General features: G+C 48.1%; 1 protein-coding gene across 1 annotated transcript; it reads right to left on the bottom strand.

Moving 5' to 3' along the window:
• Positions 1-11,416: 11,416 nt before the first annotated feature.
• On the bottom strand, positions 11,417-54,949 carry PKP1 (plakophilin 1). The gene is made up of 14 exons (XM_050911476.1): positions 54,748-54,949; positions 47,412-47,512; positions 37,325-37,749; positions 28,431-28,575; positions 26,481-26,688; positions 25,553-25,730; positions 23,433-23,547; positions 22,070-22,225; positions 21,790-21,966; positions 19,562-19,715; positions 18,865-19,051; positions 13,919-14,003; positions 12,519-12,619; positions 11,417-11,451 (listed from the first exon to the last, which is right to left on the bottom strand). The coding sequence occupies exons 1-13, from the start codon at positions 54,947-54,949 to the stop codon at positions 12,548-12,550; spliced, it is 2,205 nt and encodes a 734-aa protein (XP_050767433.1). The 3' UTR covers positions 11,417-11,451; positions 12,519-12,547.
• Between the last annotated feature and the right edge of the window lie 16,321 nt (positions 54,950-71,270).

Here is a 71,270-nt window from a genome sequence, read left to right as displayed (position 1 = left end):
CATCCTGGGTGCTGAGCCCTTCTAGCAGCCAGCAGGTATCTGGGGGTATCTCAGAGCACCTGAGGTTCTGTGAGTTTTGTGCCAGGATTTCTGGGAAGGAAGAGGCACAGCAAGCTCCCCAGGACTCTTGATCTGCCGTGCCTGCAGGATGTTGTGAAGCCAGCTCAGCACCAAAGCAGGGACCACATGTTAATGGCCTGGGACCCCCTCAAAAACCAGCAGAACAGACACCCAAGGGCCAAAATATGCATGTGTAAATGAGACAAACTTACTCCTCGCTGGGCCCAAGATGCTGAAGGAAAAAGTGAGGAGGTACACATCCCACCCAGGATGGAGCCTTAGAGAGAGACTGCTGTGGTACCAGCATTGGTGTCTCTGCTTGTACAGAGCTCCTCTGCTTTCTGTGGTCCCAAAGGAGGATGACAGGGTGATGACAACAGCCTGGGCAGGGGATCCTCATGTTCCTGGTCATTCTGGGAAGGAGGAGCAGCCCAGTGGCACATCCGTAAGCATGGATAAAAAGAGCCACAGTGCTCTCACACAGGGATTGCCCCTGCAGCATCTTGCCAAATGAAACCTGAAGACACCAACTATTTTGGCCTGGCTCCTCTTCAGGGTTTGGCCTCAGGTTGTGCCACACTGGTGCTCCTGTGGTGAGCAGTCCAGCTTTGCACTGGAGGGCATGGAGCTGCTGCCCTTGAACCACTCCCAGGAAGGCTGCATTCCCCTTTGGATAGTTTATGGAAGGCACCTGCAGCTCTGCTGCTGCCGCCGGATCGTGCTCACAACCCTGTCCTTAGCACAGCCATGGGGCTGCATGACATTGCACGTCCCCCCGCCATGACTTACTCCTGTCCCCCCAGCTCAGGATGGAGGTGAAAATGGTCCATCCCTCTGCCAAACACCAGGAGATGTGCAGACCAAAGCCCCAGCCTTGGTTTCTGGGGATTGCACAGCCTGTTCATGCTGGCACTTTCCCCTGCAGGGATGTGGTCCATGGCAGGAGAGCGGTGGCAAGGACACAGGTTAGAGGAGAGTCATCGAGAAGATATTCCCACATGCGGTGGTCTCGGCTTTTTCAGCACTGGGTTCTGTTTGACCCTTCCCAGGGCAAAGCTGAGCAGTTAGCTACCTGCCCGTGAGTAATGGTGACTGCTCATCCCATTCCCTTCTTGCCTGCTGGAGACCTGCCAGTCACTGTCAGACTTTCCCCGGTATGCTTCGATCGCTGGAGGAAAAACTCCTCCATCCATTCTTGTTATCCCACCGGCTGCCACGCTGGCCAATTCGGCACACAGCTTCATCCCTGTTTTAACTGCAGCTTTGCAGGTTGCAGCACCTGGGAGTGGGGATGAGTTCCTGGGGGCCCCCGTGGGTACGAACCACCCTCTCGTGCTCTGCCTTTTTTTGGGTGCCTCTCTGCGGGCTCTGCTTCCTCCTGTTCAAAGCAAGGTGGGGCTCTGACTCACCTGCATCTGGGTCTTGCCGCGCGGCAGGAATTGCCGTGGCTCTGCTGACTTTCCCACGGTGGCTGAGCCCTGCAGTGATGTTGCTGCTTCACCCAGGAGCTTGTGGCGGGCAGGCTCCAGGGGCAGAAAGGCAATGGGTGTGGATTTTGCTCTGTGTACCAAGGAGTCATCGCTTCGAATAGCATAAACGCTCACCTGAGCCATCTCCTCCTTCTCCCCTTTCTCCTGGCTCTGTAACCCTCTGCTTCTCCACATCCTGCAGGAAATAATTTCTACATTGCTTCTGGGTTACCCTTGGAAAAAAAATAAAATATTTGGGATAGGCACAGCCAGTTTCTCATTGCACAGACAAAAATGACAGAAACCATTTAGGAGATGTGCTGCTGCCTGGGAAATCCAGAGTCTCACTGTGATCCTGCCAACGGCCCCACTCTGATACTAAACCAGCGCCTTTCCCCCTCCTGGCTGTTTCTTCTCCCCTGAAAGGAAACAGGAATCAGTTTTCACCATGGGTAAAATGTGCTAAAGAAAAGCTCAGAGTTGAACTCAAAGGCACTCAGATAATGTCCAATTTTTTCCTTTACGTTTTTTCAGCGGTTCTTTCAGCCCTGCTGACGTGAGATTGATTTTCCTGTTCTGCCAGGAGAGATCCTTGTTGATTGAAGCAGGAGTTACCTGTACTGTGAGATAAAGAGGCTTCCTGGGGAAAGAACAGAAAACATAAGGAAGAAAGCAATAAGATGCACAAAGCAAATCTCTGCTACACTTCATTGTACAGCTCCCAGTCTGGGTCATCTCTCAGACTGAAACTTGGCCTCGGGACCCAAAAGCAGTTACAGTTATTGCCTGAGCTCAAATCTCTTAGGTAAGATCCTGCAGTGCACTTGTAAGGCTTTTTGCAGAGAGAAGTGCCAGGGAAAGGAGGGAGGAACTCCGGTTCTCTGGGAAAGTATTTGGGTTTTGCAGTGCCAGGAACTTCCAATAGCTTTATCACTTTTGAAAATTTCTACCTGCTTTTTTTCCCATTGCGTTGCCTTGGGAAGCCAGGCACGCCTGTGCAATGAGGGGGTTATTCACTGCTGCGCAGGCTGGGGGTATTTCAGCTGTGCAACATAGGAGCAATTTGCTCTGCACTGGCTGGGGGTATTGTAACTGCTTTGCTCCTCATTTGCAGAAATGCAGACAGCTCCACTGGCAGAAGGTCAAGGGAGAAACCAGGCTTGGGAAGGTCTCCTGCAAGCTCTGTGCTCAGATCTGGTCATCTCTCAGCTTTGGGACATCTGAGATCTCATCCAAGAACTCGAATATTGACCAAAGTGTTAATCAGGACCAGATCTGCTACCTAAAATTTACTGCCAGCAATTCCACCTTCCCCATGCAATCCACTTGTACCCTGCGAAGATTCCTGCAATGCTCTTCCTTGTGCCGAAACGCTCTCTTGCTCATCATCAGCTGCTGGGCTGAGGAGGCTGGGAGCACCAAGGATCTCATTTCTGCCACCAAGTGCAGTGCATTCAGCATGGAACAAGTGCGCAGGAGGGTGGTAGCAGGGAGGTAATTACCCTCTCGTCCAAGCCTTTCCTGCATGAGATTATCAAGTTGCAGAGGGCTGTAATGGGAGCCGGAGCTAGAAAAGCATTGTTGGGGCTCAGTTGGATGGAGGATGCTCGGTGTAAGCATCCAGGAGTGGATGCCACATCCTGACAAACCGCACACAGAGTTTCCTTGATCTGGGAAATGTTGCTCTGGATGTCACTACTCCATGCACCCTGATGGAGAAGAAGATGCTGTAAAGGCTCAGGTAGAGCTGCAACCTTTCCCTGAGTCCCAGCAGTGCAAAGGAGAGACCTCCTGGTGTCAGATGAGAGAAAGGGACGTGGTCCTGTGTTTGGGATGCCTCATGGGAGTCCCTTGAAAGGCTTTCCCAAGACAAAGGCAAGCTTAGAAAACACCAAGAAAGGGGCCAAGTACAATCTTGGATAGGTAACAACTTCCGTGCTTGGCAAGATTAAATCTGCAAGGACAAATGACTGTGGGAAAGATACAAATGAGGGTTATACGATAGAGGAGCATAAAGTCATGCACGTTACGGGGAAGGTAACCAGGGAATGAGTCACTGTGCCTCACACGGGACTCGTGCTTTCTCCTGACCCAGGCCCCCGGCTCCTGCAGTGGAGATGCCCTGGGGTGTGGGTGCACGAGCGCTGTGGGGGCTATGGCTGTGGGTGCCATGCATATGCTGAAGCTCTTCTGCATATGCCTTGCTTTTATGGGGTAGGGCTTTCTGATATGGGCTGCCACGTGTCCTCCAGCAGTGTGCCGTGTGGGACCGTGGAACTCTCAAGGCGTCTGGCCGTGGGGCCAGGATGCCACAGCAGTGCCTCTGCTTGGGGTGATCTCACCCAGCGTGTGGGAAACCGAGACAGAGGAACTTTGTTGAGCGAGTATGTCCCAGCAGGAGATGTTGGTACTGTGGGGTCATTGGTGCTGTTGCGGTGTGTGGCTTGGGCTTGGTGTTTCCTAGGGATGCCCTGCGCAGTGCAATGTGGTCTCTGTGCCATGAAATTGGGAACTGCTCTTGGCTGGGAAGTGATGATCCTCTGGGGTGTGGCCTGGGGAAGTCGGGTATTTCTGGGCATGCTTGGGATCTGTGGAGAAGGTATTCCATGGAGCTGAAAATGGAGAGTGGGGTCTGCTCTGAAAGCATCATGGGCAGTGATAAAGGACTCAAAAGTCGCACTGTGGGATGGGAGGGGGGGCTATGCTGGGGGCCGCTTTGCTGGTGGGATAAGGCTATGCTGGGGGCCGCTTTGCTGGTGGGATAAGGCTTTTCTGGTGGAGTCCCATGCATTATTTGAGATCCCATGACCTGTAGGACCTGTAAGGTTTCCAAGGAGTTAGTGCTTGCTCTATTTTGGAGAAGGAGTGCTCTGTGGGTACTCTGCACCCTGTAGCACCCATTTTCTTCCCTTGAATCCTGCTGCAATACCAATGGATTTGAGCTAAATCCGTGCATCCATGACTGTCTGCCCCCCCAGAAGTCTCTGGTCTCTGACCCAGTCTCTAGAGGGGATGCATTTTTCATCACATCTGAATCACACGAGGAGCACCTCGGTTGTCTTTTTCTTGCAAACTGCCCTGTGGTCTTTGTGTGTGTCTACAGACTGCCCTGTCCAAAAATGGACTTTTCTTATGTGATCATACATAGGATACAGATCCCAAAATAAAAAGACATACTAGTTTCTTGGTATTCATTTTACATGCTGCAAATGGATAGAGAGAGATCCAAGCACGTCATCATGTATTGGCTCCATTGCTGAGCAACTCTTAATTTCCAAATTGGAGGCATGTGCTGAGAGCTACGATGACATGTCCTGCCCTTCTTCAGTGTCCAGAGAGCCTGCTCAAGGATATAGAGGTAGGACTCATCTGCATTAGTTTTAGACACTCTGCATCTATGCTAGACTCGGTAAAAGACAACTTGCTCTTCTAGCCTATAATTTATATGACCTTTCTTAGATGTGTCTTCAGCTGTGATTTGTGCCTGAAGAAGCTGCAGAATGGACATCACCAGTATGTATGCGATATCAGTATTTAATCCTCCCAAGGAGTTCTGGATAATCCTCCCAAGGAGTTCACTGCTCCTTAATGGACTTTTATAAGCGAATTACTTAGGTACTACATTCAAAACCAATTGCAAATATGCCTGCTGCACTGTGGCCTAGAAGTAGCTTAAGTAAGGAATGATCACGGTTGCCAGTGCAATTTAGGTTTTGAAGTGCTGCTGTATAAGGTCCACCCAAAACTGGTTAAGACATTTGCGTTTGGGTGCTTTGCCTTTGTGCTTAATCCTTTGGTGCTTGCCCACCTTTCAAAAATCTCAGCAGAGCAGCAGAGGCTGCTCCTGGGAACGAGCTCTGAGCAACGTGGCATGGATGGACAGCAACGCCTGTCCCTTTTCCCATGCGTGGATTCACAGGCTGTGCCAAGCCTGTCTGATAGGCTGTGAATCCTCTTTTCATAAGATACTTGTCAGTGGCAAGGTTTATTCCTCAGCCTTGCCTTGAGTAAACAAACTAAACACACCTCGTAGCTGAGATCACTTTCCCCTTTGCCAGGTTTCTTCTTTGAAGATCCTTCTTCTGAAGGAGATCAAGAGGATGCTGCTCCCTTATTTCTTTTGTAAGGCTGCTGCCAGTGTTCACACACTACAGTGTTCCCCAGTGCTGGAAGTACAGTCTTTTGTGCATCCTGCACTTCGGCTATCCCTGTGTAGACTGGGCTTAAGTTACTGCAGGATGTGATGCAGAGACCAAATTCTTAGATGCTGTCGACAGCAATTTCATGGAGCAGGCTGGGAAGTCCCCAAAGCAGATGCAGCCTTAAATTTGGTCCTGATTAGCATGAAAGGCCAGAAAGTCTGGCCTCAAATCTTACATTTACAGAGCTGCCGCGTAACATCAACATCTGGATCAACAAAAGCCTAAATATCCACCACTGTGTACTCATCTTCCAAAAGGGGAACTTCTAGGATGATGCTCGTTAAGGGAAAACGAAAGTGTGCCGGTTTTAGATGGGATAGAGTTAATTTTCTTCATAGTAGCTAGTATGGGCTATGGTTTAGATTTGTGCTGAAAACAGTGTTGATTGGTAATTCAGGGATGTTTTCGTTATTGCTGAGCAGTGCTTGCACAGAGTCAAGGCCTTTTCTGCTCCTCACCCCACCCCACCAGTGAGGAGGCTGGGGGTGCACGAGAAGCTGGGAGGGGACACAGCCGGGACAGCTGACCCCAGCTGACCAAAGGGATATTCCAGACCATAGGACGTCATGCTCAGCCTATAAAGCTGGGGGAAGAAGAAGGAAAGGGAGGACATTTGGAGTGACGGCGTTTGTCTTCCCAAGTCACCATTAGGCGTGATGGAGCCCTGCCTTCCTGGAGATGGCTGAACACCTGCCTGCCGATGGGGAGTGGGGAATGAATTCCTTGTTTTGTTTTGCTTGTGGGCATGGCTTTTGCTTTACCTATTGAACTGTCTTTATCTCAACCCACCAGTTTTCTCACTTTTACTCTTCTGATTCTCTCCCCCATCCCGACATGGGAGGAGTGAGCGAGCGGCTGTGTGGGTTAAACCATGACAGAAAGGGAGAATTAAACTTTACAGGCAATATGTGGACTGTGCTTATCATATTGAAGCACAATCCTGGTACATCCCACCAGTTAAGAAATCCTTGAGGAAGGGCAGAAGGGAGCTGGCCTGGTTAAGCAGCAGGAGAAGGAGGTTATCAGAAGGTGTCTTTCAAATAGCTGAAGACAAAAATAGGAAAGACTTCATAACCTCTGCCAGGTTAAACATAAACCATACTAAATATGCCAAAAAGGAGTTGAAGGAACAACTAGCTGAAATCAGAAGAATAAGCCATAAATAGTAAGAACATCTTCAAATATATGAGGGTCTGCCACAAAGACTGGAGGGCCAATAAGTATCAGGAGTGAAGGGAGTACTCAGAAAGGAGAAGAGCAGGAAAGATCATGTATTTACTTTTTCTAATTTGTGATGCCTGTGAGAAATGGGGAAGATTTCTGCAACATCCTATACCTGATACAGGGAAACCCACATCATTGCATACTTGAGGACTGAAGGTCATGTCTGTATATAAAATTTTGGGGAACTATAGACCAGTAAGGAAAGGGTGATAAATGACAGACAAACATCAGCATAGAAAATGTTAAGTGATACACATGGGGTGAAATAATCTTATCTTCACATGTAAATAATGGGCTTGGAGATGACCATGACCACTTGGAGGGAACTCTGTGATGGACAGCCCATCCCAGCGACAGCTCAACGCACAACAGAGCTGCAGAAACCAAGGTGAATGTCAGGAATTGTTAGGGAAGGAGAAGAGAACAGAAAGGTGGCTGTCATGTCCCTACGTAAACCCATGCCTTACTCACCCTTTGCATACTGTATGCCCTTCTGGTCTCCTCGTCTCAGAAAGGAAATAGTTTAATTGGGAAAGGTTCAGAGAAGGTCATTGCATGTGATGAGCTGATGGGTCTGTCTGAGGAACTGGTCTGTGAACTGGGACTTTCCAGCCTGGACCAAAGAGAAGCTGGGGAGGATCAACTCATCACAATTTTTAAATATAAGACCTAGGGAGCTTCAAACACAGCTCATATGAGCCAGGTTCAGAAGAAACTAAGGTGTGGGTTTTTTCCCCACAACAAAGTTTGGATCCGTACAGCAGTGACACCAATGATGCTATGGATGATTAAATTTTTCATGGATTGAAGTGGTGACTGTAAAAGCTTATGGGAGAGAAACCCACTGAGGCTTGCCAAGGATGTAATGGTGGAGGAAATGGGATTTACAGCTTCATTACTCGTACTGGCATAAGGCAGAGCAGTCCAGACTGATGACTGCTGCAGGGTAACAGGCTTTTACAAACCTTCCAAACAGATGCTTTATTCTTTCCTAACACTGGCAAGACAACCAAAATAAAACCATCCAAAATGAGAAGCTTGAAGAAATTCCAGCAATTTTTATTGATTTCAGCTTTTCCAATGAAGCAAATACATACAGTACAGCCAAAACAAAACTCTGATACATTATTCTCACATACCTATATCTTACAGAATACACTGTATAGCTATGGACTGGTAGGCTAAGTTGATCTCAAACTGGTGTGTGGTCAGAGAGGAATAAAACTGCCTACTGCCTTCTACTCGTCCATGAGGCTTCTGAAATGCTGGGGTGGGTTGGATTGTACATACACAAAACAAACAAAGCATTTATGAGAAAATAGACCAAAAAGCTCTGCTAAGCCCAGGACAAACAAGTATGGTATTTATTTACATGGTTGTGTGTCCTGTGCACAAATCAGGCCCCAACTGCTCTTATTTCTGCTGCCGACAGAGCTAACAGTGCTACTAGCTACGGTCCTTCCCTCCTCGGTAACTCTCCATCACTACGACCCAGGGCATGTGCTACGTGCTGTAGACCTGCCCTTGTCCCTATCATTGGGCGTATGCCCTACCTTGGCTTTTAAAGAACCAAGAAACAGGAAAGCAGCTCATCAAAGAGGATGTCACAGTTAAAAACATGCCTTTAAGAAATAATACCTCCCTAGAATGAAAAAAAATTGTATTGGAGGTGAAAACAGCATCCATTTATGATGGAGGAAACCTCACCGAGCTCCCGAAACTGCTGGTTATGAGCAACACCAGTTACTCCGATAAGTCTGATTTTCCTTTCTCTTCTCATAATTGGGCATCAGTGTCACTTTACTGACTTGGGTGGAGTCTGTAGTCCAGATTTTAAAAAGAGAGACTGAGAGGAAAATAGAGTTGAGTATCAGAGAATTTCCTGGGGAAGAAATAGCTGCAAAATAGCCCTGGGATGGCAGCGTGGTTACAATTCACACAGCCCACTGCTCTCTCGAGTTAGCTATGTTTTGAGGTATGAAAGCAGTAACATACAGCATCATAAAAAAAATTAGATTGGAAGGAACCTCTCTGGTCTGCCCAGCTCAAAACAGGGATTACGTCAAAGCCAGATGAGATTGCTTAGGGCTGTACCCAGTCATGTTTTGAAGATCTCTGAGGATGGAGACAGATTTTATTTTTATCATTTTATTAGCTTTGGAAGAACAACTTTGCTGTACTTAATAAAATTTATGTGAATGATGTATCTGTCTCTTTGAGTCTAATACTTACTAATGAAATCTCCAGTACTTGTAAATTTAATTGTGAAATGATGATCATGTAGCTACAGCTCTTTGTGCCTGTACAGTGATTCAGTAAACTGCATTGCCGGTGAAAGCAGCAGCAGTGTTTTAAAATAAAGTCTAAATAACAGCCAATTAGAATGAATTTCCTCAATATTCCATCATTACATTTTGTAGTTAGGTTTCCCCAATTAATTTTACAGAGAAAAACATTAGCTCCCAGGACTTCTGTTGAACATGTAATTACAGGAACAAATCTGAATGCAAAATTGCACGCAACATACTTTTACACCAAAACTGTAACAATCCTGCCTGTGGATGCTGCAACCCTTTTGGACATCCATAGTCTTGGGTCCTGCCGAAAACATTTTGAACTGTGCATCTGAGAATATACATCCAGCTAGGGAACAGCTGGCAGGTATGGCAAGGGCATGCCCATGGGCTGGGGCTCCTTTGCTGCTGTTTAAATGCTCCTGAAACTGTCCTACCGGATTCTCCTGGTTCTAGCTCTCCACTTCAAAGGTGCTTTTTTTCTCTCTCATTTGGCTGGGAGCTCGGTGCAGAAAGCTCTCGACTGAACGTGGGTGAAGGCAAGCAAATAGTTGCTGCTCATTAAAGTGCACAAGATTAAGCCACCCTTTGTAGTCCAAGAGAAAAACCAGCTGGAAAATGATCTCCCTCTGTGGACACGTGCTGCCTATGGTCTAAACGGGGGACAAACAAGTGCCACCACGTTTCTTAGCTCTAGAGCTGTGTCAGAGCAAATCTGAACTTCATGGACGGTTCTTTAGCGGGCACGAATCACCCCATTTCTGTGAAGTGAATGGAGACATTCTGATTTCCACCAATTTAGGAGTCTGACACTTGCAAAAAATGAGACTGTTTTTCCCTTTCCAGGCTCATCATTCATCCTTCCTAAGCACCTCCTGCACCCCTGATATTTGCAAAACAGGGTCCTGTGCCCCTGCACTGTTTAAAGAAGCAATAACCGTGTGTGTGGGACAGCCAGCAAATGCATCCTCAGTTGGTCCTTTCCCTGTGGATCTGAGCTGCGTACCCTCCGGGGACAGGTAGAGGATATTTTTCTTCTGGAGAGAGGAAGATCAGCCTCTTTCATCACACGGTTACTGTCATAAGAAGTGGGTTGCCCTAAAATGAGCTCAGCAGTCCCCTATCACAGCCTTAGCATCACAGGATGATTCATGTAATTAAAGATCCCGAGAAATAAAATATTTCCAAACCTGACTTCACACAAGTGCTTACATTCCTTTGCGTATTAATACTATTTCTTTACATTGATCAATAAAAACAAAATGTGATTAAAAAGGCCACATCCCTCACTTTTTTCAGTCCTGTGTGGCAGTCGGTGATCCCAGGGGAAAAACACTTTGCCTGTCTCCAGCTCAGCTTCTCAAATGCCACATTTGTCCAGGTACAGTCACGAGATTGAGTTGTTCTGGTGCTCAAAATGGTTCGGGACCTGGTAATATTCATGTTCTGCAGATGTGTTGCAGTTGTCCCCTCACATATAGCTTCAGAGAAGGGTTACTGAGACCCGGGAGAGAGTTTGCAGACGTCAATTTGCTTCTTGAGATAAAGAGTTCACGTGACAGGAAAGAAAATACTAATAACTATAAGAGCTCATTGGAGAAAAATTCATAAGCAGAAAAGAAGCCCGTGTTTATAAATGTTAGGAATAACGAGCCTTTGTAAAGAAGAGTATCGTTGTGTGTATCTGTTTATAACCGCCATATGCAATGGGGGGACTCAACCTAAAATTGGCAATTTTTATACTCATGGGTAAAAATAGGTTGTGACCAGTTTTTAGTGTGGCAGTATTTGGTGCGTGGATCAGGTAGAATTGGACAAAACTCTGCAAGGGGGTTAAACTGCACAACTCACACCGACTTTCGGTGGAAGACAGGGGACTAAGCCTGTAGGAAGATCCTACTCACCACGTGTGCGCATGTATGTTGCCTGCATGCACACATACACAGCGACACGTACGTAGTTACACAGACACACTCTTTGCAAAAAAAAAATAATTATTGACATCAAGAAAGTATAACCTCAATAAAAGTCCCTTCTCCCCCTAAAAAGAAGAAAATGCTTAAAAATACCAGTATCATCCACATGAAATCCATATGTTTAGTTTGCTTTACAGTTGAGTTAAACTCAGAAACACTCTACATCTTTAACATCCTAAGTAATTGTGAAAGGGTTGTCTTCCTGGACATGAACCAATTCCAAATTCTGAAATGGAGAAAAACAAAGAAAAACCAAAACCCCAGGCAATTAAAGCATTCAAGAAATCTTTTCATTACATTCAAAACCAACTTTTAATCTTTTTTCTTGGCCTGTACCCAGTTTCTGTACCGCCCATAGCTTTTCACCCTAGACTTCCATGCTCCTCTGAGTCTCAGTGGAAACATCCCAACAGAGCAAGAAGTGAAATCCATACCTGGGCAGAGGAAAGAAATGGGCTTTTGCACCATTTTCTCTTACATCAGGACTGTGCTTAGTTTGATCGCAAATAGCATGTTGGGGAAGGGAGCAAATAATTCATTCTGTATAATCTCAATCCCCATCATAGAGACATGTGATATTTGAAAAGTGTTTAAAGCTTTTCCCTTCAGTGGGAATTAAGAATCAAAAGTACCTTACAGATTCAATCCTCATTTCACACTGAATAAAAAACCATAACGATGCCCTGAAAATTCTGCCCATGATATCTCTAACCTGGTTTCTCTGTTGGGATTTTTCAGATGACAGCATGTAGTTCCAAATTTTGACATGAGGCTTACAAGTGGATTATTAAGTGCTCAAAAAATCCCTAAGGGCGATGGTTAATGCCATAGCGTGTGCTGGAATTAATTGCATGTTACTGACACTATCTGGATAACATTATTCAAAATTCAGGAATGAAAGTACTGTCAGAGAGATTCCTGTGAAAAACCCCACCTGAGAGGATCTGGCAAAATGCAATTAATCAGTTATTGCTTGGCAAAGTAAGTAAGAAAGACACATGAGGTGTAGTCAAGTCCAGCAGCTTTGTCTGTCCTCTGGCATCTGCGCTGAGCATGTCTAAAATGCACAGCTGCCTAGCGTGGGCAACATCTGCTCCAAACCCGGGAACCGCACGACTTCTGACCTTTCATCAGAACAAATGCTTTGCAGTTTGGGCTGATAAGGTTTGTGATGAAAATCTCACAAACCCACTTTAGGGGAGATTAAAAATAGCAAAAAGCTCATGGGGTTCACGTGCCGCTCCTTTGCCCCCAAAACCACCCCTGCCCCATGCACGAGGGCCCCGTTCTCACCTGCAGCCTGAACGTGCATGGAGAGGCTCCTAAAATCTGGAGGACAGGGTCCTGAAGGTCGTTCCAGCTAAAGATCCCATCATGTTCTTATCAAATCCTTGCTGAAAAAGCAGACGTATATGAAGTGCAGTGAGTGCATATCAATTTCAAAACTGATAGCTATCTATTGCCGTGAGAGAGAGCCTCCTGCCCCACTTCAACAGCTGTCCTCCACTTAAAAAGTGTGCTTCATTCTCAAACAACCTCCTCTGTCCTCCCTCTGTGTGCCTTCAACACATCACCCTTATTGATGGCCTTCATCTTCTTTGCATTGCTTTCCATCCGCCACGAGCTGGACTTCTCCAGCTTCACCGGAGGAAACCTTTACTTAATCATTCACTGAATATTATTTCATCTTATTCCTCATCCTGGAAAAAACAGCAAAGATATATGCATGATGCATCTATCCTTGCAGACTCCCATCCTTCTCGTCTGATGTATACCTATGCAATGAACATCTGTGTGAACACAGGAGTGACTCAGTCACATCAAAATGAGTTGGCACAGGCTCCTGAGCAGAGCCTGGCGCAAAGCTACACAAGCTCCTATGGAGAAAGTCCCTAACCGTTAATATGAGAATGATATTTAGGTACTCCCTACCTTCCTGCCCCCAGGGTACTCCCCTTTGTGGATGTTACTCCTTCTCTTTAATTTGGCCCTTTACTCTCTGCAGGTGCTGCTGCTGTTGAGTTGGAAAAACCCAGCTGGTTCAAAGAAAGCCACTGGGAGCTGGAAGCTGGCTCAGCGCCCCGTCGGGCTCTGCACTTTCACAGTTTCTGTTGCAGGGAGCAAAACAAATCCTAAATACTCCTCTTCTTGGTTTAAAAGATTACCCTGACTGTAAGGGTGATGTAACCACAGGGTAGGGTTATGGACACAAAAGAAAATGGGGGGAAAGAGAGGAGGAACCTTGCCAGGGATCTGTTGGGACACGCTGATCCTACACGATGGACTGTAGTGAAGGGAATCTCCCAAGCTAGTGCGAAACGTCCAGGTCTGTTCCCAGCACAGAGCAATGCTGTGCACACAGGACAGCATCGACTCCAGGAGCATCATGGAAAAGCCCACCTAAGCTAGCATCATCCCCAGGGTGCAAGCTGCCCGACACAGACACCCCGCCGTCCACTTAGTCCCTAAAGTCATTCCTGGCAGCTGCGGTTGCGACTCGCTGCCTCTTGCTCAGATCTTAGGCGGGTGCCCATGTGCTGAGAGCATCGTGGTCCTCCCAGCGCCCCGGGCTCCTCCCAGCCACTGCCCGTACTCGCTGCTGAATCATGGCCTTCGCAAACTCACCGACTTCAGCGAGTGAGTCAAGACCAGGGTTGTTCTTGTCAGCCGAAAAGCAGAAGCGTTTTCCTTACCTGCTTGAGGACACTCTGGAGCTCCCTGTTCGACCAAAGATCTGTCAGGAGGAGGCGAGCAGCTTCGGCCGCTTTTGGACAGGAGCTGGGAAGATGAAAGCAACCCCGGTGAATTATGGCAGGTCGCAGAGCAGCAACCCACATGCGTTACCGACAGCCTTTAAATAAGCCCATCTCCAGCTGGGAGGCTGGCTAGACTTGACAGAAGACTGTCAATAAAACCTTCCTTGCTCTCTCAGCAATGTTACGTGACAACAACCTCGGGGACCAGAACAGGACAAATGAAAAAGAGGGGAGGAGTTGAGTGGAAAAATGAGCATTAAACTGAGCTGAAGGAGTGTTTCTGGAGTGTGAAATTTGGGAGCGTGAAAGAGAAGGGAAATAGTGCCAATCCTTCCCTGGAGTCTGTAGGGACAGCGTGGGTGAATCTCTTGGGAGGGCAGCAGAGGAACGGGCTCCGTGCTGCCTGGTGAGGACGAAGGAGAGGGGAGCATTTGTAATAACAACATCTGCAACCATAAGTCCTTACTCAGCACAAGTTAATAGATACTTGCTCACGTAACAGCTCCGAAACCATGAGTCATAGCAGTACCTTTTATAATTTTGGAACATTTCATAGGACAACCTAGATATAAACCTCCTTGCTGGTTCTTATCACTGCTCCTGATCTTCTGGACCTCCTCCTGTCTGTGGGAGACTCCTGATCTGGGTTCAGTGCAACAGCCCCAGCCTGTCTCAGCCAGGGTGATGGAGAGGTACGAGACCAGACTCGGGACCCTCCCTGGATGATACAGCTTCACAAAACATTGTGTCCTCAAAACAGTCCTCATCAGACTATGAGAAATGGGACTGACAGTGGTCATCAGGAACCTGGGACCTGCAAGCACCGTACTCTGAGTGTGAAGGGGCAGGAATGTAACCGCATTCAGTAAATTTGGGGGTATTTCTCTAACATACACAGCAGTTGTTATCAAAGAAATTAGCAAGTTTAACTTGGTCATAAACTCCAAAGGGATTGTGCAGCTCATACATGTTGGTATTGTGTGGAGGACTGGGGGAGCTGCAGACAATCAGCAATTCTTGAGCAATATTTTGGGACAGAAGAACTAGGTTTTATTGCAAAATCACTTTGCTGGTTATAACCATCCTATGCCCTGTCACCAGAATGACTATGTTTAAAAAAAATTTTGTGGCTGAAATATTGTTTGTGGCTGAAAAGCCATTAGAAAACAGTAAACCCAAAGGTATCTATGATTAGATGGTCAGTGCATGTCCTGGACACTTTTTCAAGGCTATGTTGTTTCATGTCGTTTCTCTCTTTCTAAGCTAGAGTAATTTTCTTTTTTTTTATTATTTGCTTCTAATGATGCCCAATAGATACTTTTTGCCATTATGTCTTTCAGAGAACACCTCAAAAGATTTTCTCTTTTCAAACCAAAATTACCAGCATCTGGTATCTCAGCTATTTACAAATTCAGACAAAAGAATTTCTCCACTCTTAATTTGAAGGATTGATACTGACTCTGTTTCATACAGCATCTACTGCTACTATTTAGGTATAAAAAAATTAAGCATGAACTGATGGAGCTGTGATGACAACTTCAATATGTAAAGTAGCATACCCTAAACAAAAGTGCTGGGAATAGTGTGTGCCTATAGCAGTGTATAACATGGAGCAGAATGTCAAGGACAGCTGATTTGGGGAAAAATTTTCTTAAAAACAAGTTGCCTGAAAATCAAAGTTGATTTTAAGCACAGTCTATTTTTTACAAACAGAATTATTCGTAAAAATTTGTGGAAAGACAACAAGGAAGGTGTCCACTGGTGGCAGTGGCAGCAGTCATCCAGAAAACTATTGACTCAACAAAACACAAACAAGAACCTAATCAGAAGGAGGTGGTGGGGCAGGGGGGGAAGCATGAGGGCAGCAAAAAACCCAGGATTTTGTACATGCATATCAAATAATGGGGGAAAATAATGTTTCCTCAAAGGACAAAAATATCTAGAACCTTATGTATGTCATAGGACATGCCACGGAATTCCTGGAAAAAGGATTTCTTCAGGATGTCATAAGTTGGTATCAAGGTGCAATCTTTGGAAGAAATGGGAAATTGGAAATGTGTGGATGAGAAGAACTCTCTTCCACAGAAAAGAATCAAGGAAAGACCTGAGTTTCTTGAAAGACGAATTTTGGTAAAATGTTATGGTAGAATTAAACTGCAAAATTAAATTGTACAATAGAAAAGGTGTGAAAAGTGAATGAACAAAGAGAAACTGAAACAGATCAGTGATAAAGGGATTGTGAGATGAACTGCAAACCTGATGCTCTAAAGTACAGAAAGAGATTTTGGAGAAAAGCTTTTAGTGCAGCCAGTAGAATTATTGAGAAAAATGATAATTTTATTAGTGAAATAATGTCACTTGAAAATGAGCAGGAGAATATTTTTCAGACAGTTGGAGAAGAAAGATGAAAAGGACATCAGACATCACAATAAATCAGTAACAGTAGCTTGATTTTCAGAAATACCAACAAATAAAGAAGGTAATAGTCAATATTTGGGCAACTTGGATCAAAAATAACAAAGAGTGAACGAACACCATCATCACTATGAAGCCCATGTCATAGATGAGGATCTATGCAGGAGACAGAGACAATTATTTAATTGGGATGCTCCAGGAAGGAGAAGAAACCGCAGCTATCAGATAAACGGCTGAACCGTTTATGCCTTTCACTCAGAATACAGCTACAAAAACATCAAGAAAAAGAAACCTCAGCTTTGAGGAGCACTGGTTGGCATTTGAGAAGAACATGGGAAAGGAAAAGATCCATGACTTGTCTGTAACCTGGAAGCTCTGTCTAAAATATGAATACAAGATTGTTTGAGCATGTTAGACTAATGACTTACAGCTTCAAATGCAATGAGACCAGTTCAGGAATTTGTTGGGTGGCAGAAGAAACGTGTGCCAGGGAGGCACTATGCAGATACACCAACCAAATCTACACCAATGCTGGAGGTAAGGGAAGTGTGTCCACAGGGAAACTGAGGCAGATTAACAAAGAAAACTCTGCAAAATACTAACAAGGTGCAACATGGCATGGTGTTCTCCATGGTGATTTGGTCACCACTGAGACCTCCTCTGTTCTCTATTTCTGCTGGCTGTGGTGCTGGGAAGGAGGAGGTTGATAGCATGGGACTCATCACATTCAGCATCAGTGTGGGGAGCATAGGGTCTGCATCCAGCCCAGGCAACAGCCCCCAGTAGAGGTGTTGGATCTGGTTATTACCATCAGGGAGTGGGTGAGGCTTTTTCTAATGTTGGACTGGACAAATCCCACCCTAAAATTTCTTGTTGATCTTCACAGGCTACACACGAAAGTGGGAAAAGTTAGCTAACTTGTGAACTTGCAAGTGTCCAGTTCACTAGAGGGGAGATCTCTTTCACATCTGCTCTATGGGAACAGTCTGAAATGATACGGCTTGAATAAGTAAGATTAGTCCTGGGTGTAAATTGTTGTCATTTTTTCATAAGAATTGAGCAGCATAAAAATCTTTGGGGACAGAAATGAATAATGGAGGAAAAGGAACAATTCATGTTTTGGACGTCATAAGAACTGGGGAGTTTCTCAGAAGGAATTTGTGATATAGACAGGAGGAACACACTGAAGACATCTCCAGAGTTTAGTAACTCCTCGCAGTTTAGTGACTCATTGCAAACAAAGCTCATCACACAAAGCAGTCAAGACAATTAAGGTAAGCACAACCCCAGTTGTGCAACACTTTGCTCAAGTAGTAAATTAGCTGACGACCAGTCTGAGGGATCCAAAGTGGGACTTCAGGCAAAAGTAAATACCATTAAAAACAACGAAGACTTAGAAGAGGGCTGGGTTTCATGTTAATTGGGCTTGTTGTAGAGTGGAAGCATACAAAAGCAGCAAACTGACCGATGTTCATTGGCTGAGGTCCAAACTAAACAAGGAGGCGACTTCTAATGACTGAGAGTCTCTCTGCTGCCATGAAACAAGTGGTAGATTGTAAGTGGTTTATCAAAGGATGATGGAGAAGGCGTGTGAATGTCTTTTCACAACAGAAAACAATAGGTTACTTGTATAAGGTATTTTAAAACAAAGACAGATGGTAGAAGAGATGAAAGTCTAGGAAGGAGAATATACGGTCAAAGATCATGTAAATTTAACACCAGTTTGGCCAGAAATGAACATGTAGCTTGGCAAGGGTTGACAAACTTTTGCACAGGGCTGTAGTAGGGAGTATGGATAACAAGCAGGACAGAATTACTGCCACCAAAACTGAAACCAAGTCCTAGAAGAAAAAGTAGTAAAATGTTGATATTGCTCAGTTGTAAAATATATGTGAGTAGACCATGGGACGTACTTATAATAACACATATATATATGTGTCATCACAGCTGCATCTTTGCCACTTGAGGTGGATGTTTCAACAGAAAGATGAAAAAATCTGAACATTAAAGCTCAGCATATATCAGCGGTGCTTGAATCTCAGACCCGACCTTCATGATAAGGTTTGCAGGAAGCTGTGAGTGGGAAGCCCAGGGGCTGGCAAGTCAGGCTGTGTACTAACATCCTCTGTTTTGAGAACTGGAATTTTTAAAAGGGTTTAAGACATTGGTGCTTCGGTTCTTTTTAGAATTTCTTAAAATTCAACCAGCAAATTTCCTGAGGCCCCTTTACAAATCCCACCCTGGATGGCTCATGCCTGTTTCCAAGAAACCAGCGCTGTGGATTTCTGTCTACCAACCTGCTTGAATTTTTTTGGCTCTCAATTTATAAGCATAGGGAAAGAATAGTGCTTTACTATGGCTTTGAAGGGTGCTGGGAAGGCTCTGGGGTTAATCTGGCTTTGCACAGAGTGTATGGGCTCAAAAATGTCTGCGCATGACCCTCTCCATGCCTTCTGCCCCAAACTCACCCATTTCGGCACAGGCTTACTACATTATTTAGCATGTTGCTTGTCAAGTAAGACTTTCCCAGGTGTGGGTTGGACATGATGAGGTTCCTCAGAGTGTAACAAGCTGATGTCATGATCTCGCCATAGCTGTTGGTATTTCCAGACTGGAATGACAGGAGACGTGATACATCTGGGAGCACCTGGTGAGCTAAAGAGGTGGAATGTTCCAATCAACATTTAAATAAAACCTAGCATAAGTGAATGATACTATTTGTGTTAGCAGTATTCAATGCAAGAACGCAGTGTTATCTCTGGAAGGAGGCACATAATGTTGGACAGTAATGGCATAATAGTCATCACTTGATTTTCAGAGACAAAATGAGTGCTGTAGGCCTCTGGAAGGGCAATGATATTTGTCATGGGTAGTCAAGTCCAACTCAGTTCCCAAAATACTATCATCTCATGATCCTGCAGATTTGTCATTGTCTATAAAGCACACCACATGCTTGTAGAGACTTTGAGATAGCACACATTTTGTTAATTAAGCCTGCAGATATCACCTGTAATTGTCCTTTTGGCCAGAAGAAATGACACTGCTTTGCCCAATTTCGGAGCTTGACTAAGTCCTATTATGGGGTTTACAAAGCGAAATGGGCAGATATTAGAGAGTTAGAAACTAGACATTGTTCTGGAATCCACTGTGGTGGAAATTACTTACCCATGGTTTTGTGGAGAACAGGATGCCGGGACATGTTGCTCAGCAAAGAAGCCCCAGACCGGACAACTTCAGAGCTGTTGGACTGGAGGAGCCGTGCTATACGAGGCAAACCCTTTTCCTTCAAACCAATCAATTGGCTCATTGCGTTGGACATCTAGGAGACAGAACAGAGATGTCTCATGACTTCTAATGCCAGAAGGACACAACTGGAATGATGGATGGGGCCAGACAAACATGACTACACTATAAAATAAGCATCTGTATAGTACCTTCTTCTACTACCATAATCCCACTTCCTTTGTCATTTACCCCTCTTCTCCACAGACATTTGCAAAGTCAGTCTCTGATCTCCTGTGATACAACTGGTACTTCTGTCCTCTTTCTGGAGCCTGAGTGGGTACAGTTGCTTACTCAACTGATATTCCCAAAAGCTGGAGGTTTTACCTTCATGTCCACATTGCCCTTGCCCTTCACAACGCCCTTGCAGCTCCCTGCCATGCCACAAGTAATAGACAGCGATGGAATAGGAACAGCTAATGGATACCTTTAAAAAATCTGAAGACCAAAAATACTCATCTTGGATTCTGATCTTGTGTTTGCTTATGTAAATCTAGAAGATCGCAGGACATAGCCAATGCAGATGAGTGTTCATGGATGTTGAAGCCCATACCCTTAATAAATTGCCCTCTTATTGACAGAGTTTAAACTGAACTCCTCAGCTACTGCCCCACCAGAAAGGCTGCTGGAGATTGTTGCACCACCAGTGACACATGTCCATCAACAGTGACATGGGAATGGAGGGAACGGGCTGGAAGGCAACCCTCTTCCAGTGGGATGAGACCCAATTTCTCTCCCATGCTCCAGGAAGCACATGTGCCACATTACAGATTCAAACCAGCAGGTCTGGGATGTGTAAAGTGGATTCTGAGAAGAGATTCGGAGCTCTATAAGCTAAAGGATTATAGTAAGCTTTGTAAGCTTGTCCCCAGTTTCCCTTTCCTTCAGGTGACAGCAAACCCAGCAACCCACCCCAACTCCAGCTCTGAGCTGGAGTAAGACCCTTGAAAGGAGAAGCCACTTCTGCACATCCAGGGAAATTCCAACCATTCCGTTCCAGAAGGCTGAAATAAATTTCTTCAACGCTGTCAGAGCTGGATTTTGTTTGTTTGTTTTCTTCCCCCCTGCCCAAAAGACATTCTTGTGTAATGATGTTGATTGCTGAAAGGCTTTTCATTTCCGTGGAACACATAGCTCCAGCCCCATTTCTCTGATCAGCTCTACCCATACTATGACAGCCTCTCTCCGCCTTGTTGTTAGTGCCACTGCTTAGTTAAACTGCAAAAAAAAAAAGTTCCCAAAGTATTTCACATTGAAAGACTTGTAACAAAAGCTCCCAGAAGATCAGAGCTGGCAGGTTAATGCTGTCCTAGCAGCGAAGGCTCCTTTCGTGAGTCACTCCGTGTTTCTGGGTGGAACGCTTCGCACATGTGACACGCCTCTCCTACGTATGAAATAATTATCTCTTTATCTCCCTAGCCATCTTATTTAAATTGGAATTGATGAAGTTCGACACAAACAGACAAGTCGAGGTTTGTCCATGTGAACGCAGCCTGTGAGGACATGCCCACAGTAGTGATATTGGGCACAGCAGAGCTGCTGTCATGACGTGTCCCTCGCCGTGCCCTAGCTCCTGCAATACCCATGGCATCACGCAGCCCGTGTCACCTCCGTGCTGTCATACCTACGGGTTAGGACATCTGTCAGAGCTCTTCTACAAGCAGCTGTGATGTGAGGACAAGCCACAATCCACAGCACAACCCACCCTGTTATTAGAGCCACCTCCCACTTAAAAAACACACACAGGCGGTGGCGCATGCACAACCTTTCTCTCTCCTTTAATGACATCTGTCCACATGTGCACATCTGGGCACATCCTCACTGATGTCCTGGGGGGAGGGTGCCAATACCAGTAGATGCTGGTAGTATGACCAACAGATTGGGGAAATCTGGAAACCCAGTGTATGGATCTGGGATAGACCCTTGGGGTACTGATTACAGCCCCCCATAAGACCCTATTTTTGGCAATAATAAATACCTCAGCTGGAGCATCCACTGTGGAAAGACTTGCAATAGTGCCCTGAGGTTTAAGGAGGACATTTTCCTTTCTGATTACTGTAAAGTACTGACATGTTTGGCTGCACACGTGCGGAGGAGAGAGGAGCGCTTACCAGCCCTCGGCTCGCAGTGAGGTTCTGCAGAGCTCCAGCACAAGCTTCCAGGGTGGCATCCTTCTTGCTCTGATCCATCAGGGACAGGTAGGTGCGGATGGCATCAGAGTGGTAGAGCCAGCTCGGTCCTTTGGGTTTAAAATCCTCCTCAGGAAGGGGGACACCGTACTCATCGTTCTACAAAGAGATGAGAAACTGGAAGCTCAGATCCTGCTCTTTGCTTGCAGCCCCTGCCTGGGGCTGAATATCACATTTCCAAGCCCTCTGCGGCACATCTTACCTCCATTTTACCACTCCTGCTGTTGAAACAGCCTGTGAGAGTTTTGTCCATATAAACGCTCCGGGCCATGTGGTTGAGCTGGGTGTATTTGTTGGGAACTTCGGCATCCAGGCGGTAGGAGAGGTTGTGCAGGATGCAGATGCAATTCTCCACAGACTGAAATCACCCCCAGAATAAAAATGCAAGCATCACATAAGGCAGAAAAATATGGAGCAGCACCTGCTATAGCTACAGAGAGGACATACACTGTGCCATAATTAGCTTTTTTAGCAGTTGTACTACATGAGCTCCTGACCCTGCTTAAGGTAGCAATGGATGGGAAGGAAGAAGGAGGTAGAGCAGACATGAATGAAGGCCCTGTAGCCCAAATGCTGTATTGTGGATCTCAGTGAGCTGCCTGACTCAGTGAACCTTGTTAGGTCCCACTGCCACAGACAAGTTGATAAACAGGAAAAGAGAGTGCCGTTGTATCAAACTGCCCACCATGAAATGCCAAATCTTGAAAGTCTTCCTGTTGCCATAGTCAACTTTCAATGACTTTATTCAAGTCACAACTACAGATTAGGGGACACTTTTTACCAAGAACAGGCTTTTAAGCCTCCTTTACCTGGATGTCAGAGTGCCTAATGTAAAGAGCAAGGGAGTATTTTCACTAGATACCTGTAACCAACACCAAAACACGCAGTTACATTTCCAAAGAGCTGTGTTCAGTATGTGCTGCTGAAACTGGTCTTCTTGCAAAAGCTGTCCCCAAAAGAGGATTTGCTCAATCCCGAGCTCATTTGAAATAATTTTGGTACTTTGCTGGGCATTGAGGACTTTAGGGTGTCTGGCTAGTATCACAGGTGTTGAACGCCTGAAAATGTGGCTATAAACACTATTTTGTCCAAGGTAACTGCCGTTGATACATAGCAATCAGAGTCACAGTCAGGGGACTGGCAGAAAGATGCCAGCTCCTGGCTTCTTGCTGCATGTGATGCCAATCTGGGGCTTATATACTTGAGTCCTGCTGGATGAAGAGATGTGATGGTGGGAAGAGCAAGAGATGGAGGTTAAGATGCTGGAAGGATCCCAAGGTGGCAGGGAAAGGGAGGAAAGCATATTGGGGGCTCAGGAGCCAAAATATTTTGCTGTGTCTCTGTGTTTGGTAAAGGGAAATTGTAAAACCCACCTGTACTTCAGGCCAAGAGCACAGAGGACTTGCAATCCTACAACAGATCGCACTGCGATTTGGAAGGACAAGAGCAGCCGCAAACACAGCCTCTTGTGTTTGTTTGAAAGGGATTTTGAGATATTCCCAAAGTTGCAGTTATTAGCTACAGGGCTGAACTCTAGCAAGCAGCTCAGGGTGAGCATCTGGTACCTTATCATCAGGTCGGTTAGAAGCCACGCAGTTCTGGGCATAAGTCATGACTGAATCGATCAAGCCAGGGTAATTCCTCATGGTCTGGCGCCCCATGTCTGCAGAACTCAAGTTTCTGAAGAAAGCCATTGCAGAGCATGTCAGGAGAGAAGGAGGAGAGAGGATTAGTTGGGTTCACTTACTTGTCTCTATGGACTCTGTTCTGGCTATGGCTGTAATTGAATTTAAGGATATTTTTGCAGATTCAGCAAGGCTGTTGTACTGCTCTCATTTTGGAGGCCTTCTGTAGGACTGCACTGGTGCATAGCTCTCTTGTTGCTCTTTAGGATTGATTTTATCTAGGAAAATGTCCTGTTAAGGAGCTCTGCATAGAAGACATCCTCCCAGTGAGAGTAACTATCAGCAATATTTTGCCTTAGAGGCTATGCACGTGACTTTACACAGACTCATTGCCTCCTTGGAGATGTTTCCAAAGAGAAGACTGAATAAAGACCATCTGCGATTATTGTGAAAATCGGGAAGGTGCATATGGTTGTAAGCATGGAGCTATGCAGGGTCAACAGCAATGTTTGTGTGGGAAACGGGAGCAGAGATGCTGAAGAGCAGCAATCGCTCTGACCAGAGGGATTGACCAGTTTGTAATGTTGTGTTGTATTCCTGAGCACTGATTGCTGCCAGGACAGGGGAGTTTTTCCAGTAACAGGAAATGTTTTTTGTTGTTTTGTTGGGTTTTTTTCTTCCCTGTTTTATTGCCTTGTAGCTTGCAAATGAAAAACAAAGAGAGGTTGGCAGTCGTTGTGAGATATTCACTCCAGGCATTCCAGAACTGGATTTGATGTTCACTGTGATTTGCAGCCTCCTCATTAACATGAATTCATCTGCAATCCAGAAATGCTTGAGCAGCAATGGCTCGAGCCCAGGGCAAACCCAAGGCTGTTCTCATCTCTGCGTTATGATGTGGCAGGGCACAGGGCAGTGAGTCAGAGCAATCCTGGCTCACCCCTCGGAGCAGGGGCTCCGGACCCAACCACGTTGCTTTCCTTACTCGGCTTGCTCCTCAGTTGTGCTCCCCTCAGCCTTTTGAGCTCCCTCGCTGACCTGCGTCTGGCAGTCTTCACCGGGGGTGTTGGATATTACTGCCACAGACTGTGGTAAGTCTCAGGAGACAGAGCCTGCCTTGAGTTAAACTCCACGGAGAGCTCCTTTTACAAGCTATTGTCATACCCTTTCCCTCATTTTAATGGGATATTTTGTGGCATCGGTGGGTTGAGATGGTCTTAAAAGTGGAGCACCTCATATGCAACGTACACCACACATCCCGACGTGCAACTGCACGGGAAGGTGCCTTCCAAGACACGGAAGGGAGCAGCACTCACTATCTTTCAGACACGGTTCCCAGCCACAGAAGACGATAGTATCACATCTCAAAAGGCCCCTGCTGTATTCACCCATTTCGTTTCGTAAGCAGATACAGCTCCTACTAGCTGCATGTCTGGTAAGGGTGTGGTCGGCGCTGCGCTCCCTCGGGGAGAGCTTCAGTTGATGAAAGTACCTAATTATACAGGGTATTTTTTTTTTCCCCACTTGTTCCCAGTGAGACAAGGAGCTCATATCCAAGTGGAGGAGGGTGGTAGGAGAAACAGCAAGTCAGGGCGAAGATCGTCTACAAAAGGGCTCCGGCTTTCCCGTGAAAAAAATAAACTACTCGGGGCTCAATCTGTACCTCCTGTTTTGCAGCTGACCCGCCTGATGAAATGAGCCAGGAAAAGTCCAGGGCAATGGGACTGCTCTGTACTAAAACAGTTATCAAAATCAGTGGGAAAATGCTTGTTTTCCCCACATAGAGTTCTGCCTTTTTGTCACCTAAAACCCAAACCAGTTTGTTTGCTAGCAACCAAAATTTTCTCTGGAAGCCTCACAAAAAAGCTACCAGGAAAAATATTTTTAAATATTTTACATGTAATTTTTTCTGCACCTTCTCTTAGTCAGGAAAACTTTCTCAAGGAGAATTTTTTATTACTACAATTAAGTGTGTCTTTAGCTTATTTTAAGAGGATTTAGACAGCTTCAGCTTTTGTCAACAGACACAAGCTACAGTAAGTCCCTGCTTGATGACTCACCTCAAACACCCTGTAGCATTGAAGAATACTTCTGGGTCAATAATTTCTCTTGTCCTATTGCAGCTGCCATCAGACCAACCAGAGAAAGGGATGATAACACAGTCTGTCAAGACGGGGAGGGCCTCCTGTATCAACTCTTCTTTTAATTCATCGGTGGAGGAGAGGTTCCAGAGCAGTCCTAGGAAGGAGGTGAGAGACAAGCTCAAGCAGAGGGTCACCACGCATTAGAAACTTTCTTTAGGTCAGAGTGAATTCCAGCAACAAAGTCCTTCTTCACTCCATCCCTCTTTGAACTAAGGGTGCAGAGGCTGCCCTAAACCCTAGTCTCTATCCATCCCTATGGGAGACAGGCAGGATGGGCACCAGGAGCATGGTATCATGTGGAGGTGGACATCTAAGCATCCTCCTTCCTCCCAAAATTGGTGTTTGTTGCCATTAGGTTGCAGGGGAAAGGCATCTCTCCAGGGATCTCGTAAAGGCTTGCACACAAGACCTCAGTCGCAGCTGAGGGTGACCTGCACCAACAAACTCACGTCAATCCTTCAAGAAAAGGTGAGACACCAATGAGATAACCTGCCCAACCGTATTGGGATTGCCAGCACCCTTGGTCTTCCCTGGGAATGGCACAGGGGCCAGGGATGCAGGAAGGGATGGGAATGGCAGGGTGACCACAGCTGTGGGGGGAAACCTGAGGCAGGTGCTTCCCCAATGGGCATTTGTGATGTGAGGAACCCTTATGGGACATCGAAGGGCCAGGACCTCCTCTGCCTTCCGTTTTAGGTTGCCATTTGGTGCGACAGGAGCATAAAACATTCTCTTTGTGGTATGGCAGCACCATGGCTACCGGGCCTTTGCACGCTGGAGCAACACGGACCAGAGGCAGGGAGGAGCATGGTCCTTGCTGAGGGCTGAGCAGTCTGCTGTGTACCTGTCAGTTGTTTCTGAATTTCAGTGTTCCCTGTTCTCCGTAGGAGGCTCACGCTCTCCCTTATCCCATTCTGCCGCCGGGTTTCTATCTTGTTGGTTGGATTCTTGAAGACCAAATTTCGGAGGGCTCCAGCTGCCGCCCGCTGTACGTTCTGGTTTGTGCTGCGCAGCAGCTCGACGAGCTTGGCAATTCCTCCCAGCCGATAGACCTGTACCAGGAAAGACATGCTGCCATCAGCATGGTGTGCAGAGCATTGCCGGGACAGGGACAACTAGAACTGTCATGGCAATGCAAGGAGTCAACGTGGCATACACTCAGGGGAGCTGGAAAAGCAGACCTGGCAGTAAAGGCTGGCTAGAGCTTGCAGATGGCATGTCTGGTTCAGGCCATAGGTCATGAGCACAAAGGTGCTGGCCTTGAGGTTGGAGCTTAAACTCTAGAAGTGGATGTCTATGAGTAATAGCCATGGACCAAATCCTTTGCTGATGTAAATGTGCTTGCTCCCACAAACTTTCACCTACCTCCATCAGTTTGCATCAGGTGAAAATGTTGCTCTGCCTATCTGTAGAGGCCATTTATAGCAATATAATGACATGATGTGGTAATTTATCTGCATCCTGAAATCACAGGCTGAGCTTAGAGGGATGGTCATAGTACAGTGTAAACACCCTCGAGGTCAGCCAGAAGCAGTACTGGGCCATACTCCAGCACTCAACAGGGGCAGCATCGGAAAGGGGCATGAACCCTGACCTGCAGGACACCACACAGATGCTGGAGAGGTTTGAAGGCAAATTCCTCCAGCTGAGCTCTCCATAACGATGAGAGTTCCCGCTGTAGGATGTCCTCTGTACCAGGTCTCCCAGGGACATGATCCCGCATGGAGCCCCTCCTGGCACAAACCAACCCATCGGCTGCAGATTTGCTGACAATAGAAAATGAATGAGCACCTTTTAGAAAGGAAAGAAAACAAGTGTGCGCTCGGATGACTCACATACCTGCTCTGACACATCTTTCTGGGAAGCAGTGGGACAGGCCAGTGCTCAGAGAGTGTTTTCAATGGCAACGAGGGGTGTGGCCACCCCACAATTAGCGACTGTAACATGGGCTGGGGTACCTGCACCCTGTTCAGCCACAGCACGGGCACAGAGGTACATCCCCACACTGTGCCAGCATGTCCGGCTCCACTATTGTGCCAGAAAATGGAAAGCCACCTCTATAGGGATGGCATCTTGATAAACCCATGTTTGCATGACTGCAAACACGCCAAGGTGGGGATAAACTTTTGTGACAGTCTTGCTACAGCAGATCCATCCTTGAGACTGCCTCCTTTGCTGCATGTTGGCATAAATTTAGTGATCGGAGAGTAAGAGCATAAGAAAAATAAGTTGTGCTATAAGAAGGGTTTCTGTTTGATCAAATATCTTTGTACATGATCACTAATTAACCCATTGGCTTAGATGGCTGAAAATGGCTGAAATGGCTGGAAATGGCTGAAATGTCACTGAGCAATGCACAATGAAGATCACAGTGGGGATTTAGGGCAATTTTGTGTGGCTCTGACACTGCAGCTCTGAGATAGCAAAAGATTCCTGTGGAACCGGGTGCAACTGCATCCAGAAGAGGACACTGCATCCGGATGGCTGCTTCCGTATCGCCAAAACCCGTCAATCTGTGTCACAGCAGCTTATGATGATAATATGGACACAGTCTCCTCTGCTGCCTGGTAACTATTCCCCTGTGTTAAAATCCTGACTGACTGCTGTTGAGAGAAAGTGGCCACTCATAGTTGAAAAATCTAAATTAATTCCTGAGTGTGACTAATGAGGTCTAAGGCACCATCACGAAGATCAAGGGGACCTATGGATCCTTGCTACTGAGGAAAACCAGTTTCATCCATCTCATGTGCCATCACATCCAGTGTGAAGCAGAGCTCTGAAGGAGTTTGCTCACCTCTTGCTTGGCAGACTCATCCTGGAAGCAGGTGTGCTGAAGGTAGTAAGCACCCATGGCCTGGTATTTGTCATCAGAGGAGCACAGAAGTTGTATGGCTTTCTGGATGGTCATTGTACCGCCGTCTATCTCATCACCACATATTCTGTGTTAAAGAGAAATACAGCATTGGTTGAGTGCTCAGCCAAAAGGGCTACGTCAGTACTGGGCATTATTAGGAAGGAATCAATTAGAAAATGTAAAATATTATCACGTCGCTGCATAGACCACATGGTGCACCCCTAGTGCATTTCTCTGTCTCAAAAAAAGAGATGATAAAAGTGGAAAATATACAGTGGAGGACACTAAGGCTAATAAACTATGGATCTAGTCTATCCAGAAACAAAGGAGACAGACAGAAAATAAAAGCTCAGTTGAGGTGCTGGATGTCTGATCATGTCTAAAGTGGTAGGTTTAACGAACAGAGAACCAGTATTCTCTGTTCCTCAAATAAAAGAATTAGTGGACAAGAGTGAAACCATCCGTCAGGTTATTAGGACAATCTAAAGTAGGTAGATGCTTTTCCCACAGCATGCGATCCTTTGATGTGAGATGTGGTGCAAGCAAAAATGTGAGAGCAGTTGATGGTCTTGGGAGGCTAGAGCAGATCCCTTAGGAAAGGGTGAAAGGCATGTCTGGAGTGATGGGATGGACAAATGTTGAGTTTACGAAACAGTAATAATAGCACTGAGACATCCTGCTCCCAGGGTATGTTTACATTGTTAGTCTCCAAGCTCTTCATAAAAGTTGGCCACTGTCATCATCCCCTGTTATAGGTAAAGAATGTGCCTACAGACTCCAGAGGAAGGATATGAATACCTCTGGCTTGGAGCAGGACTGAAACCTTGGGAAAAATACAAACACCTGAAGATTTGTCCACTTGTTTAGAAATATGAAGGTCCTGCTCTCATTGGTTCATACTTATTTAGCATCATCTGTGATGTTTTAACCACATAAAATTAGAAAAGGGTACAAACTTTCAGACTGATGAAGGGGCTCTGAACTGCAAAGCTTGTCTGTGTTTCTGATTATATCAGTCTAATAAAAGTTACTATCTCTTCTTAGCATCCTTGCACCTTAGGCCTGCAGCTGGCTGCAGCAGGATCTCCACTCACAGCGGCAGTGTCTGTGTTAATTTGCATCAGAGTAAATGACCAAGCAAAGTTCAGGACTGAGAAGAGTCAAAACCCAAACTCCTGTTTGGTTATTACTATTTCAGCAGTGACGGGATACAAATGGGAAACGCTTTGTTAACAGTGGATGAAATCAAAAAGTGTGGGGGCTTTGCTAGGACAACTAGGTCATCATTGTGCCTGACTGATGTTATTCCCTGTTCAGGATCCAGTTGCGACTGATGAGTTTTGCCTGGAGATCGGGGAGATCAGTTCCTGTTTGATCCACATTAATTTGTATACAAGCTCTTGCTCCATGTCATGCTAGTGAGTGACTATGTAGAGGGGCTGATCATCTTCAGACAATCCGATAGACTAACAAAACAGAGTGTTTTTTACTAAGTTCTTTAAATGAACCTATTACATTTGAAGTATTAAATATTACTACGAGGGAGTGGCTTCTTCTAGGCATGGGATATGCAGACTCATTTTGATTGTGCCAAAGAAATGTTAAGAATAAAGGTCTAGAAAGGACACCCAAGTGTGGTCACCACCGCCAGCAGCTTACAATAAGATAAACTATTTTGTCCTTAAGCATCCAAAGGTTCACCTCCACACGGCACAGGCCAGCGAATAATATCCACAATTCTATAGCAAATTTCATACAGAATATCAAAAGCCAACAGCTATGTTGTGACACTGGAAGGCGGCATGAAAGACTGTTTTGTCTCCCCTACCCTCACTGGTATAAAGTCGCACCCCATTTAAATTACTCATTTAAGCACCTGTGTAGTCAATGGGGAGAAATAGGTGCTTCCAAAGAACAACTTGCCTTTGTGTCTTAGACATTTTTCCTAAGACAGGAAGACCTGCCCTCTGGAGATACCTCTGCCTCTGTTGGTGTACAGGAATGATAGACAACAGTCTTGGATTGGACCTTAAGCATTCAATGCCTAAGGTTAGATGAACCTCATTCCACTTTTTTTTCTACACTAACAATACAACATCACTTCATCATATGATTTTTCATCAGTTTGAGCCTCTTTCAAAACTTGGCTCCAAGAAACTTCCATTACACTTGCAACAAGGAAACACAAAACTGGAAAGACAAAGTTTAAACTAGAAACTATGGAACCTCAGAAATCTTTGGTTTAGATCCAGGATGCTGTGATTTTCTCTTAGTCTTTTTCATGCTCCTGAGACACACAATAGAGCTGAGACACTGATGAATTCAGCATGAGTAGCACCAGATGGACTTCTCCTTTGAGAATTCAGACCTGAGCTGGCAGTGTGGGGAGGGAGGTGTATTAATAAAAATACGAGGTCAGTTGCCATGCAGCATATGTAATCATGGTGATTTTTTTTTTCTTTTTAATTTACCAAATTGAGAAAACCCTTAAATCAGGTGCACTTTCTATGAGAAAGAAGGATGTCCACTTGGTCCAGCTACTCAAGGAAGGCAATTTTCTACACTTCCATTCTTTAGGAGGGCCAAATCCTCCTTCAGCAGGGAAAAACTAGGCATCCAGGCCCAGTTCTGTGTGGGAAAAGATGGGGAAGGTTCCATTTCCCCTGCTGGCTCACCAACAGGAGAAGTTCACAGAGAGTGAGCAGTTGGGCTCAGTCATGCCACATGAGAAGAAGCAGTGATTTCTCCTAGCTGAGAATATAATCACCCTGGCAAAGCCCATGCTAATAGGAGATTGTTCATCAGCCAGTCAGGGATATTCCTAACCAGATCTACACTAGGAGAACAACAGCCTGCTCCAAGACAAATTCTTGGACTGTGGCCATCTCCAACCTGGGCCAATGTGCCTGGTAGGAAGAGCTCCAAAGGTGGTTGTTCTTCCACAAGAAAGAAGCAATCAGAATAGGGAGAGACCTCAATTAGAAATGATTCAACAGGAGACAAATTAGATGATCACATTCAGGTGTGGAAGGGAAACAAACGCTTCAGAGGATCAGTATCACAGAAAGGCCAATTCCCTCATTCGATACGAATGCCTTTTGTTCACTTTGTATTAGCAGATTGGTTTGCGTTAATCAGATCTAAGTCTCCATCCTGGTTGTTAGGGCTACAAGTCCCAGGAGAGGAGGAAGCTAGAAAACGCTCACAAATTCCATCCAATCCAATTATTAATTAAAAAACTCAAAACAGAGTGTCTAGCACATTCAAGCCTTCCAGAGTCAGGCCACACTGGAGCAAACCCCGTAGCCATGCTCCACGCCAAGCAGCCACGTCCACCTCTGGGACATGGCACCAAGGTTTGGATGCCACTGAAAGCTCAACTGGTGCTTCCCCTCAGGCTTTGCTCGGTGGGTAGATACCAGGGAAGACGGGCACAGATTGACACTGAGCGAGGGAGGAGGGGATCCTCACCATGTGCAATGATATGAACCCTGCCAAGACAGCATCACGCACAGCTCCACAGCAATTGCTTTGGATGCAAATGCACAGTGCAGACAAGTTCACATCACAAGGAGCCAGCACTGTGAAACAGTCATTTTTAGAGGCAGTTTATCCCAAATAAGAACAAATCAAATGAAGGTGCCTATCATCATACTTGGTTCTGCTTTCATTGTGCGGCATAGTCCTGGAGAATTTATGTTTTGATACTGATTGCCTTTATTTATCCCAAAAGAGAGGAGATCAGAAAACACCCTCAGTACTGTTTCTGACTCTTTCAATAATTTTTGTATATTTTCACTGTTTATAGTATTTCCAGAGAGACTGAGCTCCTGCCTAGGGATGAATGGTTACAAGACACACACTGCACCCTGAACTTTAGCCACAGCTCACAGAGGCTCCTGCAGCTCAGCTGGGGCCAAATCAGCATACCATAGACAAATATGACCATATGGAAAATCCAGAGGGTTGCCGCAGCCTTTACTGCCTCCTCCATAGCTGCCAGCCAGGGTATTCAAGGCCTTTAACAGAGTAGCACCAAGATATTACAGATTTCCAGGTGCCTTGAGAGACACTTGCTTTCACGTCATCTCTAATGAGGTGTTTTAGTCTCTTTCTCCCATATACAGAGAACACCAAAGGGAAATGCATCCACGTCTTAAAATGAGGCCAAAGGTGCATGTGGTATTATGGAAGACAACGCATAGTGTAGGTGTCCATTAATGGCTCCTGATCTCTATCAGCAACCCTTGAGCTGGGGAATGTCTGCAGAAACCCCAGCTCACCTCTTCATCTTCACAAATGAGAGTACCCTGAATCCTTCACAAGGGGTGAGAATAGTCTGGCCTCTCACTAACGTCTCCAGCTCAGACACCTGAGTTTCCCCTGAAGTCAACCAAGAGGCACTGACTTTCTTAGGGGGGAACTCACTGACCTACCTCAGATTTCAGCTCCATTGGCCACCGACTGCATCTCTGCAAGGGCAACAGGGGCACCCAGCTCAGATGCAGGCATCTCCTAAAGAACTGATATGCACGTAATCAGTTGACTACTGCACAAACTATTGCAGAGCCACAGCCACCACGTATCACGATCTAGCCTGGCCCTGGGCTGTCAGTCCCATGTGCATGTGGTATCTGAAGCATGCAACACGTCTGCAAGCAGAACTAATACAATGTCAGCCGGTGGTAGCCACAGTTTTCTTGTACCTCACATTCCAGCTGGTGGGGGACAAAGACTCAAAGTTTTCTAGGATGTATTAAACATCACATCCTTTATTACTGCTTCTCATTATCGCTACCTGATGACCAAGAAGGATATAGAAACTTTTTTCCTGACTGGGCTGAATTGCAACATGTTATTTAGCTAAAAGCTGGCTAGCTCAACATGACACACTGTCACTTGGAGCAAGTTGCAAGTACCACCCACCACAGGAAAAGGTTAAAATCAGGCAAATATGTGTAGTCTTCACCAGCTGCTGAAACCACTGTTGCTGCCAGTTTCCAGGATGAAAAGCTGCAGATCTGCAGGATGTCATGAGAGCCCAAAAAGGAGAAGGGTTCCAGGGAGAATAGGGACCCCTGGACACCAAGAAGACTCCCTCCAGCTCTATCAGGTAGAAGGACTCACTCCAAAGAGCTGTATTGTGGCAAAATGTGAGTGCTGCTCATTGAGAACTGCCTTTGGGCAGGAGCCACCAGAATAACACATGAACTTCTGAGCCCAGAACAGATATACTGAGCTTGGAAATGTTGTTCCAGATATGACATAATGCTTGCAAAGGCTTAAGCCCTTGAGTGGTTATAGAGAAGTATGTCTGGAAGGGACATGAGAAGGTTCCTCTCTGCTCACTGAGGTAGGATCATAAAGACAGGGGTGGTGGAAGATGATATACTTCAGGAGGAGGTTTCACAAAGCAAGTCAGTACTGTTTAACCTCCTGATCTGGACAAACAGTGCAAAACTCAGATTTCATCACCAGAACCAATACTATGGGATGAGTAAAACCCTACATCATGGTTTAGTTTATCATCGAATCATAGAATGGTTATTCCCAAAAAACATTTAGGCGTTAAACTACTCATCAGCTAGCTGGAGGAAAGGTGCTTTCATCAACTAGAGTTGCTTCTGTAAGAGGAAGGACTCTTCTGAGAGATAGTTATCAAAGAGACAGCTCTTCCATGTCTTACACAGCCAAAGTCAATAAATGGAAGCAATCACACAATCAAGAATAGTTCCAGAAATTAAATAACTTTGTGACCAAATGCAGAGGGACTGTTCAGTACAGATAGTTTGACAGTTCTTGCATACTCAGTATTTTGGTATCTACACGCCACTCTCACTACCTGAGAACTTCCAATGACCACTCTTTCATCTCGCACCATCCAAGGAGATCAGATCCATAGCACAGGACACCTGAGAAGCACCACTCTTGAACGAGTACTGACGCTGTCCACAGTCACTGCATTACAGAGCAGTTTTGTATCACAGACAGACCCAGTGGATCACAGGTCCCACTGTAATCACTCTCACAGCAATGGAAATCACCCTACTGAATCACCTCTGAAAGCATGGAAACTATCCAGCCCTTCCCTTGCTCATAGAGACAGTTTGCTATCCTGCAGACAAGATATCCACCCACACAGGAGATTTGCAGCATGAAAACTGAACACAAGATTATCCTTGTTATAAAGGCAAAAACTCTACCTGAAGGACTACTAGAATAGGAAGAACAGAGCCCCAAACAGGGAACTACCAGCAGCTATTACCCAGCTAAGCCCTCTTCCTGCATATGGAGGTTAGTAATAGGATGCCTACAAGCAAACCTCTCCCTACTCAAAGATCAGGCTACCCAAATGAAGATCGAGCTCTCCAAGCGCAGAATCCTCCAACCAGAAACAGTCTTACACAGCAAAGAGAGCCCAGATGTGGTCCTAACCCATCTCTGAAGGCCCCTTCCCAACAAAAGCATGCTACAGACCAAGGCTAACAGTGACCTGCCAGATACTTTAGAAGGACTAATGGCCTTCCAAACAAGTAATTTTTTCAAAGACGACAGCTCCTTAGTATGTTTCCAAAAGTTCAAGGACAACTGCTGCCAGCCTCCTCTCCTTTGAGTCAAGAGCAGAAGCGCTTGTACAAACTGCCCTCCAAACTAAAGCAGCTCTGCAATGAGTTTCACGTGACGCAGGGGGGTGTGCCCCAGCCAAATCAGATTTACTCAGGGGACACAGCCCCATTTGAGCCTACGACTTGAAGCCCGACGTTTCCACATCAGAACCAGTTCTGCCAGATGAGCCATGCCCCAAGCCAGAAGTGTATAAATGGAGCCACTCCCTAACCAAAGGGCATCCAGCTCTGGAGAGTATTCCTCTCACAACAGCAGTTCTCCTTCTCTTCAGAAAATGCCATTATTCTTCAAGCGACCTTTCCAAAGCAATGACCAAGTCTACAACCGTGAGCGCTGCGCAGTGCAGAGCAGGGCTTGCTTTGGAGAGAGCCTGCCTGCCTGGAACTAACTTCTCAAAAGCAGTATTTTTCCTAGGCAGAAGCCAGCTGCAGTCCCATGTTTAATCATTCTGCCATCCCTCCCACTACACTTTTATGCTCTTTAGTCAGAAATGCCCTAGAACGAGTTACTTCCAGTTTATGTAACGTCTCTGTTTCCTATTCCAGAGGAATTACAAAGCTTCTGAAAATAGCAAGCTAATGCCACCAGTGCTCCCGGTTGGGCAGGGCTAATTTTGCATGTGTTAAACATGAAGTACACTGGGCACATGGGAAGCTAAGGTTTCATGACAACATGCTAACGGGCGAGTGACGCTTCTTGGCATACACAGTCTGGGACATACTTCTGCTCAACACAAAACGAGGGAGGCTGAGCAGAGAATTAGCCAGAGAAATCTGGAAATCAACATTCAGATGTGAAAAAGAGCATGATTTGGCTCACACTGCTGACTGTGAGGGAGGATTTTCTCAATATCTACATCATGCCTTGGGTCAACGGCTCAACAATCTCAGGCCTTTGGTGTGAGTTACAACAAAGGCTATGAGCCCTGTTAATTAGTCTCACACTTATGCTGCAGTGTGCAAATTCTCTTTTGGACCAGGGACCACCAGGAATGAGCTCTAGGGTTTGTGTGACAAACTGCCACGTCTGTCTGGGAGTTGTAATAACTTCTGAGTTGGTGCAGAGCAGGCCCTGTATGACAGTGATGCAGCAATGGTAGTGCAGTAGCCCCTGGGAACACTTATGGAAGATGCAGACCCTCCTTCTCCATCCCAATAAAACATTGCACCCTTGAACTGCAATGTCTTGCAGTTCAAAACATGCAAACCATAGTCTTCCAAGACTACGGTTTGTGTAGACCAAATCTCTTCCAAGACTATGGCACAATATGGTTGGTGCTCCAGAGCCGGAGGCAGTGTAGCCGGCAGCATCAGGGCAGCTTTGAATCAACATCACTGTAATGCCATCAAAACCCCACCAGGTTTTCTTTAGTGAAAGCTCTGCTGCATTGCACAGATAGATCAGCTTGGGAGTGTCTGAGCTCACTGGTGTGTTTTACGTGCCCTATTGTTGTGGCCAACATTTACAAGAAGAGGCCTGATGCTAACTGAGACATGAAGGACAATCCTCCACCCTTGCATAATTCCTAACCCCAATGGGACTGGATGCTCTGGACAGGAAGGAATTGAACAGCTTCCATTCCCTCCGCTTTCCTGGCTAGGTAAATTATTCCAATTAGGCTATTTATTTCAGTTTGACTCAATTTTTTCTGGAACCCAAATCAGACCTTTTGGGCGAATGAAGCAAGGGTTGGGTGGAAAGACAGAGGGGTAAATACAACCACTCAGCAGCTTCTCAGCTCTGCTCTGAGTCAGACCCTCATGAACCAACTCCTTCAAAGTTAGTTGATTTTTTAGGTTTTCTGCCAAATCAAAGCAGCATGACAGCCAGGAGAGGCACCCAAACTGCACACCAGGCTTTCTGCGCTTCACCTCCCCACCCTCATCTTGCAAAGGAGCTGTCGGCTAATACCACCACAGAGACTGGGGGATCATCTCACCCAATATCACACAGCTACACCAGAGATATATACACTGAGCCAGTCATATTGGTTTCCCTCCATAGCCCATGAAAAGAAATGAGCCCTTTAAGAGTGTGACTCATCTGACCCACTTTAGACTCTACTGCAGGACGCAATTAAGCGCAGTGTGCACTGATGAGCAGATCTCCAGTGGCCATAAAGCAGCTCAGGTGACTAGCTCTGACGGACAGACCTCCACAGCAGATGTCTACATTTACTCAGATTCAGCCCACTGCAGCAGACTTACTTGGAGCCGGACTGAGCCTGTCCATAAACCACGTCCTGCTTGCAGCTCATCATGGGTTGGGCATAGACCACATCGGGCTTGTTGCTTGAGGGGCAGGAGAGGGCCCGTGCTGGCATTTTTTTACTTGTCCTGGTAGTTCCTTGCTGGGTGCTACAGCTGCTGTAGATGCTCTGGCGGTTTAAGGTTGCCTTGTGCTCTGCCCGGCCCCCCACCTGACTCTTCCTCAGCGTGCCCCGGGGCGGTTCGCAGTAGAGGTCGGGCTCGCTCCGGCTGCTCTTGATGTTCTGCACAAAGCAGTAGTCGCTGCCGGCCCTGGTGGGGCTGCAGACAGCCTTGCTGTAGTGCTTGCTGCCCCAGCCCTCCATCTGGCTGTACGAGCTGTAGCGCCTGTTCTCCACGTCCCGCTTCAGGGTCCCGTTGTACAGCTGGTCAACAAGAAAACAGGAGACAAAAAAATTAGGAGAGGGTTGAGATGCAGATCAACATTGTCAGGCCCACTCCTGCGTGGGTGTCCCAGCTACCAAATTCCTATGCCTCTTAGGTATTTTCGTGGCCCAAAATTTACGGGAGGTTAGCCCACCTGCAGCCCTTACAAAGGCGCCAAACCCTCCCTTGAAATCTGAGGACACTTAGTGGTCAGGATATGGCATCCAGGAGCTTGCAAGCAGAATTGAAAGCTCAAACATGACCCTGGCATTAGAGAAAACGCTTTATTTCTAACACACGGGGTCTAACCCGACCTGTAATTAGAGGAGCTCACATCACATCTCTTGCCATCACAGAATAATGGTGCCCGATTCTGACCTTCCAGCACTGCCTGCATTTATTTTTAATTTCCCTATGTTATTTTGTTCCCCTTCCATCTATAAGTTCCTTAGGAAGGGAGTAAAGGGAGCAGAAAATCAGAAAGAAGGGATTCTTGAATCTCATTGTGCCAAGAAACAAGTGGAGACAATGAATATCTGCTTATGAGTTACAAGGTGTGTAGTATCAGCTCATACAATGGGATGTTCTGAGAACAATGGGGGATATGCAATAAGAATTGAGATGGCTAAGCCAGGAAGAAAAAAAAAAGAATAAAAGACAGTAAAAAAACCAACTGCAATTAATGAAAAGAAAAAAATGGCTTTAGCTGGCCTGCTGTCAGTTCAAAATGTCTTCACAAAAAGTCCTCCAGATTTGCCCCAAGTACACCAGGATTGAATCCAATATTCTTTTGCAATATTAAACCTTCTGGATGTCAGTGCTGGCACCTGGAAGCCTGCAGGGTTGTATCCAAGTGAGAGACAAGTCACTAAGGTGTGTAGTCCAGAAAGGAAAATAAATACAGCTATTTTAGTGCTGTTTGCCCCATGATATTGAGTTTTTCCACTGCATCTTCCTCAGCACACTGGCAAGCAGATCTCCAAGACATAAAGCAAACAGGCATAAGAACAACTAAAGAATAAAACTGCCTGCCCCATCCCCCTTTGGTTTATCTGGGGAAAGCTCATCCATGGTCTCTTGTTGGGCCAAGGTTTTTTTTCTCACCTAACTTTAAGCAGCGGTACTTTGGATGCCTCTTTCTGCAAAAGCCACCCAAGGATCCCTTGGGCTGGGAGAGAGAAGTCAACACTGGCACCTTATTATTTCCATGGGGGTTCAAGGCACAAGGTGTGAAAAGCCTGTGCCTGGTGCAATAGTTCATGTCACTGAAAAAAATCTGTATTTCCTAACCTAGAAACACCACGTGACAGAGAAATTGGTATCCTCTGCAGGCTCACCCTGAGTCCTGCTGCTCTGCTCCAACTTCATCCCAGCCCTGAGCACACTCAGCATCGTTCCTGTCTCCAACACTCTGCAGAATTGTCATTATGTTAATTAATTAAGCCAAATATTTCCATTAACAAACTGATCTTCAGGAATGCAGTGAATCCTCTCTGCTGTGTCCCAGAGACACAGTTGCACAGGTAACGGCTGAAAACTTTTAAAAGGTGTTACCTAACAGGCATGCCATCTGGATAAGATGAAACCCTTTAGCCCAGCTATGCCGATACCCAGATCGCTCTGTCATTTGAGCAGCAGTCTGGAGTAGTTTCATACTTTCATTCTGCAGGTTTGCATCTAAACAGATGAATTGCTGGAAGGGGAGAAAAGGGGAGCAAGTTCTCTTTGCATTTACTCCAGAGGACACAGAAAAAACCTGTTAGTACTGCAGCACAGCAGGTAACAGGTTTGGTGCATACTGCAGAGCTCCCAGGAATTTGGAAGAAGAATTTGCCTGCGATAAGAAGAGCAAGGACGAGGCACATGGGTAAGTAAGCGCGATGAGTCTTGGGGGCTTCCCTGGCAGTGGGGCAAGCCCACTGAAATTTCCAGGTTGGCCATGCACAGAGGTTCTCTCCATCCTGGTTTTGCTTTGGATGCAGCACGCACACAGCAACGGCAAAGTGACCTTTCATGAAGTCATGATCTACTCCACTGCAGATGAGTATGTCCTTCTAAGGGTGATATCATCCTCATTTTTTCTTCATTTTCCTGGCTTCAGAAACCCTTAGGACAGTGAGGGACAGGACAGGGCTGCGGCAGGAAGGTGCAGGGTGGACTTTGCTGCTCAGTGGATTGGGGAACCCACTCCCAGGGCTCGCCGCTGGCAGCAGCTGGCTGGAGGACAGAGCAGCAACTTGTTAGATGTGAGCCCTGTCGTTTTTCTTTATGAGTCAGTATAAGCTGGGATTATTTTGTAGGGCTGTCAGAAGCTTGGCAGAGCTGCGCAGCCCCTGGGCATTTGCTGAAACCAATTCAGCTAACCATGGAAGAGCTAACTTGTTATTTATCTGAAGCTATTGTTTGCTTTCCAGTGTACTCGCATGGGCTCTCCGCCAGCAGAACGGGCGAGGGAAGCTGTGAGTGTGTCTGTGTTTATAGATATAGAATTACCAATTCTGTATTTCCTGCTGTGTTTTATAGTGGCATACAGCATTGTCCTCTTTCTTGCCAGCCCTGAGATGGGTGAAGCAAAGTGACTGCCTGTTTGGAAAGACACCTTTCTGCAACACAGGGAGCCCTGAGCGGCAAGTCAGTGCAGGTCCTGGCAGGGCGGGGAAGCCTTTTGCAAACTCATGGGAAAATAGTTCCCGTGTGATGTGAAGCTCATTACCAAAGTCAGTGCATGACTTTTATTGCTGATTCTACCAGATGCTTGGCTGAGCCCATTTTAATCTCTTTCAAGTGGCACGGACCTAATTGGTATCTTAGAATTCCTCTTTGCAGCAGGAGCCTGATCCAAAGCCTCCAAATCGATGAGGAGTCTCCTGCCAGCTTCAGTGGATTTCAGACCTGCTTGCCAAATAGTCTCTATGCATCCTTGCACAGACATAGCTGACCTGATCGCTTCTTGATCTTGGCAAAGTGCTGTGTCTGTGCCTTAAGACCAGCTTTCTCACATTAAAACCTATGTCCCCATTTCAGATGTTCACCAAGCTAAGTCAGAGACCTTCACTTCTAACACTGGAGCAAATGTGGCCCAGGGAATGGAGTTCCCCATGTTGTTATCTCTTCGCTGGATGCAGCAATCAGTGAGATAGGATGCCCAGGAAGGTCGAAGTGAGGCACTCTGCTGTCTGGAGAAGAGATGACATCTCTGAAGGTGAAGGTGATGCTATTACATAGTCTGTGGTTTAAAGAGCCACCTGACAACAATCTTGTAACTTTTTCTGATGCCATTATGTCTGTAGAGTGAGCTCTCCCTATGCAGAATAGCATTAGTGAAAGGAAATAATCAATCTCTCGCCTTCAAACCTCATAAACCACCCAGATTTCCTAACACCCTGAATTACATCTGCCCACTGCTTGTGGGTGTTTGCATGGGGAAGGTGGGCCAGGTCCACACCCCCTCCCTTTAGGAGTGCGGAGAAATGCTGGAAAACACAAGGAAGTCCCTCAAAGTGGGGTGGAGACAGAAAGCAGTGATTCCCTCTGCACTGCAAGATCTGGAAACCGTTTTAGAAGAGCACAGGCTGTCACCAACATTTCTCCCCATGGGACCTGAGAAGTCGGGGCAGCCTGGTAGGTCTCTCCTTTCAGCCAGACACCGTCAGTCTGCTGTACTCGTAGGATGCAGGAGGATGCTCACGTGCAGCCGGCATCCTGAATTCTAGCCTGAACTTCTCCTCCCTACTGTGAAACAAGCCTGTGTGTTTGAGGTCAAGCCTTGGGAGCCATTCATTCATATTAAAACAAGGAGGGGAGGCACGGGGAGGAAAGGCAGCGAAGATGAGCACTGATAGCGCGCAGGTGCTCTTATCAGGCCCAAGGAGTAAGTGCTTTCCTTCACTGGCAGCAGCAAAGACCTGCCTTTAAAGTAACGAGCATTTGTGGTTCACCAGTTCTCAGCCTGCAATATGGGACCGTTTTAGGAACACCAATTGGAATATCCAACAGTTGCACAAGACAGGTAAATTAATATCTTTAAACTCTTATTTCAAGTGGCATAAAACTGGTGCTAGAGAGAAAGTCAAAATGGCATTATCCAAATCGTTCATCATGAGTCCTTTTCTGTCTTTTTCTTCCATAAACCCTTTTGTTTAACAGGAAACATCCCTCTCCTCCTCCCACTTTCCGGAGAAGCAGAAGCACAGAGCAAGGCGCACCAGCCGCAGGAATTGCGCTCCGATCTCAGCGCTGCCTTTCCACGTCGGAGGCCCTCCCAGATAACTGGGTGTTTCTAACTTCTGCATCTAAGGACGCGATCAGTTCATTACCTAGCTCTAATTTTTTCCCTTGCAATTTGTTTGTTTCTAGAGCAGCAGACAGAGAGAAGTAAAGGACTCCGTATAAACACGTCAGGAGCAGGTTTCTCCCAGGCTGGAGGGCAAAGCACAGGCAATGCAACATGACAGCGTCCCACCCTGAGTGATGGGTGGGGAAAACTCTTGATGCTACTTGCGAAATGCTTTAGCTGCTGCCTGCTACACACTCCGTTGCAGGGAGAAAAATTGCAAACCCAGCAAATATATTGTTTATCTATTTCTGAAATGCTCTTTCCCACCTCTCCTGGGTGCTGCCTTTCCGTATGCTTTTTCATCTGGTTCTTTATGCAGCTGAGATTTAGGTCTTGATGGTTCAGTTTGTTCTGGCCGTGGAAGGTAATGTCCAGCTTCCCACTCCAAAACATAAAGCCTCTTGCAAAACCTCACAGGGAGACCAGGGTCTGACCGAGCAATGATGTGCAACAGCTATAAATCTTTGTTTTCTTTGATAAGATTGCCCAAACCACTCTATTTTTGGGGTTCTTTTAAACTTGAATGTGTCATCACAGCAAATGACAAATTTTGACAGCAAATGTCATTCCATCCTTATGGAACAAAGATCCCACTGACGATGAGAGATTTTTGTCCGCAGAGGCAAAGCCAGCCAGGGATAGCAGGGAGCGTTCCCGTCTCGTGGCGAACACCTCTCATGCAGATAGATAATGCATTTGGGAGAGGAAGCTCTGCAACTTTCTCCCACAGAGAACATTTGTTTAAGAATCTACATACAGTCTCTAGTGCAGAGGGATCACCAAAGTGCATGTTTTTCATTAGTGCCATAACGGACATAATTGCTGCAGAAACCAAGCTGGGTGGTCCAGTGCAGCACAGAGCCTGAGACCCCAGTGGTGGTGCCTGAGGAAAGCAATAGTGAGCACTGGTGGCCCAGAAGCCACTGGTCCCCAACTGTTATGTGCCAGGATCCAACTCAGTTAACTGCTTTAATTGGAGCAGCATCGGACATGCCAAATATTCCTTGGTCTGGGAGCAGGGCTGCTCTCAGAAACGTTACTCACTACAAGCCCCAGGCTGAGGTCAGCTCTGTGGGGATGATGATCTGCTCACCCTGTTGCAGGCAGAGCACCCTAAGGTCTGAGTTGCACCTCCTTCCCTACCCAGCACACCAGGGGCTTGTTTGCCCCTCGTTCGGGGCAGTGCTGGGGGGAGCACGCTGCGGCTTACACTCACATCGTGCCGGTGTGTTTCCTTCTTGTGGAAGCAGCAGCACGGGGAGATCGGGTGTGCTTCTGCACCTTGTCCTGGTACTGCATCATCTTGACAGTGCCAAAACAGACATGGGACCTGGGAACCACCCCGACCCTCTATCAGGGATGGACCTGCCAACCCAGCAGACCCAGGCAAGAGCAGTATTGCTGCAGGTGGGAATTAAGCCTCAGAGGGTCTTTGCTGACGGCATGCATCCTGGCTCCACATACTGCCTTCCCTTGGTGTTCAGGATTTGGCTGTGCATCTCCAAAGTTGTGCCTGCAGTTGGGGTGAGCTGCACACTCGCTGCAACCCACAGGCCACCAGACTGTGACAGTGGCTTTGAGCCCAGTGCTGAACAGATCCCATTTTTGGGGTGGTATTGAGGTGTCAGTCAAGGGTGCAGCTCATGCTGAGACTTCTCCTGCATGACTGCACTGCTCTAGGTGCCCAGTTTAGCTTACTTAAACCTCCCTCAGGTTTGTCTGTGTAAATTGTGGTCAGCACTGTACCTTCTGTGGGACCTCAGGCACTGCTCAGGCCTTACATCAGGACATGGCATAGCCAGCTCCTGCGGTTGGATGGTTTGGGAACTGGTGGCCACTCATAACTCACATCATTGTCAGTAGGGTGACAAATGTCTCTAAGGGTCTTCTGGGCTCAACAGCACCTGGACTGAAAGATCACCTAACACAGAGAGGTTTGCAGTCACTAATGCACCCATTACTGCATCCCACTGTGGTCACTGTGCAAGTGGGACTGGGGACTTCATCCCTGAAGGCTGAGCCAACCCCTGACACGTGAGTCAAGGAAATGCTGCAGCCAAGTGCAAACCTGCTGCCCTCAGAGTGCCTGTTTCTGGAGTGGTCCCACTGATTTCAGTGTTACCTACACTGATAATGAGTAGGTACTCATTGCAGTGCTAGTTACAGTGATGCTACAAACAGGGCACTCCACAAGAGGAATAAACAGAAAATAGTCTTTAATAATGGGTAAATCAAAGGTTTTAGTCAGAAGTGTTGACTGATCCAGAGAGAGCTCTTCCTCCAGATCTATCATTTCTTTCACTCTAATATTTCAACATCAGTATCATAAGGATGGGAAGAAAACTCAGAAGCAAAAAGCTTGAGATTTCCAAGAAGACACAAAACAAGACAAAAGGAGGAAGTCAGGAATAATAGTTTTTAAGAGTTGTGGGTGACAGACAGGATACCCCCTGTCATTTGGAGTCACCATCTAAGGGAATGCCTTAGATTAAGGCAATCTAAGAGCAATGTCTAAGCTGCAGGTGCTGTGGAGCAGCAACATGGACATGGGTTGCCTGTTACACCTTTTTCACTCCAGAAGTATTAAAAGTAATTTTCCTGAACACTATACTGGGTCATTTCCCCGAAATGTCTGAATTTGCCCATGCATCTCAAAGGCCTTTGCAACTTCTCAGAAACATTCACAGCACCAGCTCCAGCTGGAAAGAAGTCCAGCAATTTTGTCTTCAAAACCAGATTTGGTTTATCTCTGTTTTCATGTCTCACAACCCAGGAATTTGGAAATAGGAAACATTTTTTAGAATGCCTAGAACCTGCACAGACTTCAAACGGGTCCGTAGACAAAAGTTAAAGTTAACCCAAGCTGGAGGCTGGTTATGGATGTGTGTAAACCTTTAATACTTTCCTGGAAGAAGTAAAATGGAGGAGGTTCCTTGGTGTGGTTGGGGAGTATGATGTCTGTTAAGCTTGTTAAGCAGATTTAGGCTTGAGGTTATATGTTCCAATGTGCCAATGGCACTTGGGACTCATCGCCCCTAACTGCAGTCATCTACCTGTTAGGTGACTGCTCCGATCCAGCTACCAGTGGAAGGAGATAGGCTTCCAGAGGGGCTGATTCATCCTGACCTGACAGATCTCCAAGATAGAGGAGATGAATCACCTCCTTGTACCTCTCTCCTTGTTGGCTATGGGAGGAGTCTAGACGACTTGTTAAGACTAAAAGGCTGATTTTCAGATAGACACAGTTAGGTAAGACAAATTTTACTGTGAATCCTTCACAAGTCCCAGTCCCTTTTTCTAAAGTAGCCCAGGTCCTGAAGACTTTTACCAAAAATTTCTAGAATGAAAAGCTTGTAAGACACTTAGGTTTGGAGAAAGACCTTCCCTCATCAGTAAATGCAGAAGAGCCCTTCAGAGAAAAGTCATGAGCTGCATAAGTCCATGGTGAACCAGAAGTGACTGAACTGCTGTGTCCACGGTACTCTATGGTGCCTAATGGAGGCCCTGATCTTCGTAACCGCCTTACAAGCTGTTCACCAGAACACCAACATTGCTGGACTGAAATCCCCAGCAGCCAGTGGCATTTCTAACTACCTAGCATTTGTCCAGCTGTTGTAATGACTGGGAAGAAGATCAGGAATGAATAAAATTAAACGATAATCCTCACACCAGCACCACTAGCTGCAGTACCACCTTGCCAGCATGAGCATGAGCTGGAGGGGCAACTGTAGAGCTGGGGCCTAGCTTCCTCTCTAAGAAAAAAAAAACCAGCTAGAAACCGCTGGAATGGCTGGAACAGAGCAGTTTTGCTTAGACAAAGTATAACAAACTCCATTCAGCAATCACAATAGACAAACAGCAATATATCATTGAAATAAAACATCACAATCCCTTGACTTATGAAGCTCAGAGACTCCACCTCTGGCTCAGGAGGTCCCTCAGTTGCAAATTTCTGGTGGCCACAAAAACACTCTGGGATGTATCACTGCCTGCTTACCACGCTTAGACCCTTCTGCAGGGGCCCATCACTGCCTTATGATGCAGACAGGACACCTGGCTGGATGGACCTCTGCTCTGACCCATCACAGTCACCCGGCAGAAACACCACTGTCTGGGCTTTAACCAACTCAGCAAAGGACATTGAAACAAGTCAACAGACAGTCTGTAAATAAACATTTCAAAGACATGCCAGTGCTCCCAGTCCTTCCTACTGAACATGCAGTAGGCAGCAAACCCAGTGATGCAAACCTAGCAAGTGACATCGCTGCCTTGAAGCAAGCATGCTACACCAAGGCCATTAAGAAAGACAACAGATAAATCTTTCTGAAACTGAGGAATGCTGATGCTATGAACAGGCGGAGGATCTGGCAACTACCAGGAAAAGCTTCAACGCTCTGTCTGTGTGCTTGAAGTCAACATAAACACCTTTCCTGGTTCAACCCTTTGATGGTTGACAGAGAACTGCTTTACAGTCCCAGGGGTGTTGAAAGGAGCCCTTTCTTTTTCCCATACTCAAATCCCAGATCTGTGAATTGCTCCTTTCTACTTTATAGCTGATGAAAACTAAGGAAGAACAGAATACAGGTCTGAGGTGGAGGGGCAACACGAGCAGAAATTGTCCCAGTAGATGATGGAGTGGTTTGGAATGATTCCCAGTGTACCAAGCGTCTGTCTCCAAGGACAAGACCAGGACCTTTGTGGGTGTATAAACTCAGATTGCACAAAGACAAGTACTATCTCACCTGTGCTTTTTCTGGCAATCTGTAATATTTTCTGTGGAAATCACTATGGGAGAAATGGACCACCTCTTTTCCAAGCTCAGAGAATATCTGAAAAGGGTCTGCACTAGCATTGAGACTGGGAATAGCAACACAGTTACAATGCAAATCCCTTGATCATCACCACTCAACCACATTGATGTTGTTCACAGAGAAGTTTTGGTACACGGAAACAAAAATGGAAACTGTTCCACATAGCAATGGATATGCTCCAAACTTCAACTGAGTTGTAAGAGTCTGAACCCATGACTGATCCTTCAGACAGCTTCAGGCCTCTTGTGCCATGTGGATATTAATCCACAAAACCAAACTAAATCTTGTCCACACTAAAATCCCCAACCACATACAACATAGATATAGGGTCCTTGATCATCCTCTTCCATTGCATTGAACTACTTTCTAAGATAGCTGTAGCCAAGCATAATCTCTCTTGGGCAAGTTTCTGAAGTGCTATGACCTTGCTACATGACTGCTCCTGCTAGAGGGTGTTTTTTGTACAGGTTACCTCACGAGTATGCCACCGTTCCCAGATAAAAGAGTATCTTACCGGATATCCCCAGCTGCTGTTTCCTGTTTGGGTTTTGGCGTAATAGCTGCCCCGGGATGTCCCATAGCCATAACCATCAGCTAAACCATCGTACATGGAACCTGTAAATGAAAAAAGCATGGTCAGCAGGAGAAAGGAGTCCCAGCAGGCACCCCTTCAGAGCACAGCACTCTTTTTTCCAGTGAGTTTAGTTACTGAAGAATAACAGAGTTAGAAACCTTAACAGGAACATGGGAAAGACAAGCAGTAAGTTGAGCCCTTGCCATTGCAGGCAACTCATAGAAGATGCTCATTTCAGAAGAGCTCTTGGAAACTCCAGCCCTCAGACTACAAGCAACAGCCTAAGGTTTTCAGCACAAAAGACCAAGTGCCATAAAATCTACAGTGGACAAGAGCAGACAGGGTCAGAGACCAGGCCAATGTCTTAGGTCTTTGCTATATGAGAGGAACTGGCTGATATTTTGTGCTACGCATCCTGGAAGGTCTGAACCTGGAACATACTTCCCTTATTCTGCCTTGGAGGTAAATAAAATTTGCCTCTTCTCTGACGGCAAAACCGCCCCCCAATCCTTTCGCCAGTCTGGCTTTCCTGGTCTGAATACTAACAATCACATCAACACAAGCAGCCTGAGCAAGTCTTGCTAAATTCAATAAATAGTAAATAACAAACACGATGGGTAAATGATGATCAAGTCTATTTGACACCTGGGGATCTGAAAGAGTCAAACACTAAAAAACCTAATTGACTGCCTTAAATTTCAATCTCCAGTCTCTAAAAGATCACTCTGTGTATTTGTACATTCTTTTCCTGAAAATATATTAAGCTCCATCATTATTTTTAGGGCGCTGGGGAGATATGTGAGACTGGATCTCAGATACATTTTGTAAAGATGCAAATATCTTGGATCACGAGGAACCCATCAGCCATTTCTACTGTTTCTCAGGGCTTTATTCAGAATCTTTGGATCTACCTACCCCAGCCGTACTAAAAATTCTTCCAGCTGTCTCTCACCACTAGCCCTTGGCAGCGCAATCTTTGGATCCCTCCTAAAAGTATTTTACTGAATGCTACATTCATCAGTACAAGAAAAAATGAAGTGAGTAATTCTCTTTCCATGCTGGAATTCCCTTAACCCCCTTCAGATGTTCCAAAAGCGTTTAAGGTCATTTAAGTTTCATTTTCAAAAGTGCTCAATAATTGTGGCATCCCAAGTCCCGTTATGAGGAAGTGCAAACCCTACACCCCAATTAACTTCCAGGGGAAGCTCTGAATGTCTAACGAAGTACAAAATCAGGACTTACCTGTCTTAAGTTATGCACCTAAACTGGTGGGTAATGTCAGAAATATCCTAATCTCTGATTGTTTGATAAGACTCATCTCTTAGATAAACTGGATAAGCTTGACCACAAAGGCCCTGAAGCCACTCAGGTCTTCTACAGCCACTGATCCTTGGAATAAATCTAGTTTATTGCCTTGCCTGAGGCATCCAGAACCTGTTATGGTGATTTGGTTCGTGGCTAAAATTTCTTGCATTTTCTCAGGAAGATGATTCCCGTAGATGCGGTATAAATAACGAGATTTGCTTTCTGTTGTCAACAAGATAGGAGCGAGACTACATGAATGGCAGCATGTGAAGAACATCACTGAATGCAGAGTAAGCAAGAGCAGAGCAGTTTCACAGACATACTCTTGTGCAGAAAACCACAGGAGCTCATTTTCCACAGTCTAGAGACTTAGTGGGCATTGTTCCCACCAGCCCCAATGATTGCTTCATATATATTAAGTTGCACAGAACTTGCTAATAAGGCAAGGAAACGGCCATCAACATGCAACGGGAGATACAATTCAGCTGTGCCCTTCACCTTGTGCTTCCCTCCCCACGCTGGGATTTCCCAGAAACTCCAGATCAGGACATTAGTGTTGAGCTTCAGCAGAAGCAAGGGCTTGAAATGATAAGTTTGGGCCAGGTGATTTACCAGGGGACAGAGATAGCTAATAAAAATAGTTCTGAGCACAAAGATAAAACAATCCCATGATAACAGTTTCCTGGGAATTCCTTCTTACAATCAACCTCTTGTTCTGTGCAAACGTCACGTAACTGCAGGCGGTAGCACCTGGGAGCATTTTCCTGACATTATGAGTGAGCAGTTGGAAGAAAGGGTTTCTGGGCATGACTCACAGGTTTATCTGACCAGTCCTCCCTGGGGACCGTGCTTTTCCTTTCAGGATCCATTCTTGCCATGCACTGCACTAAAGACTTTGGGGCTGAGCAAGGAGATACCAAAAATAAGTCAGTTTAGGCACATCTCTAATTTTCTTGTATAAATTCACCGCTACATGGCCAAATTCAAGAGACCAGGCAGTTAATGCAAGTTTATGTTCTTCAGTTGTTGAAGAGTTGCCTTCACCCAAGAACTTGTATGTAAGAGCTTATAAATATATAATTATATATAACCTCAAATGTTCAAGGCATTTTGAAGCTGCCTTGCTGGTTGGAGAAGGTGCATCTCCTGCCACCACGCAACTGTGATTTATTGCTTGGAGAGCTCAGTCTGAAGGCCAGGAAGAACCTGGGGGTTTTCTGATGGAGGTGGCTAAAGAAAACATCGTCTTTGTTTAGTCCCGCAAGTTTAGACACTTCTCTGCCTGGTTCATCTTGAGAACCAGCTTGGAGGTGTATCACCAGCCCTCAGGGAGAGGAAGGATATTCTTTTCAACCACCTCAAGGGTAAAGACCATACAAACTGGTCACAGGTCCTGAGAATCTGGGATAAAAACAGACTATCTCCTGAAAAAACATTTTGGCAGGGGGTGGAAATGCTCTTTGGGGGAGATGCTTCCCTGGTGCTTTTTTCTAGCTATGTCCATATGTCTGTGTCCCATTTGTTGTCATCCAAGCAGCTGTTTAGGTCTCTGAAGTGCCCGCTTGCACTTGGACAAACACAGAGCCGAATAAAACCACTGTATTAGTAGTAAATAACAGATGGGACAGAGACAGAAAAGACATGGATGAGAATCGCTCAGATGAAGCACAGCCTCCCAGCAACCATGGTTGTGGGCAGAAAATACCCCTGAGGGCTGCTCAGGCACTGGCTGGGCTGTCGTAGGGACCCTTCTCTCCCACTCCCAAATTGTCATTCCCCCAAGGCATTTCCTTCAAAACTTGGTCAATCTAAAATCTCATTTAACTTCAGTGGGACAGTTCACGAGGGTAAAAACTAACTACAACAGGTAAGGATTGCAAGATCTTGCACTTAATCACTGTGAGCCCCACTACATGCTCGCCTTGCCCTCATCCTCCTCTCTATAGCTGTTATTGATCATTGCAGAGCAAGCTGACACTTCCATCTAACCCAATATGCCTGTGCTTGATGAGTTATTTACTTTCTTCAAAGGCAACTTCACACCCCTTGAAGCTACAAGACTGATGACAAGGAGAAGAATTGTGTTAAAAGTGCCATTTTTCAAGCATGACAGTGAAAGACTTCAGCCGCACACATAAAGCTAACAGGGAGTATTGTGGAAATGCATGTTTGTTAATAAATATTAATCTGTGGCAGGGAAAGGCAAGACAAGAACCAGTCACTGGTAGTGCAGGCTAGACAAGTCAAATAATAAACTATGCACGGCTTTAAAACAATAAGGATGATTAAACATAGGAAAAATGTAGTAAGAGAAGAGGGCCTGTGGGAGGCACAAAGCAAAGCCTGGATGCCTCCTAGGAGAGAAGAGTTGGTGAAATCCCAGAAGATGAGCTTCTTGCAGGAATGACCAAACTTCATTTCTGCCTTCTCGCCTATGAGCTAAAGGGTTTTAGTATTTTTTCGATACCAGTAATCTAAGGTTTGTGGAAGAGTGGATGGCTTTCACTGAATCATCTCACGCTGGGGGAAGGTTACAGAAGTCTTCAAAAGACTTGCTATCCCCAAAATCTCCTCTTCCCTTTACATCAGAGTAATGACCCCCATTAGAGCTAGGTGGGATTTCTCCCCTCTCAGCCACAGCCAGCATAGCAAACCTCTAAATCACAGCTCAGCCGCGAGACAGTTGGATACGACACTCCTCGGTTGGGTTTCCTCAGATCTTTGCTCCCTGCTACACCCTGCCAGCCAGTGACGAGTCACTGGCAAAACTTTTCTTTAGCCAGAGGACTTTGCAGACTAGCGCTGTTGGCTATGAGGAGCTGGTTCAGCTCGGCCTGGCCTTTTCTCCTGCCATGCCACTGAAATTCATTTTCCCTGGAAATCTGCATTACTCACAAATTCAGAGGGAGCCATCCAGTTAGCTATTCCCATGGTGAGAAGGGCAGATATGCCCTACGGCAGACCCCACAGACCCAAAACCCAAGGAAGGCAGGCTCCACAGACCCAAAACTCTGCAGCCATCCTTGGAAACACCCATAGCTGCTGTGCTGAGAAAAGGCCCCACTGTGGGTGCAGGATTATGCTGCTTGCAACTGTTTTCTGCTCACTGCCCTACCCCAGTGCACACCAGTTTGAGCCCAGATGGATCACCTTGCCCTGCTGTGGCTTGTGCACATATTGGGTGACACCAGATCTTCAGAGAGCGGCCACAACGCCTTGATCTGCTGGACTCCAAATAACCAACTAATTTTATGTATCCACCAATTAGCAGGACATTGAGGGAACGTCTGCTGACCCTCTAAAGAAACTCCAGTTATGGGATACAACAATACTCATCCCTACTACATGTAAGAGGGGTTCATGTCCATGCTCCCCGTCCTACATACACAGGCGCATGCGTTCCTGGAGCTGGGGGAAGCTCTGCGCTGCGCTTCAGCTCCTGCTTAAAGCACAGATCAAAATGCAGCAACAGATGGCTGGACCTGGACCAACACCTAACGAGACACACGCAGGAAACCGTCTGGGTGCAGAGGGAACAAAGCACTCGAACATTTAGCAAGGGCCTTTGTGAATTCCCCAGCTTGTGCTGCCTTTGAGGAGCATCTCTGAGAAATCATGGGGGGATGCAGGTAGCTGGTGCTGGAGGAGCATTTGAACAGGCAGACATCCATGCCTGACAGACCCATGTAGCCTGTTTGTAGGAAACATTAAGGCTTCTCATTAGGTCTGCTCAGCTAGCCTTTGGACCAACAGCAGTAAAAATCAGTACTTGAAAGTTTAGTCTGACCCTCTGAGGCTTCAGCCCAGGAGAAACCCCTGAGAATAAATGGCAAATTCTTGCCCTTCTGGGATTCTGTCCAGAAATGCACTGAGAGAGCAGCTGCCGGGGTGAATCAGCCATCAGGACCTTCGAGCTAGCCAGCCTCCCCACAGTGGGAACGGGACGGCCTGGGCCCCGTGTTTGGAGGCAGCTCCTGGGAGCTGGATGTGACTCAGCTTCCCTGGGACACAGAAACCAGAGCTGCACATTTCCACGCAATTCCCATTCCCAGACATTTCCAAAAGTGTCTGGAGGAGGGGTTTAGCTTCAGCCTGTCGAGCGGAGACGGGCAGCTTGGGAATTTGCCTGCTTTTTTTTTTCCTTTCCCAGAGGTTTCACCTGGGCTTCTCTCCAAGCGGAATAATCCCCCTCTGCCTCTCTTCTTTCCTGCCTATGGGCAGCAGTGAGAGACATCTCTCTGCCTGCTTCCCCTTGAAATACCCCTCCACTGGAAAGGGAGGCTGGCAGTGCCCCAGTCCCCATCCAGAGCCTCTCGTCTCGTCCTGGTTTGTATTTTGTTTTGTCAGGTCTGGCACCATAACACCTTAAGCAATAAACCCTCCTGAGGTAGGAGAAGATTTGCATCTTCCATTTTGGTGGCAGAAGAAAGCTGTCCTTGCCCCATCCCCCACCCACCCCTTGGAGTCCATGTCCACAAACACACACAAAAAAAGAGAAAGCAGAGATTTGTTCCTGGCGGTGCCCATCACGGGTCACTGCACACATGCCATCCACCGTGAAGCCGCTCTATTCCCTCCGTCGCAGCAATTGCAATGCATACAGCCAGGATGGCTCCTATGGGAGCACCACCTCCACTCTCCACCCAGCAGCCTAGTCCCACCCGGCTTCTCTTGGTAAACCAGCCCAAAACGTGTGTCTGGACCATGACACCTCACCAGCGCTGGATTCAGCCACATGATCCGGCTTGGAAAAGCTGCCGGGCAAGCCATAGTCCCCGAAAGAGGTGGCAGAGACTGGCCCAGCTCACCCAGCTTTCCAGCAAACACCTCTCTACATGCTGCTCACTCTGGATGCAGCTGAACAGTTCAGTCCCAGACCTGGCACCCCCCTCTCCCCCAAACCCTCGGGCTTTCCTCTTCCCGGTGAACTAAGTCAGACCAGTGAGCTCACTGCAGCCGCTGGCTAAAGTACCTCCAAGAGCCAGGAGGTTTTGCATTGTGGCTGTCGCAACCCTGTGGGTTTGCAGCTCCCAGCTGGGGAAAGCTGGGGTTTACCTCCAAATCTGCTTTCTCCAGACACAAGGACGGCGAAGAAAACCATTTGCCAAGCCTTGACCCAAAGAGGAAAGTATTCCAGTAGGAAACTTGGCTCCAGGACTCAGCTGATTTCTTGCTTGCTTTCTATGGCACAGACTCAGTGCATGGAGGTGGACCGGCTGCCCGGACCCATACACCCCTTTCTACCCATCTGCAAAATGGAGGGGGCTGCAGAGCATCCCCACTGAACCAACGCAAGCCACTGCGGTAAGAAAACGACATCTCTCCTCCTAACTCATCTCCTTCCTACCACTCACACTGGGGTGTCCCGGAGGCTCCCACACTTCTCAGCCTGCAAATGGGAGACATGTTGGGAGCTTCAGAGGCGAATCCCGAGCTCAGGTTTGTGTCCTGTGTGTAGGCAGAGCTGCCTGTTCTCTGCCTGCCACAATGCTCAGGAGACAGCCAAGCCCCGGCTTGTGGCCAGCTCCCAGCCCCATGGCATGGTGGAAGAGCAACGCTGTTAGCTTTGGCCATCCACAAGAGGGTACGGGTCTGGTGGAGGATTCCAACCATGGGGGCACGCGCAGAGGAAGGATTTGCAAAGGTTAGGCAGCTACTCCAGCTTTAGAGCCAGGGAACAAACGGTTAATAACACCACACTGAAATGTCCAAGTCCCTCAGGGATGTGCAGCAGTGCAGCACTCCCAGGAGATTAGCTCCACAAGGGAGGGAGTCGATGCATCCAGCTCCACGTCTTGTCCTAACTCTTCCATCCAGTGCAAGAGACCTCGGCATACCCTGCCCGAGGTAACCCGTGAGAGACGCGAACCGGTCTGTCCCCCACAAACAAAACCCCACAAAAGCACCCCATAGCATCTGCTCTGTCCCCAGAGGGGACCCCCTTGCTGTCCAGAGCGCGGTGGGATTTTACCTCGGTTGGAGTGGCCCACACTTGACGATATGGACGACTTTTGCTTCTGGCGCTTCACCGTCATCATCACTTGCTCTTGGACCCGCTGTTTTCCCGTGCCCTTAGTTTTCAGCTTGTGGTCCGAGGGCAGAGCTAGAGTGGAGCTGGCCTGGTCTTGGAAGCACTCATATGCCAACGCTGTTTTCAGTGGAGAGTGAAGCATGGCTGCAGGCAGACCGTGGGGCTGGGGGGAAGAGGGGGCTGCACTTCACCTGACGGCACACAACACAAGGCGACAGCAAACGCGTCTCGTGCTGGGGTTAATCTCCCGAACCCCTCCTTGCCATACGTCCCCCGGCCGAGGGTGTCTCAGGGCTCCTGCTCCCGGCTCGGCTCCCCAGCGTGTGAGCAGGCACACCCTCTGCCAGACTGGATATACAGCCCTGCCTGCACACACCCACGCGCTCCCCGCCGTGGCTCGCTTGCAGCCCCCGCGCCGCCGCTGCAGGGCACGCGGCTCCCCGCTGCCCTCGCCCCAAATCTGCCTCCCCCAGCCTGTGCCGAACTGGATGGGTCGAGGGGGGCGTGCGGGTACCAACGGGGAGCGGGCAATGCTGGGAGGCATGAGGGTTGGGGATGGACATCTCCGTCCCCTTCACTGTGAAGGGCTCACGGGTGAGGCTTTGTGGGTCTGGGTAGGAAACGGTGCTCTTTGGCAGCCGGAGGGCTGGAGGATCTCCCACACAGCCTGCTCATCTTGTATTTTATTATTTCCCTTAGTCTAAACTGGATCAAAATGGTGTCTCAGTGCCAAGAGCCTGGAGACGCCCCTGCTAGTAGGAGGCAGCATTGCACACGCCATGGGTCAGAGGAGCAACGCTGCCCACAGTGCCCGTTCCTGCCTGGGGGTCCAGCCCCTGTCCTGCTGAGATGCTCCCGGGTCAATGTGTCCAGCTCCCCATCTGCAAAAAGCTTCCTCTGCCTGCACAGGTTGCAAAACTACCCTGCTGAGCCCAGGACTGCAGGCTCACCTGAAGAGCCCCTAAAGCAGGGGTCATGCAGGGTGCTGCTGTGTTCATGGGGGTGAAACCACTTCCCAGAGGGGGTCCCACTTTTTGCAGGGACAGCCCTATGGAAAAATCAGGGCAGCTGCCAGGCAAAGAGTTGGGGCAATCTTTGCAAGTAACTTGGGGTAGCACAGGGAAAAATAGGACTTTTAGTAAGCAGAAGATAAAATGGCTGTACAAGAAATGACATGCCAGGTTATGAATTTGAGCAGAGAATTTTCTCTCTGCCAAGCCACACTGCAGCAACTCGTTTGCAGAGAACCGAACACCTTGGTGCTGGTGTGACCAGTTTCAGGTCACAGCAAGTGCTGACAAAGCTCTTGCCAAGCCACAAGAGGCTGATACAGGAGGAGAGACACAAACCCCATCAGGAGGGAGGCCAAGGGGAGGGTGCTCAGGGCAGAGGCTTCCTGGGCCCCCCAGGACCAGGTCCTGGGTGCCTGTGTCAGCACACAGCCTGGAGAAGGGCCAGGAGGAGCAGGCTCCTCTGCACTGCCCGATGGAGGGTGCTGTAGTGGAGAGGACTTGTGGGGTTTCTCTCCAGTGGGAATCATCAATGCCCAGGGTCTGGCTGCCTGCAGGCCTGGTGCTTTCAGCTCACAGACGCTGGGTCTCTCCTTGAAAGCAGCGGGAAAGCACTTTATTTCATTCCCATGCATCAGGTTTCGTGTTTCCCTGGTGGCTTGTGAGCATGCAGGTGCCATATTTCATATTTCATAGGACCAAAAGCAGTATCAGAAAGCACGAGGCATGCTCCTGGAGAAGATAAGCGTTGTGCACCTTCCTCTTCTGATGTTCCAGGATGCTCCTCTGGTGAAACCCAACAGCAGAAACCCCAGCTTTGTCAATGAGACACAGGACTAGAGCAACTAGAGGGTAATTACCTTTGGTCCCGTCTCCCCACGTTTCCTGACACCTCACCCAAGGGATACAGTGGCTTCACTCGGCTCCATCACCCAACCAGCTTGGACATTTAGACCATGCCCAAGCAAGGCCAGCCAGGATGAGGGGTGAGGGCTGCCCAAGACCGGGTGGCCGATGCCCAGTGAGATGGAGGAGGATTTTCTGCTGCTCCTGTGCATTTCACAGAGTGGGGATAAGTCCATGCGCTTCCAGTCCGGGTAGTGAACAGCAAAGCAATACCTGGGTGTTGTTTTCCTCTGTCCTACTTGTTTCTCCCGAAAGCTTGTTATCGATGCCAAATGATGTTTTCGCAAATCAATGACAGGCTGTCAGCGTCAGATGGCTTCTGCACAACAAAGTGCCCAGCTCTTGCAAACCTGTAATGTCATTTCCCCCACGGCAAGGAACAGCCCTCACCCTGTCCCCACACGGGAGAGCCAAGTGTTTATCACATCCCGTCATTTGCTGGCGGATAATACAAATGCTACGCTCTGGCATCTGCCCTGTTTCATAACTCGCCCAAAATGCTGAGCTGGGCTGTGGAGCTGGGGACAGGGAGCTTACAGAGGCTTTCAAGAAACAACAGTTTCTTCAGGCGACTTTGCACGGTCTAGCCCAAGGGAGGGAATCTCCCAGGTTTTTGCAACAGACTCCAAACCCATCTCTAAAAGAGCAAAAGGTACTGAAATAAAGGAGTTTATTGCACCTCTATGCAAACTGCTGTTTCTGCTCTGAATCACGGGCTGGGGATGCTTACTTAGCAGGGCATGATGAGTGTCATCCCCAGCAAGCCCATGGTGAGTGTCATCCCCAGCAACCCCAGCGCAGCACCGGCACAGCAGCACAGCTTACATCTACCAGTGCCTGAAGCAAATTCCCTGTCTGCCTTTCTGTCTGGAGCTTGCAGGCAGCAGCGGGGGAAGGCTGAAAGGGAAACAAAACCTGTGCCGAATTCGGGGCGCGATCAGCAAAAGATTGGAGATTTAAAAAATATTTAAAATAAATAGGCAACCGGTGATTTGAGGGAGACGAGGGCCTGCGCTGTGGTCCGACGGCTGCATGTGCGCGCACCAGGCATCGCATGGCAATGCCGTGAATCACCGCTCCGCACCCCACACAGGGGCACGCCTTGTGCATCTGGCCTCTTCAAAGCATTTTTGTACGAGTTCCTGGGATTCCTGCCAACTCGCTGATTGTAATCAAAGGGCTCGCTGGCCCAACACTGCTCCCAGAGCGGTGCAGGGTTTGCTGTTCAAACTTGTCAGGCGCTCCTGAGCTGAAAGTGTCTACGGATCACTGCAAAACCTGCCGGGGGAAAATAGTTGGCCCCCAAAATTGGTGACAGGGAGCCCTGCTGTCGTTTTTTTTTAGCACCTAGGGTTGCTTCTTCCTCAGGGCGGGTGGTCACCAGGAGGGACAGAGGTAAGGGTGCTGGGAATTTCTTGTATTTCCCAGGATAATGCCATTTTCTGAGCGGTGACTCAGCCTCGCCCTAGCACAGCTGAGACTTCCCAGAGCCTGGCAAGGTTTGTCCAGGAGGAAACCTGCTCTTCAGATTTACAAAGCCTTAGTTTTGCTCTGCCTTTCATGAAAGGCTCTCTTTCTTCCGTGGGACCAGAAAGCGCCACAGGAATGGGGCAGATGGAGAGCTCAGATCCAACAGGGTAACCAGGATCCAGCTGAAAGTGAGCATGGAGCTGCCAAGTTGAGGAAACCCACGCAGAAGCCTGCTGAGACATGTGGACAGGTTGTTCTTGAACAAAACCTTCCCTCCACTCCTTGCACACGTGTGGCACTGAGATGTTTTTGGGGTGGTGCTGTGGGAGGACAAGAAGGCGGCAGTGCCGGGCAGATCATGGGCTGGCCCTTGGCAAAGCAGGTAGACTTCACGAAGCCCCAGAGATGTCCCATTGTGGATGGGACCCTAGGTAAGGAAAGTAAGGAAATCCCTGATTTCTCCACAAAAAGGAAGGACGGCTCACGTAGAGCAGCTGAAAGGCTACATACAGCAAGATGAAAGCCTTGTGTAATGGAGATAAAGTACCTGGGAACAAAGTTAACGCATCATTAAGGTGTGCCCTAACAGAAACATGGAATAATTCAGATAGGAAGGGACTGACCCTCTGCCCAAAGCAGGGCCAGCTTTGCTCAACCAGGTCAGGACCCAGTTGCTCCAGACCTTGTCCAGTTGAGGTTTGATGGAGATCCCACAGCCTCTTTGGCCTCTCTCCCAGTATTTGACTACCCGCATGGTGAATTTTTTTTCCAGGTATCTAAGAGGAATTTCCCATGTCCCAGCTTGTTCCGGTTGCCTCTCTTCCTCTCCCCATGCACCTCAGAAGATCTGGCTCCATCTTCTCTGCATCCTCCAGTTAATTAGCTACAGAGAGCTGTAAGATCCCTCCAAACTTTTGCTTCTTCAATCTGAACCAACCCAGCTCTCCCAGCCTTTCCTTGTGTGTCCTGTGCTCAACTTCTGACCATCTTGGGGCTGGAGAGCGGGCCAAGCCCTTGCCCTTGCCAGCTGGACCTCCATGGGCTCACGTTCCTGGTTCCCTGCTTTTGCTGCCCCTGTTTGTGGCAGGTGGCACATGTAATGCACACGAGGGGACACAAAGCAGGGCAGGACATCTGTGGGCTGGAGACCACCCTTAAAGCTCTGTGCAGGAACCTGCTGGTGCCTGACAGCAGGTCCAGACTCAGCACTATCAAGGCTGAGGATACAGGTTGTCCCTTCGGCCCTTCCCTACACTCGGACATCCCCTGCCAAACAGTCACATCCCAGGTCCCACCTTTGATAAGCAACAACTTCGCAACTCTGAACTGCTTACAGTTCAGAGGGCTGTGCAGGCTTGTCAGCAGCTAAAAAGGGACATGCCTTGGTCAGCAGGTCACTCTGGAAACAAGCACCAGGAGTGGCCATGCAGCTGCCAGGGAAGGGCAGGCACCAGGGAGGTGCCCTGGGAGGGGAGGATGGTGATGGAGAAGGAAGGAACTCTGCTTCCCCTCCAGGAGAAGGCCATCAAGTTGGCCAATCCACCCAGTTTTCATCTCCTTGTGTCCCCATCTCACTTGAGGAGCCTCTACAAGATCAGTCAGGGAGCTGCTGATCTCCTCCCATCTCTACCCAGTACTCTGCCAGGGCAATGTCCAGTTCAGGGTGAGCTCAGCCTGTAGTTGTCTCTTCACCCATCTCTGCGGAGATGCACTGTGGAGGAGATGCTTCACAGCAAGACTTACCATATGGGACCCTGCTGGCAAAGCCCCTCCCTGCTACAGTCCTTGCCCAGCAGCCCAAGGGCAAAGCTTGCGACAGTGTTTGAATGAGTCTGCGATAACGAACTCCTTTGCGGACCGAGTCCCAGGAGACTGCATGAAGATCCCAGCTCAGGATCTCTGGGGCTGGCCCTCTCCCAAGGACTTCCCTGGTGCTGGTGCACCTCAGTGGCAGGTTGTTACCTCTGCAGGAGAGGACATGAGGGAGGGGATGGGTGCAATGAGGGGCTCCTTGTACTCATGGCACTTACCTTTGGTGGCGTTGCAGCCTGTTCTTGGGGACCAATTACCAGGGGTTGCTGCAAGAACCTTCCCTTGAAAATGGGCAATGCTGTTGAGATAAGCATGGGAGGTTGGTCTACATGTCTGTGTCATGCTACTGTCCACCATGTCCAGCCATCTGCACTCGGGGCTGGGGTCTCGTGGCTGCCTGTGAGGACGTGCCAGCCCCTCAGCAAGGTTGTGTTCCCACTACAGGTTGCCAAGTGACAGTGAGTCCTGCTTGACCATGCCCAGAAGACCTGACAGGCCTCTGTAGTAGACACCTTCTCCCTAGCTTCATCTACCTCCTCCATTTCTCTAGGTCTTGAGGACCACCCAAGGACCTGACCAATGCCTCTCTTGCTTCTAGATGTTTAATCGGTTGAAGAGTCTCCCCTCTCCGTGCCATCCCATGTCTGGCAAGTCCAGAGGGAGCTGGCTGTCAATGCAGGCAGTGCTTGAGGATGGCTGGGGTAGGAATAACCACACTCAGACAAGGGAGAAGAGCCCACACTGCCATGAAAAAAACCCAGAGATAGATAACCTGAGTGTGTTTCGGAGGCCCCGTGGGGTGCATGAGTGTTACCTGGGTGGTGCCCTGTAAATGCAGTCAAGTCAGGTCCTGCCAGCTGCATCTGCTGCTTCCAGGAGCAGCTGGAGGGAGGGCAGGGGCGTGGGGCACCATCTCCAGAGGTGATGCTGCCAGGCCCAGGAGCATATGAATGCACTGCGCAGAAAGCCAAGGAGAGGACTTGAGCCCATGCCCACCATAAGTCAAGACATAGTCCAGGGAGGTGACTCCAGCCAAACAGATGTGAATGGTCTCCCGCCGATGGGGATCCAGGTGGAGAAGGGTAGGTAGACAGACACCTCAACCAGGATGGTACCTGGACTCCTCACCTCCTGTCGCAATCTGGACCGGCTCAGAAACGCTGCAGGGAAGGGAGAGCTTGTTCCCACCATGAAAGGCACAGAGGTGACAGGACAAAATTTAGAAAGGGAGTGAGCGTGTAAATGGCGCGAGGATGCTCTCGATTCCACGGTGTTGTGAAATCCCCTGCATGGCTGGTGGGTGAGGAAACCTCGCGGACCAGCTTATGTAATGATTCAGCAATATATCCTAGTGTGAACTGACTCGTTAAAGCAGCCTCTGGTGAGGGGAGTGAGGAGACGGAGGTGATCACGCCATAGTCCCCTGGGACAGATGGGGAACACGGGGTGCGACCGGGAGCGGAGGAGGGCTGCGAGTGCCGCGTGGCCCGCAAACCATGCCACAGCAAACACCGGCTGCTCCACCGGGTTACGCATGGCCGCATGCCCACACCATGTCTGGCAGCACCATCGCTCCATCACCGTGTGCTCTGCAGGGAGGTGCAGATGCTCCTGTCATCAGTGGAGCTTTTTCCCTTCCCTCCAGAGCACTGTTTCAGTGCAGGGCTTTGGGACAGGTTTTTATTTCTTCCCACACCCTGTGATAGGGAGTCCCATCAGTTTCATCCTAGCTTAAGCACAAAGATACTCTTTGACATTGGCATGGTTGCCCTCTCACGGGGAGGATCAGAGCAGCCTGAGCATTGGGATCACCAGTTTGCGGTGATGCCATCTCACTACCTGTCCTCCAGGCCTGGCCTCTTGCCTACCCGAACTCCAGGAGGGTTTGTCTGCAGCTGCCCACGTAGGTGAGTCTCTCCAGATTAAAACATTGGGCTGACCCCGTGCATGCAGCGTCCTGCAGCGTTAATCCCATCGGTATCTGACACCAGCACCACTTGGCACTGCTGCCCACCAGGATCCGTGGTGGGTGATGGTGTCCTTCGTCAGTCACATTGAAGCCGTGCTCATCCCCTCCTTTGGAAAAGCAGCTGCTGGAGGACTTTGCCTCCTCATCCTCCTTGCTGTTCTGCATTTGGGAAGGCTCTGATGCCTGCACAGCACCTAATTCCTCCCTGGTGTGAGATGCACCAGGCCATGCTGATGCAGATCCTCCTCCACCTACATGCAGGGCTGTGGCATCCCGCCCCGCAATCCTTGGAGGAGCCTCAGCTGCTACAAGGAGCCCTGGCCACGGAGGAGAAGAGAAGATAATTGAGAAGAGGACACAGCCTCCCAAGTTACTCCCAAGACCAAGTGAGCGGCACCAGGCTCCCATCAGGGAAGGCTCTGGGATGCCATAGACTGTGGTAGCACATCTCTGCTCCACGCTGGGAACGCTCACTGAGTAGGAGACACGTGGAGCAGGGCTGACCCACGGGGACTCGTCCTCCATCCACCCCATCCCAAGGGCCCAGAGGTCCTGTGGTGTCAGGGTCAAGCACAAGGAGACAAAATGGGGTGGGGGGATGAAGAGGGCACATGGACGCCAAGCGTGGGGCAGAGGCAGTCCTCGCAGGACGTTATTTACTCACCTGGCATCCACTGCGGGGTGCGGGGAGGGACTTTGATGATAATAGTAATCCCAGTTGTAAAGGATGAACCAGAAAACCTAGAAGCTCATTCTCTTTTCTAAATAAATTACGAAACCCTGTTAAATAAAACCTACTATGAACCAATCAATAGATTTACGTGAGTCGCGCTACTAACATTATTTCTGAAGGATATTGTTTATTTTAATAGTGAAATCTAACACTAGCGATTAGAGATAATATTTGAGGCTAATCTGCACATGTCATGCAGGGGTTATCTGTTTCACTCATGTCTGCTTTCCAGGAAGAGTCCATCCTGAGTTGGGTTTTGAAGATGGACAAGTATTCACATGTTCACCTTCAGACTAAACAGGGAAAAACTGATTTTCAAAGCTAATTTATGGCCGGGCATGTGAACCATCTTCAGTGGTAACAGTGCTAGAGATGAGGCAAGGAGCTTCCCTGACATCCAAGAGGATGTTCAACCATCCAAGTCGTACCTGCACACTCAGTGCTGATCCTTGCATGGCCTCCGAGTCCCTTTTGCCAGGTCTCTTCTTGCAAAATCCCCTCTCTATTGGAAATATGCTGAAGCGCCAGGCTAAATTTTTGCAATCCTATCTATACGTGCAGGGGGGAAGCTGGGCTGTTCTGGGAAGCGTGGTGTTGCTGGTCCAGCCCCTCTCCCTGCGGCACCATGCGCCGGGGAGCGAGCACGACTACCCCACTGCCGGGACAGCCTGACCTGGCTCCAACACCCAGCTCAAAGAGCTCAGGACAGAGGAGGTGCGCACCTCCCCTCGGCCTTGGTTTAAGGATGCAATTTATTCCGCCTCCCGGCTAGTTGGCTGGGCTCCTGCTCCACATCCCGGCGGCCCCAGGCACTGCGGAGGGACTTGGCAACACTGGCTGGCAAGTCCAAAGTGGAGCTGGGGGCAGAAACGGCGCTTGGCTCTCAGTTGGGGTCTGATGTCTTGACCATGACACAAAATCAAGGAGGCCAACAGGAGGCTCATCCTCCAGAGTGCATCCCTCACCTCCTGCCATGCTGCTGGAGGACAGCACACACCCATCCCTGTTTTATAATGGAAACGACTAACCAAGTCATCCGTGCAGGAATGTCCTACACACGACATACCCTGGTGCAGAGAAAGCAGGCTGTGGTTTTTGTGCCAGCCTCTCCTACCATTTTCTAGGCTGCCAAACCCCAAGCAGATATGTCATTGTCAAGGGCCATCTCCCTTTTTAAAGTCTTCTGTAGGATACAACAAGCTATCACATGTGTGTACGTGTCATTGCCCTTCACTAGGGGAAAATCACAGAAAGATTTAGGTTAGAAGGGACTTTGAGAGGTCCCAACTCCAACATTTATGTTCAAAGTAGGGCTCACTGCAAAGCCAGCTCAGGTTGCTCCAGTCCTTGCCCGGTTGAGTTTTGAATATCCTCAATAAAAGACCCCATCCCAGGGCTGCAGGTCTCTCATGGGAAAAAGCTTTTTCCTTATGTACAGTTGAAATTGTCCCTGTTGCAGCTTCTGCACGGTGTCACTTGTCCTTTCTCAGTGCATCTTGAAGAAGGACCTGGCCCTTCCTCCTGTGGTGGAGGAAGGCTGCTGGGTAACCTCTGCTTCTCCAGGCTGAAGGCACCACCTCCTTCAGCCTCCCCATATGTGGTGTGCTCTGGCCCCAACCATCTTCCCTGCCAGGTTTTTAAGCAAGTTGACCAGCAACTTCATGGACTTACAGAGATTTTCAGTGCACAGACTAGGGATGGTCACTGTGCAACCAAACTGGCCAAATATAGTCATTTTTAACTACTAAGTCATTCATAACATCTGGGAGACTGCAAACATCCCTGCAAAAGGGTAGGAATGAGTAGTCTGGCAGCTAAAACGTGGCTGACACCGGGGTCTACCATGTTCGTTTGCCATTTCTGCAAAACTCAAGGCTAATGATCTGCAGTGTGAAGATGCCAAGGTTGCAGAGTAGGTTCACCACTTCTGTAACACCAGAAAGCAATTTCTCCTTTCTTTAAAGACACGGTAACTGCTGAGGTTGAAATACACATATAATTTCATTAAAATTAAATCATTAAGGACTGCTCTACTGCTTAGGAATGACTGAAAAAAAAATCTTACTTTGCTTCTGTAGATCAAAGTGCCTCGTCTTCCTCTTGTAATAAAAACAGTCTGACATTTTGTACAAATGTTTGATCTACAAAACCAGAAAGGATGTTTCAGTAGTTATTAAGTAGCAGCTGCCCTGAATAATTTTTAATCTCCAATTTAGGTTGATTTGACAAAATACAATAAAATTAAGAGCCTTCTGTGCAGAAATGGGTTTCAACACAAATTTTCTAGACAGCTCTGCTCCATATTCTACTGGAGGCCTCATGTCCTGGAAATTTTCTGCCCTCGTGGGCAACTGAACAGGAGAGGAAAGGGCACCTTGCTGCAGCCCAACAGGAGATTTTGAAGGAGGAGGACCTCTTTGGGAAAGGAAAATACTTGTCGTTGGCACAGCACATGGCATTCAAAGCATTTACACTGGCTGTGGGAAGGAAAAGAGGACAAGTTTGCAACTAGGACATATTTTCGGCTTTGGGCAGTACAAAAAGTCCTGTCCCAATGGCTAGGACGCAGAAGTGTTGGCCAAGGGGACTCTCACCCACCCCATGGATGTCCCGAGGGTCTTCCCTGCTCAGTGACATTGGCAGTGTCATCACAGCTAATGCAAGAGGGACAGAGACTAATCCCTGGTCCTGAGGCAGGTAGCATGGACAGGCTCCCGGCCACCCTGCTTTGGGACATCCCTCTTCTGAGCAGGCTGCACCTACGGATCATGCTCTTCGGACCCACGTGGTGACCTACAATGTAATTATTATTCTCAGAGAGGTTTCTTCTGTTATCTGGCTCAAATGTCAGAAATAATTGGAGGGCAGTGGTGGGGTGGAGTTTTTATAGCATGAAACCCAGGCTTTGTCCTGGAGAGAGCTAGGTGGAATAACTCAAAACAAAGCTGAAGAGTGAGCTAAGGATGGAGGAGCCGGGGTCAGGACTGGAGCTGCTCCCTGGACCCCCCTCCTTGGCAGCACACGTATACTGAGACAGGTAGGTCACTGTGTCTCCATGTCGGGACACAAACACACGAGACACCAGCAGATGATCCACGTGTGGTCCAGATTTCTCTAAGGCCCCCAGCAACCCAAAAAGCTCAATAGCCCCAACACAGCTGCTGGAACGGCTTCTGTAGCATCACAGCACCTTCCCTGAGTGCCTGGTCCTTTCCACACATGAAACACGAGTGTCCTAAAGGCTCAGTGTTATCCCAGGGTTTCACAGCTGATGTTACTCCGGGGGACAGGAGGCTCTCACCCATCCTGGCTGCTGGGGATGGTTAATGGAGAGGATAGTTCCTGGACTCTTCCTACCAGCAGACTGAAAAAGGGGTCTTGAGGGTAAAAAAAGAAGCTGCTAGTGATTTCGGGCAAGTGCCTCGTACCCCAGTAACGCATGGAGCCTACAGCACTGGAAGCCTTTAAGGAGAAGACAGACGCCCCTTTTGAGCAAGGGTCAGTCGCACTGTCCTGCACTGGAGCAGGGGAAGGACCAGGTGACTTTTTGAGCTTCCTTCCCACCCTGCAACGTTAAAATCCTGCCCTTCCTCAAGCACCATGAAACTCCCTTCACTGCAGAGGGTCAGCAGCCAGGACAGTGGCATCTCACAGCAGAGACAGCAGGGACAAGCAGTGACAGGGATGCTCTGGGCATCTGCCATATGACCAGCTTGGAAGAGGCAAGCCGTGCTCCCAGGGTGTGTGGTCCACGCCAGCACACGCTCCTCACACACTGCCCAGGGCTCTGCACTGGACCCACAGCAGCGCACGGCTTGCTTAGCAGAAGAGGGCTGCTGCAGCGGCTGGTGATTGCTGTCTGCCTGATTGAGCGAAGGCTTCCACGCACCCCACTCACGGCCAGGCTTTCCTGGCTGCCAGAGGTAACTGTGCAGTCAGCACGCATCCCTGTGGGGTCTGCCGGCGCCGAATTCCTGCTGCCCAGAGATTTCAGGGTCATCGGCGTGAAGCTTAGTCACATATTTGATTGTATTAAAGGCAATGAGCTCCTTTCTGGGCCAGTTTTCTAGAAGGGTGGAAAGGAGAGGTGGTGCAGCCCTGTTTAGGTATGTGCACAGGCACTCTCCTGCAGCCTTGCTGCTCTTTGGACCAAGGCTCCCGAAGCTGTGATTTGCCTTGCCGGACAAGTTTTCAAAAGCCAGCTATCAGCTCCTTGCTCCCAAACACGTGTCCCTGTAATAGAGGCAGTTTATCCTCTGCTAGAATTGAGCAACTCAACCCTCCTCTTGCATTACCGAGCCTTTCAAGCATCATTTGATAAGCAGTATGAGCGCAGCTCCTCAGGCATTGCTACATCTTTTGGCGTGCTTTGCCCTGCCAAAACTGTGTTTCAAGCTAGCTATAAATTATGCTTCATGGTTGGCTTTCATCTGCACGCCATGCAACGGGCAAGAACAAAGGCCACTACGTGCCACACCAAGGCAGAAGAGCCAAGAGCCGGGTGTAGGCAGAGGCAAGGCAGGCGGCAGTCTGCTGGAGGAAGCAAAACAACCTCAGCCCGCTGCCAGCCTTACATCAGAGATGTGGAAAGCCGGGGTGGCTGCTGCTGCCAGCAAAGGAGCTGGGGTTTGGCGCATGAGGGAGAGGAGGGGAAAGAGGGCAGAGAAATCTGGTTTTGTCGGCATGGCGCCAAGCAGTTACAGCAGCAAAAGCAGCAGCAGCAGCAGGCAAGGGTCCCCCCTTGCCACAGGGACACTGTCCCATCAAAGGGACCGCGCAAAGGGCAGTGAGCTGTACACAGACAAGGCGGGCGAGAAAGGCAGAGCTGTAGACACAGAAAATAAAGAGCTGCACAAGCCAGGACCTCTAGAAACTCCGGCTGCTCCGAAGCCACCCTAGAGGGAATGGCATTGCCCAGACCAGAGGTTCGGGCCAGGTCAGAGAGCAGCTTTGCTTGCCCAGGAGTGAGCAAATAAGAGGAAATGTCGTTTGCAGGGTAACAGAGCTTCATAGGTCAGTGCCTCTGGGTCTGTCATGCAAATCTGCATCTGCTGGAGAAGGCTGTGCCTGCCGAGGGCGAGGAGGAGCCAGTGTCACCGACGAGGCTAAGGGAAACAAGCACCAGCCAGTACAAGCACATTACAGTTTGCTACTCTGGGTGATTTTACTCAAGTTTCGTTTCAGCATGATCCTTTTTGGTTGAGCTCTCAGATAGCTCTGACCCCTTGGAGGACCACAGCCCATGGGGCAGACACCCAGTTCTTCTGGCGGTGCCAGGGCTGGGCAGAGAGAAAGGAGTGAAGCTGGAGGCCTCGAAAGTCCCTTTTTACAACAAGAACAGCAGATGAGCTGCACAGTTGTTCCGATGATGTCCTTGTCTTTCTGCAAACACCCCAGCTCCTTGTGGCTTAACAGGATCCTTTCCGTGAATCAAGGTGCCTCCCGAGGCTACTGTCAGAGTAACCGAGTGCACACAGCATCACCTTTTACTGAACTGGTGCTGCCTGTTGCGTCCTGGCTTAAAATAAAACTCCTTGAACAACAGTGAGCTCCATCAGATACAGCAGCGCTTAGTTTAATCACACGCCTATGGCCCATAGACCTTGTTCAGTGGTAACACAGATGGAGATGCAGTCCACACTGTATTCACCTCGCCTGACTTCAGCAGTGAACTGCTAACATCATCCTCGCTGCAGTGTTTTTGTTTTGTTTTTCATATTACCAGGCCCAGAAGTAAGATTAGGCAGGAAATTACGGTCTGGTCAACAACTCCATCCAGCTTTGCACTGCCAGCATTACTAACAGGTCTATTTGGGTTGAGACAGAGCTTGAGAAGCTTGTGCATCTTGACATGCTGCCCTGTAGAAAATCTGCCTTGGATGACCATCACAGTAAGCATGGCAGGGAAGTGCCCTGTGAGCTGCAGCTTTGCACTGGCTGCCTAAAACACATGAGAGGTTCAGTTGAGACAGGCAGCTGCCGGACTCCCATCAGATGCTGAATCACTGCCGAGACATGCTGCAGAGGGTTTAGAAATACCCCAGACTTGTCCAGTTTTACTTCTTTGCATTGCCAATTGCAGCAGAGTTTCAGCCAGGCATCCCAGAGCGTTTGAGGGCGACTAGCCCAGACAATAGTAGCTTTCAGTGCCTGCACCCCTCTAAACTCACGAACAGACTGCCTGTGCTAATGCATAAAAGAGATTACAGCTTAAATGGTACTGACAGAGCACGCAAGGGACCTCCAGGGCCAGGGAGACATGGTGAAGTCACCCACACACCCATGGCATCCCAAACCTGCAAGGACAAAGGGTAAGGACTTGGAACCCGGCAGATGTAGAGCTTCCCCCCTTGGGAGCATCATCGCTGCACATAGAGTATCCCAGTACTCCAGGGAGGGAAGTTGCAACCAGTGCAGATCCAGGACCAACAGAGTCAGAAAGTGGGTCCATCTTGTCTTCCATCTAGCCCTGTGTCTGTCCTTCCCCAGACAGACGTGGTAGTTGAAGACATCCAGTTCCTTTTACTTCCCTTGAACAAATCAAGCAAAGCTGACCCTGCAGAGCAGGTCCTCCATACCCCTGCCTCCAGCAATCCATGGAGCAACCCAACATCCTGTTGGGTTCCCATTCACCCTCCCCAGGAGGGCCACTACCCAAACCAGCACCCTCCAGCACAAATCATCCTTCCCTGGCCAGACTGTCCTGGTGCAGGTGTTACAGGACTACCTCCTTCAAAAATGGGCAATGCTACGATCAGCATCAAATTCATCCCTCTCACGTGGACTAGCTGCTTTCCCGAGACTTCAGTGCAATTGCGCAGACTAGGATAGGCAGGCTGGGGATGGCTAACATCAGTCCTTTCACACTCCACTCTGCTTGGAATTCGTAGCACACTTGCTGCCTGGCTGACCAGCTTCCATGGGGAATGGGAGACAGTATAAAAGAAAAAAAAGTCTTACCTGAAATCGAGAAAAGGAAGGGAGCCATGGAAGACTGAAAGCAGACCAGAGCAGTTCGACTTTCAGTTCTTCCACCTCGAGCAGGACGCTGAGCTGGACCTAGGTGAAGCCACAGCCCCCATCCTGCCCCACCGCATAATGCTGCCCTGGGCTGGTGACCACAGGGCTTGGTTCATGCAAACCAGAGCAGCTTGCATGCGCTCACGCTCCCAGATCTCTCCATCCTCCAGCCACGCAACCAGAGCTGAACGTGGCACAGAGGGAACGCAGGAGGACACGCCATGGGGTACCATGGCTGTGCCCTCCCACACAGACTGAATTCCTGCCTCAGTGCAGCCTGCAAACCCCTCTGCGTGGGGCGTATGTGCCTTTCTCACCTCCCTCTGGGAGCTCCACCAGCAGCCACCTCCTGGTCTGCGTCTCCAGACCAGCTGCACTGACTCTGCTCAGGAGCGAAGGGAGAGACAGGCTTTGAAAGCAGAGATGATGATGTTTGGATCTAAGCTACAGGAGCCTACAGAAGAGCATCATCCTCAAAGATTTGGGGGAGAGACTGCCAGGGCACCCTTGAGCGTACAGCTACTCCTGCCCTAATCTCATCATCCAGGAAGGAATTGTTCAGCCCTCTAGCTAGAGGTAAGACACACCAATGGCAGCTCTTAAACGAAGTCTCGTGGAGGATGTTGGGGCTCTACAGTGTCTCAAGCCTCTGAAGGAGCTGGAATTGCAGAGCCTCCTGGGCTGGAAAACCCTCTCTGCATTGTCCCTGGGGAGACCTGGAGGGCTCTGCAGTCCTATAGCACCACTCCCTGGAGATGAAGGAATGGGATCGGCTGTGCAGCCAGGAGGAGCATGGACAGAGGCTGTTCCAAAGGCTGCCTCTCCCTGCTGAGCACTGCCATCTCCAGAGGCACCCAGGTCCCCCCCTGCAGCAGCCAGATCCAGGAGGTGGGTGCAAAGGTTGGCAGCCATTGCTCCAAGCACTGCCCAGGGTCAATTCATCACCGTCTTGCTGTGCCAGGAGGATGGGCTGTGAACGCCTGTAGCTAGAAAGGAGTTATCCTTCCCAAAGGGGAAAGGACCCTGAATTCAACCTCATGGGCTGCTCACGGACTCACATCAACACAGCCAGACCGTTCCGTGTGGAAGGATGATACGCTGCCAGATGCACCGATGCTCTTCATGTTGAAAGGCTTCCCAAGGACACCAGCATAAGTCCCCACTCCACCTCCTGCCTACCAGCCAAACAAGACCATCACCCAAACAGCCTTTAAACTCTTGGATGCACACAGAGGCAGGACTGCAGCAGCATCTCCTTCTAGAGGACTTTCACCAGAAAGCTGAAGCCCATAGCCCTGACCAGCACTATCCTGGAGAGGAGGGAGCTAGGACATACAATTGTACAGGGCGAACATATGGACATGGACATCCACAGCGCACAGCAGACTGGGAACCCGCAAAGGAAGACGCAGGGGCCTTCTGCCCCTTAGAGCCTTGGTCACTCACTGCGATGGATGGAGAAAAGCCTTCGCTAAGCACGGCCTAAGAAGGAGAAATCAACAAGGAAGGAAAGAAGGTCCAGAGAGTCCCTAGGCCTGACATT

The sequence above is a fragment of the Gymnogyps californianus genome, chromosome 27, assembly GCF_018139145.2.
Source record: "Gymnogyps californianus isolate 813 chromosome 27, ASM1813914v2, whole genome shotgun sequence".
Taxonomy (NCBI): domain Eukaryota; kingdom Metazoa; phylum Chordata; class Aves; order Accipitriformes; family Cathartidae; genus Gymnogyps; species Gymnogyps californianus.
The sequence above is the reverse complement of the archived record's forward strand: the minus strand, read 5'-3'. Positions and strand labels throughout refer to the sequence as shown.

What these genes read in the sequence shown, in the direction of transcription:
- PKP1 (XM_050911476.1), bottom strand. Translation starts at nt 54,949, where the DNA reads ATGCTTCACTCTCCACTGAAAACAGCGTTGGCATATGAGTGCTTCCAA. An exon ending in TGTGGGCCACTCCAACCGAG is followed by an intron (nt 47,513 to 54,747) that starts GTAAAATCCCAC and finishes TTTCATTTACAG; the next exon opens with GTTCCATGTACGATGGTTTA. An exon ending in ATGAGTCTGCCAAGCAAGAG is followed by an intron (nt 26,689 to 28,430) that starts GTGAGCAAACTC and finishes TTCCTGGTACAG; the next exon opens with GTCTATCGGCTGGGAGGAAT.